Source organism: Lepisosteus oculatus, chromosome 1, assembly GCF_040954835.1.
Source record: "Lepisosteus oculatus isolate fLepOcu1 chromosome 1, fLepOcu1.hap2, whole genome shotgun sequence".
Lineage (NCBI taxonomy): Eukaryota > Metazoa > Chordata > Actinopteri > Semionotiformes > Lepisosteidae > Lepisosteus > Lepisosteus oculatus.
In genome coordinates this window covers 47,574,695-47,646,783 of record NC_090696.1, presented here as the reverse complement: position 1 = coordinate 47,646,783, position 72,089 = coordinate 47,574,695, and the positions used below count along the sequence as shown (strand labels likewise).

The 72,089-nt window shown below is 40.1% G+C and overlaps 1 long non-coding RNA gene across 2 annotated transcripts; it reads right to left on the bottom strand.

Moving 5' to 3' along the window:
• Positions 1-47,431: 47,431 nt before the first annotated feature.
• Positions 47,432-50,068, bottom strand: LOC138241279 (uncharacterized). Of its 2 annotated transcripts, none has more exons than XR_011190494.1 (4): positions 49,980-50,068; positions 48,609-48,709; positions 48,408-48,521; positions 47,432-47,705 (listed from the first exon to the last, which is right to left on the bottom strand). It is a non-coding gene; the product is annotated as an uncharacterized lncRNA (long non-coding RNA). The 2 variants fall into 2 exon arrangements; XR_011190497.1 differs by having other exon boundaries at positions 48,609-48,756; positions 49,980-50,040.
• Between the last annotated feature and the right edge of the window lie 22,021 nt (positions 50,069-72,089).

The window sequence follows — 72,089 nt, the reverse complement described above, 5'->3', positions numbered from 1 at the left end:
AAACAAGTCATTTATTCCTTTATCATATTAGCTACCTAATGTCCTGTCCTTGTTAGTTAGTTACTTGTGGGTGTGTTTCTGTGTTGCGTAGCAACGAGGGACTATATTCTCAGGCGGAGGAACATAAACAGCTAATTTTCGTGTTAAATACATTTTTAAAATTAAAATTTATTTTATACAGCAATTGCATATTTGGGGACCGTTTTATAGAAACAATAAGGTACTCGAGGCCTGTGCTATATCGTGGTTATACAGATGCAGCCATTCAAAGTGTGCGGTACAGACACGTAGCGGAGGTAATTGGCTACGGTGTCGCGCATTGTGACCCACGATGATGCGCGGTACTACTGTACCTGATTGGTTGACTGACAGGGGCACTCGTGGTCCGTTGGTCTGTCGTAGGAAGATTTACAGTAAACGTCTTTACTGTGCCTGTTGTAGTATTGAATATTCATATGGAATTTTACCACCGAAGGGAAATCTTAGTAGCTGAGCATAAAAAGAATAGGAGCATACTGTAACGCGTGTGAAGGCCATAAACAATATTAATTTTGGAACATAAACATACAGTATATGGCTGGTCTCGGTACTTTAAAGAAAACATACACACCAGTATTCCATTTCTCCCTTAACATTTTAAGCATCGAAGTCTTTAACTAACGAGATACCGGAGTAAACAAGCATACTTTTAGAATTTGATTAAAAGGGAATATAATATGGAATCGCGTATCTAAAGAAATTAATAACAATATAATTATATTCATGTACCGTTGATACATGCTTCTGTAGTGCTTTTTCAGCACTCTGCATGTGACCATGCCGGTGGCACTGTGGGTTAGGTTCCTGACTCCCATGTCACATGGTCTGTGATTGAATTCCACTGTGGAACCATTAATTTTTTTAACAAACATTTCTTTGAAAAAATTAAACATTTCCCTTGGTCAGAGATAAAATAAAACCTCACTCGCACCAAACAAATTTATATTTCTAAATTTCACAACATGATCGAATTTAAGTCATTTTAATAACGGTGAATAGTCATCTAGGCACTACAATATAAACATTTATATTGATTTAAATCGCATTTTGATTGAAATCGCAAACGCGTGTTTAAATACATGTTTTTTGATTCACAATCAGACAAATGCAACATAAATTGATATCTTTGTCTTCTAAGTATCTTAATAAACTTTCAGCATAGCTTTCTCCCCGTTTAGATTTATTTTTCTTGGGATCTTGGGATCAAACGTGGAAAGAATAGATTGTAATCATTTTTATTTTTTAAATACATTGCGGAGTTAAAGCAAGTTAAAGCCTTGATTTTATATATCACCTTTAAAAGTGGAATCTCAAAGCAAAGTAAATACCCAACACTGATTGTACCCATCTGTCATGCTAATAAAGCACCTTGAATTGAATTGAGGGGGGGGGGCGAGCGAGAGAGCCAGGACAGACAGGCAAATAGGATACACTTCACAGACATTGGCACAGTGGCATGTTACATTATTAATTTGGGTGTCTCCTCTTGCCAGAAAGCTCTAAATTGCATTCTGAGTGCGGTTTTTGACTTTTTCTAAATTGCAACCCATAAATAAAGCTGATACAGTTTAGACTTATTTTAACCTGTATTACAGCAGCACAATGGACAATGCAACGTAAATTGCAAAAATGCACTTAGAATCTGTCCAAGTCCTACTTTTCAGGCATTTTCTTTTACTGCAACGGACATAAAAACGCCCTTGCTTTTAACAGAGCGTTTCATAATTTCTAACTACGAAAATTATTTAAACTGCGACACTTATCATTCATTCCATTCCATTCCATTATCAGTCTTCCATTTCTCCCTAAACATTTTAAGCATGAAAGTTGTATGAAACGGTACCCAAATATGCGATTGCTGTATGGAATGAATTTTAATTAAAAATTATTTAACAGGAAAATTAAGCTGTTTACATCTTCCGCCTGAGAACAGTCACCCATTGCTACCCAACGCAGAAACACAGCCACTATCTAGCAAAGAGAGGACATTAGCTAGCCAATATGATAAAGAAATAAATGATTATTTTATTTCTTTTGCACATTCATTTGAACATTTCCATTGATTGTAAAAGCACTTGGAAACTGTCCAATCCCTAGTTCATCAGGCATTTTCTTTTATGCTGCGGGCATTCTCCTGGTCTTCTAGGATATAATGCCAGGGAACTCTTGTTTTTATGTCCACTATAACAGACAATCTCCTTTGCTTTTAACCGAGCATCTAACCCCTCTGATTGGAGAAAAAAGACGTGCTGGTTTGCTATACATACTGTACCAGGAAGAGGATTTCTTTCTATTCGAAACGTGTATTTTAAAAGTTTAAGAAGTAAAAACCTTACAGCGTACACAGATTTCTAAACTGATCAGGATCGTTATCTTTGTCTTATGCATAATAATGTTCACTGCTCTGTCTAGCAAAATAATAATAAACTTTATTTTATATAGCGTTTTAAACGAATAAGTAATTAGATTGCTCATAAACCTAATCGCTTATTCTACATAAACACAGCGTGATTGCTCTCTGAAAATGCTTTTTCTTTTTATTTAGGCTCAGATTTCAACTATAGATCGTATTATTATAAACTTTCTTGGAAAAATGTCTTTTATGTAAACCATGTTTGCTATTAATTCATTTAGGGCTAGAATATGTTAATTGTCTTCCAATCGAGTCGAGTTGACATTAGAAGCTTGCCTCGCCCGGACTTTATCACCGACATATCACCTTTAAAAGTGGCATCTCAAAACAATACAGTAGATGTAAACCACAGATTACAAAGTAAATACCCAGACAAAAGCAAACGCGTTTTTAATAAGATGCTTTTATTCGTTCATAATCCGACGATCTCAGGAAGACTAATGGGGGTCTGGCTTTTTTTCTAGAAAACCATAACTCTGGTCTTGTCCAGATTGACTGTCAGCACCCAGGTCTGACAGTGCTGCTCCAGCCTCTGTTCTGTGGGCAACAGCAGGACCAGTTCCTCTGCAAAGAGGAGGAACTTGATTTCTATAATTAATGCAGATCAGTAAATCAAGGGACAAAACAGTTATTGCGCCCGGCTCCTCAATGGGCTTCGATGTGCTAATGCGTTGGTTTAACAGTCTGGGTGTGGCAATGTTTTTTATTATTGTTATAGAGAAACATGATCAGATTTTCCCCGGTTCAGAAAAAAAGATCTGAAGTACTGTACCGTATACTAGTTTATCACTCTTCTCATCCCCTCTTTGCTAAATGGCTTTTGAATCGAGTCACATGAAGACAGAGGTGAAACAGCCCTACACAGCCCTGTCGCAGTACACAAATATAATTATATCTTATTAATTTCTTGAGATACGCGATTCTTTTAATACAGTCTTTGCTGTGCTCTAGAGGATCCTTGTGATATTTCGAGCTCTGGTTGAATGATAAGTGTCGCAGTTTAAATAAATTTCGTAGATGGAAATTATGAAACGCTCTGTTAAAAGCAAGGGTGTTTTTATGTCCGTTGCAGTTTTTTTTAAACTGAATCAGACCTGAACTTGTTTGAATTGACTGAGCTCCGTTCTGTACCACACAATGATCCCCCCAGAGTCTCTGCCCCGGGTGATTTGTTTTTTTTTGACAGAGGGTAAAAAACTCTCCCTTTCGCTTGCCCCCCCCCGTGTATTGTCTATTTATTTTCTGCTGTCCTTTGACAAAACAAGGCTCATCAGATAATGTGAATCCAAACCTGTTTTTCTAGCTTTTAAATTCGTGCGATGTGTAAGCGAGAACACTTACTTATATCTTACATATGAAAAATATATAATATAGCTCCCAAACAAACGCAAACGTGTTTTTAATAAGATGCTTTTATTCGTTCATAATCCGACAATTTCAGGAAGGCTAATGGAGGTCTGGCTTTTTTTCAAGAAAACCATTACTCTGGTCTTGTCCAGATTGACTGTCAGCGCTCAGGTCTGACAGTGCTGCTCCAGCAGTGCCAGGTTCTGCCGCAGCCTCTGTTCTGTGGGCGACAGCAGGACCAGGTCGTCTGCAAAGAGCAGGAACTCGATTTCTGTAATTAATACAGATCAGTAAATCAAGGGACAAACCAGTTATTGTGCACGGCTCCTCAATGGGCTTTGACGTACTAGTGCATTGGTTTAACAGTCCGAGTGTGGCAATGTTTTTTATTATTGTTATAGAGAATCATGATCAGATTTTCCCTGGTTCAGAAAAAAAAATCTAAAGTACTGTATACTAGTTTATCACTCTTCTCATCCTCTCCTTGCTAAATGGCTTTTGAATAGAGTCACATGAAAGGAGAGGTGAAACAGCCCTACACAGCCCTGTCGCAGTACACAAATATAATTATATCTTATTAATTTCTTTAGATATGCGATTCTTTTAATACAGTCTTTGCTGTGCTCTTTCGCTGTGATATTTCGAGCTCTGGTTGAATGATAAGTGTCGCAGTTTAAATAATTCTTGTAGTTAGAAATTATGGAACGCTCTGTTAAAAGCAAGGGAGTTTTTATGTCTGTTGCAGTTTTTTTGCAACATGAATATAATTAGATCGTTATTAATTTCTTTAGATACGCGATTCCATATTATATTCCCTTTTAATCAAATTCTAAAAGTATGCTTGTTGACTCCGGTATCACGTTAGTTAAAGACTTCGATGTTTAAAATGTTTAGGGAGAAATGGAATACTGGTGTGTATGTTTTCTTTAAAGTACCGAGACCAGCCATATACTGTATGTTTAAGTTCCAAAATTAATATCATTTATGGCCTTCACACGCGTTACAGTATGCTCCTATTCTTTTTTTGCTCAGGTACCATGATTTCCCTACAGTGGTAAAATTCCATATAAATATTCAGTACATAAACGGGCACAGTAAAGACATTAAAAATATCTATATACATACTGTATACAGTACAGTTTGCATACGGTTATATGTTTATGTTCCTAAATCAATCTCTTTTATGAGCATGTGAAAGGCATGGTGAATCACTGTACTCTGCATGATTGGAAACAAATGCGTGATTGTGAAATGCTGTGGTGTTACTTTTACAAAGACGGTCAATGAAAAAAAGAATGTGGACCAGGGCAATACTATGAGTTTACAGCTTGTCCAAGGTCATTCATTATTAATACTATTAGTAATATCTTCGTTAAAGACTTTGATGGCGACAGCTCAAACATGAGAGGTTGAGCTTTATTAGCTCCACCTTCCGGAAATTCCGGATACTATTATTTTGCTAGCAGTATTATAGGAGAATTTACGGTAACTAGCGGTATTTACCGGTATCTCGTGGTAGACTGCGTAAAGTGCCCCGGAAAATAATGCAGTATTGCCTGTGCATTTGAATGGCTGCAACTGTAGTCACAGTTAAAAGGGTTGCCGGCCCTCTGCATAGCATCAGGCCTAACAACACTTAAAGCCTCTTGTGCCTTATCGCTTAAAAAATTAGATTCTGAAAAGTATGAGCTTCTTTTACTGCTATAACAAGCGCAAGTATTCATGGAAAATGGTAATCACTTAACTCACTTTGAACGTTTTGTGATATTTAGAAAGACGAACAAATTCAATATAGTGTCGATAATATTTAATCAGTAATAATATCAGTAGCAGTTTGAAATTATTCATTGATATTAATAGATGACTTCTATTAGAGCCTCGAACATGAGCTTCGAACATGTTGTGATATTTAGAAATATAAAAAATGTCAATATACAGTAGTGTCCATAATATTTGTTATTTTAGTTTTTAAAAGAAATGTTTATTTGTTCAAAGAAATCTCATGGTGATAGTTAGATTTGAACATCCAACCTTGGCCTTATAAGTAAGTCATTTAAACTGTCACGCCACAGACATACACAAGACAGTGAAACAGAAGTACAGATATCAATGGAAAATCTTATACTACTGTTTGTGCAGCAGTACATGAATATAATTATATGAATATAATTTTTCATTTATATAAATGTAGAATAATATGCTCAGAAGGAGCACGTAAAACATTTCCGAAATAGCCACATGTAAGACTTTGATGCTTAAAATGTTTCGGGAGAATACTGGTGTGTATTCTTTCTTTAAACTACCAAGACCAGCCATATACAGTACATTTTACATACAGTAATATGTTTATGTTCCTAAATTAATATCTTTTATGAGCATGTGAAAGGCATGGTGAATCAGAGATTCTCAAGACTTACTTAGTATAATTGGAAATGAACGCATTATCAGATCAACGAAATGCTGTGGTGTTACTTTTTGTCAATGAAAAAATAAAGTATTTTCGTTTATAAGGACGGTTATAAAGAATGTGGACTAGGGTAATACCTTGAGTTTACAGCTTGTCCAAGGTCATTCATTATTAATACTATTAGTAAAATCTTCGGTTAAGACATTGATGCATAAAATATTTCTGCATAATTAAAATATTTATGATAAAGATGGTAGGTTGTGTACTTTTGTCCAACTGAGCAATCTTGTTTTCATAAAATATACCAACTTTTGAATGTATAATGATTGACATGCTGTGATGCACAGTTTAAATGTAAAAGTCTAAAGAGTATACAACTTAAATTCTTAATTGAATAAAGATTGTCCCATGGCTCACATGCTGTACATGAGAGGTTAAACTTTATAAGCTCCACCTGGCGTATTTACAAGGTGATTCTGGATACTATTAACATAATGTATCATCAATTTAATCAATTTCCCTACGGGATTAATAAAGTATTATCTATCTATCTAATCTTATTTGCATACGGTACAGCGTAGTATGACACGAAATGATGCTTTATGACTGTTTCGTTGCGACACTCCCACTGTGTTGTAACACAGCATACCCCGCTCATTTTGAATGGCTGCACCTGTATGCATATATATAATATATATTTACAAATTGGTTCCAAATAAAATTGCTGAGTCTAAATTGTCTGTATATGTGCCATGTGATGAACAGGCTTGGCTTCATATTAAGAGTTTTCTGGAATAGGCAGCTTTCTGATAATGAATGAATGGGCAAAACAAATGAGCTCCTTGAGCTCCTTGTGAAGAAGTAGGAAAAAATTATCCTGAACATCTTGCATATGATATTCAAGATGCTTTTGATTTTTTTACTACAACTATTTATTTTAAAACAAAATATGACAATTCTACTGAGAAATGGGAGAGAATTTAGTAGCTTAGGAAGAAAAAAAACCTGAAAAGATTTTTTTTATGTTTCAGTGTCAAAGAGAGACAAAATTTCACTTTATCCCCCATACCTAGATGTAAAAATTATACCTGACAACTGTTCTGTCCTGTTACAAGTATCTCATGTTTTAAGAGATGAGAGGAATAGGAGTTTTCTGTAGAATTGTTAACACATGTGAAAAGTGTAGATATAACTATGCCTTAAGGCTTTCCTGCCTGATGCATGAGAAATCACAAAAAGAAAGTAAATAAAAATAATAAAAAGTAGACTACTGTACAAAAAAGATAAGGACTAGACTACTTCTATTTTTTTAAATCTGCATTTGAATGGTATAATTTAGTGTACTACAATCTTAGCATTTTGTTACAAAGCATTAATACAAAAATAAAGATATTAACAATTATTATTAACAATAAAATAACACAAGCCAACACATGACATACTGTTCACTAGTTACACATAACACATATGTGCAATCTGGTCGTTTCAGAGGCCTTTACCAGAATTCTCCCCAGGTTATCAAAATCTACAATAATGACACCTGATTCCTTATACAGACAAAAGAGAGAAACAATCTATGTCCTCATAAAAATGTCCTTTATCACTTCTTTTACTACAACATGGGTGCTCACTCTCTTCCTCTGTGTCTCCTGTCTACTCTGTTATCCATCTTGTATTTATGCAGTTTTCCAAGAATTATCTGTTCTTCTATATGTTGCTTTTAGTGATTGAATCTGAGTAAGTCATCAGAAACACTATTTGATCATCTTTTACTTTGCTAATATTTGCCCCTTAATCATAACAATGTGATATAAGAAACCAAAAGTAGTGAAAAAAACACCAAACATATGCCCCTGGTTAAATGTGAAGTATTGCCCCCCAGTATTTTCTACTGTATATCACACTGCCGGTCTCTTCTCTGGGATAGCATTAATAGCTGTCCCCTGACTTGTTTCAAATAGAACATTTTGTGTCATCTTCATGCCCTTCATGTCATCCCTCTGTGAAGAAAGTTTGCATCAAATAACAAGTGGATGTTACTGAAATTCAAGAAGGATAACAACGACAAGTCAATCTCATACAGCGGCACCTAATCACCTAATATTCTGGGGCATTTCCAAATAAATCACTAAAACAATCATTACTAGTCTATCCCTGCAACACACACTTTTTAAATCTGAACTGAAATGTGTGACACTGTTTGTATGTTTATTTCCTTTTTAGATCATTGAAAAAGAATATTATTCAACATCTCCAAATTATTAGTGGATATTATATGATTATGTTTAATAATACATGTCTAGTAATTTTACATTTAGATTGAGACCACTTAAAGTTTACATTACAAAGCAGTTGTCCTGTGAGCATAGAATTGCTTTCCATAGTTATAGATATTGAAGTGTAAATATGCAATACAAAACATATTAGATTAATTAGCATGTTTATCATATTTGTTATATATTTCTGAAAAAATAAATTATGAAAATAACTGTTTGTTGAAGTATCCCACATTTAGCTATTTTAGACATGAAGAAAGGCAATTTATTAAATCTGTTAGTTTGTCCCCACTTCTCACCCACCCAACTCTCAATTTCAATATATGAACTGACTGTATCTTTCACTGTGCATAGTTCTTGTCATTGTGGTTTAGTGTCGTTTAGTAGAACCAGTAGGAGTCAAAGATACTAATTTTATGCTTTCCACTAAATCTTTAAAAAGGCAATTTAATGATGACCTGTTCATATTATGTATTTATAAATGCAGAAAGCAATTATTTCCATGTCTCCTTTTGTGCTCTTTGTCAGAAAATAATCTTTGTACTCCAAGCATGGCAAATATTCATAAAACATCTTTGATTAGAAACATCTTTATGTTGATGTATGTTAATTATTTAACCTGGAGGTCTTTCAAATTGTGTAAAAAATGGTAGTTGAACAATGAACAAAACGAGCAAAACACAATCACTGTCATGATAATGTGTACAACACTGGTAGAGAATACATTGGTGTAACTGCTGTCTAAGGAGCCTTAACTAGGTATTTTAGTTTTTGATTTTTCTGACAACTTTTTACAGAAAAACAGAAAAAAAAACTTATTTTTGGTGTCCAGCAAAACTTTTCATTTACTTTATAAAAACTTGTATATATAGCTTGAATTAGACAAAATGTGACATCATTGGAAGAGAGTGAATACTTTTTCAATGTACATTTATACAAGATCAACAGTTTTTTTTATTTATGAATGACATGGAAATCTTACAGTTTTAACGGGTTTTCAAACCAATATTTCATAGGAAAAACGGTTTAAGTTAGAGAACAGAAATGTTGTAAATATAACTGAAATCAAGAGACTATAGGGAGCAGCTGTCCTACCAGACAGTTCCACGGTTACCCGTAAGACTCCACTGAAACTAATTCATCGGGCAATCCTTACCCTAATATTGAAATAACTTAGTATGTCTTTTTGGTGCTTTATGCTCAGAGAGCTATGCCAGTGTAAAAAGACTTTGCAGACAATAAGTTTGGAACACTTCCTCTGTCAATATCCATTGTCTTTCAAACGCATACTACATTTCTGTAATATATTATAATGATTATATATTGACTATGCTAATCTCTTCATTACATTACTGCAAACTGACATTACTGTATTTTTTGCCTGTAGAATTAACTGCAACTAATGTCTAAATATGATCCAGGTAATTGTGATCAAGTACCTACTGTATCCATAATAATATCTGGAATCAATGGAGGTTGTACATTTTGATATGCAAATAAGAAGATGGTATAATATAGTTAAGAAAAATATAACCCTAAATGTTTGACTGCCAGGATATTTAACTGTATTATTTAACCTTTTAGTTTTTGTTTTTGTATTAGTATACTGCATATTGGTTAAATAAGATACCTAAGGAGCTGCCACAAAGTAACTAACCACTTCATACAAGAGAGGTTACTCGTTTGTTTCAACGAATAATAATGATGTTCATTGAATAATGATGGATGAAGATCATATTGTAATCTCTCCTTGAATTTCATGTTACATACTGTAGTGTTTATGAATGTATTATTGTAACTCCACTTCACATTCCACATAGGTTAATTCAGCAGGATAAAACAATGTTTGATTTTATTAGACCTTTCTTCCATTCCTTTCTAACAGTGAAAGAGAAACAAAAGTAATGTGTAGCTGATTCCATTTTCAATATTTTAATAATAATGGAGTGAAGCAGGCTGTCAACACAACCTGCAAATACATATATAAATATATAATTTTAGTGAACTGAATGTGTGGAAACAGCATAGTGATGGACAAACATCTTTTGAGGTTAAGCACACATCTTGCCCTTGCTCTTTGCTTCTGAGTAAACCACAACTTTTACAAGGAAAAGCTATCTGGGAACACAGTGCCTTAAAAAAAGATCCAGATGAAAAGTTCCTAAAGTTCCTAAAGTTCCATTTTATTAAATTACAAAAGTATGCATAAACCTTTTTTTAAATAACATTTTTATTGAAAACCTGAATGCTCAAACCAAAGACTTATAAGAATAAAGATAATTTACAGTAAATGTCAATGAGTAACAAAAAAATACTGAAATATGATATAGTATGAAGTTCTATGATAGCCACACCCGAAGAAGGCCCCACAGCCAAATTGTTGTGTTTCTTTTCTGCATGGAATGAACCTTTTCCTTTGAAACCTGCTGTAGCCTCACGCTGACTGTCAATTCCCTCAAATGGATTGTTGGGTTAATATCGAGCAGAACTGGGACAAAGTCTGTGCAGGGTAGTGACTACTCAGTTGGGTGAGTCACTCTCTTTTTGTTCCTGGCATTAGTGGCTACTGCTGAAAAATGCTCTCTGTTCAGACGTGTCAATGCAAAGTCCAACTGTATTGCTCCAGTGATCAAGTGGGCAAAGGTGGTAGCTACAGTAGCAGGTCTCAAGGTCCTGCTGCAGAATTCTGTGTTAACATACGGGATTCCTCCCTAATTCGGCACCTAAGGAAAAAGTTTTAAGTCCCAAAGTTCAGACAACAACTCTGGCAGGCACATGGTTCTGTTGTCAGCTGTAGATTAAGCCGGCCCAGGGACGCCAAATAATGTAGGGAAAACCGGTTCAGGGACGCCAAATATGTAATCATAGTGGCTCTCTGGAGGCACCAGTTCTGTAGGGTTTGGGCATTTACTGAGACAATTATTAATTGTAGCAGTAAATCACAAAGTTGATTTTTTTGATGGCTTTAGAATCCAACCATGCGACATAACTCAAACAACGCGCACACACATAGGTACTAATACACGAGGATACATTTATTAATACATAGAATATGCATGTAAAACTAACAGATCTTATCGAGAGGGTTATCAGAATACAAAAGATATATATTCAATCAGTTACAAAGTGTTACACATATCAAGAGGACATACGTTCAGTATATCATTCATTAAGACCGTTTCGTAAAGTGAACTTGGTTACAACTTCTACATTAGATACTCAAACAAGTACATAACTCTTAGGAATTAAATTGATATCAACTGGTTTGGATAACAATTGAATTCTCGAGCTCTAATGCATTGAAGTTGAATACTCATCCAATCTCTGGGGATTCAGATCTCCTGCGGGCACAAAGAAACAGTTGCAGGCTGTTGCTGTCCAATCCGCACTCTCTGGCTCCGTGCCAGGCTGTGCTGTGCGGCTTGCGACGGTGCGCTGCTGATGCTCACTGACCAGCTAGTTAGTGTTGGCTTTAACTAGCAAAGTTTGTGCACAGGAGAAAAGATGACTGTGGGTCCCAGCAAGTCAGGAAGAGGACCGGTTCGTTCCTGATGAAGAGCTAGTTCTGAATAGTAATTCAGCTGTCCACAGTTCCGTCCTGTTCACGAGGCCTGCTGCTGGTTACTCTCTGGCAACCTCCACTCTAGACTCTTAGAACAAAGGAAAGTTCCATACTGGTACAAACTTTTGGGTTATACAGTGTCTTCTTCTCCGTTTCTGACGTCACTCGGTCTGATGGTAAAGAGGGGGGTTCATGGTATTTGGCCAGTTTACGATGTCCTGGCCAAATGGTCAGTTTAAAATTACACCCAGGGGGGTTCCTAGCTTGCATCTGCAATCCTTATCAGTTAACCCCCTTTCCTGCCATAAAACCCAGCTTGTGACTTAGAAGTCTAAACCTCATACAGAAAGGATTAAATTCAAACCCCGTCTTCACATCTTTCTTCACCAATAAACAAATATGTAAAAAACATGTTAAAATGTTTATGTTTTGCATGCATATACAAGATGTATTGATATATTGTTATTGCTTACATAAATACAAAAATCTGTTTATTTTTGCTGTATTTTCATTAAGTGGTTTCCAGAACACAATAGACTATAAACCCTATCCATCCCTAGCCCCGCAGGATATCATGCTAACATATCACCCAAGTTTCAGTCCTACTTGCAAGTTGATTATTTATTTTACCTTACTGTCCAAACTGAGAACAATACTGTTTCTTGCTTGGCGGGGCCACTCTAATTACCCTTGCTCCCTGCCAGGCATTATTGTAATATTGACAGCTCAGACACAGAAGGCCTGATACACTGACACAGTATAGTACAATAGCATTAGAAGAGGAGAAAATAGTTGAAAAAAAATGGTCCTTTGAAACCAAAAAATAAAATATTATTTTAATTCATGCATTGTAACACATATCAAATGCTACACTTTATATTTTATATCTTTATTATTTAAACAAGGAGTATTAGTTTGATAAATCAAATATATATATATATATTTATTTTTATTCATTTAGCTGCATCTATGGTAAAAGTACTGGTTTTAGAGAAAAATCATGACAGTTGACTGTCAGAGATGACTAAAACTGCCAGTGACCTTTCTAGAAAATGCTTAGAGTGGAGTACCTTCTGCACTTGTCCTTTTAAATCTCAGAGCTGCATTTGATAGAATTGCTCACTTTATTCTCTCACACTGCCTGGGGACATATGTTGACACTAAGTGTTCTCCTGGTTCAATTCCTACTTGTCCACACACAGGCAGATTGTATTTTATATGCCTGTGCTAGCTCTAATTCTTTTATTTCCCCATCTTCATGGATATCCTATGCGATTCTGTTCCTGAAAAAGTTTTATCCATGTAGCGGCAATGCTTGTTAATAAGACAGAATTAAGTGTTCTGTGCTTTCCCAAATGAGGCCCCATCTCCCTCTTCATCTCTGTGGTGCAGCCACAGAGAAGCTATTCATGCAGGCTTATTTAAATATTTTTTTTTTGATAAGGTACAGTTCCCAAATGGGGATGCACTTAGCTAAGCCTGGCTATCATGATCAATGGTCATCCATTGGCGCCTAAAAGTCTGCAAGATTCCAAGGGAGAGTCTCATCCAAGTGGTTTACAACCCCAAGGTCAGAGGGCATGGGTGCTCATCATCAGCCAATCAGGGACTGGTAGGGCAGAGTAACCCACGTGGGTCTCAGATGCCCATGAAACTTTCAGCCAATGAATGAGCTGAAGTTCCTCTAGGCAAAAACAGACAACACAGAGAAGAATTCGAAGGAAAATTTCAAAGGAGAATTCCAGGGATGCAAGACAATTCCAGGGCAGGACGGCCCTGGAGTAGAAAGGCTCCCAAGGGTAGGACATTCTCGCAGCGCGCCTCCTGACCATACTGAGACTCAGCCCAGACAACCACGTATCGGCCTATGTGTTAGAGTGCCAGAACTTTCCTCTGTTCTAAGAGTGTAGAGCGGAGGTTGCCAGAGAGTAACCTAAGGATCCACCCGAGGTTAGCACCAGCAGCAAGCCTCGTGAACAGGTCGGAACTGTGGACAGCTGAATCAGTATTCAGAACTAGCTTCATCAGGAACGAACCGGTCCTCTTCCTGACCTGCTGGGACCCACAGTCATCTTTTCTCCTGTGCACAAACTTTGCTAGTTAAAGCCAACACTAACTAGCCGGACAGTGAGCATTAGCAGCGCACCGTCGCAAGCTGAACAGCACAGCCTGGCATGGAGCCAGAGAGTGCGGCTTGGACAGCAACAAGCCTGCAACTGCTTCTTTGTGCCCGCAGGAGATCTGAATCCCCAGAGATTGGATGAGTATTCAACTTCACTGCATTACTGCTCGAGAATTCAATTGTTATCCCAACCAGTTGATATCAATTTAATTCCTAAGAGTTATGTACTTGTTTTGAGTATTTAGTGTAGAAGTTGTGACCAAGTTCATTTACGAAACGGTCTAAATGAATGATATACTGAACGTATGTCCTCTTGATATGTGTAACTCTTTGTAATTGAATGAATATATACCTCTTGTATTCTGATAACCCTTACGATAAGATCTGTTAGGTTTACATGCATATTCTATGTATTAATAAATGTATCCTCGTGTATAAGTACCTGTGTGTGTGCGTTGTTTGAGTTATATCGCGTGGTTGGATTCTAAGGCCATTAAATTTTAAATCAAATCATTAAATCATTTTGTGACTTACTGCTACAATTAATAACTGTCCCAGTAAATGCCCAAACCCCTACAGAACTGGTGCCTCGTGAGAGCACACTACATCCACAACGATAAGATTCTAAACAATGGTTACACTTTAGCCTGTTTGTTATTGTTATCCATATTTAACTAAAGATCTCAGAAAAAAAGAAAATAGGACTGCAAAACAAGGACAATGCATTTTTATGTATTTTATTTTCCAAAATAAAGCAATTTATAAACATGGCAAAGTGACAGGGCTGCCGCAAAAATAAGGACCCTGTACACGGCTCAGATGACACAAAGCCTTGGAAGCAGACAGGGAAAAAGCCGAAGGTAACAATCAGAAATGCTGAGACAAAAAAGAATGTGATCCAGAAATGAGAGGTGAGTCAGGCAGTGAACAAAGGCAAGAAAAGAATTTGTAGTTTACAAAGGCGCTGTAATGCTGCTCTGTAGAGGTGAAAAGGATCCGATGCAGATGCAGGAGTCGCAGGGAGGTAAGTAAACGTACCGAGCAAATCCAGGAGCTGAGTCGTAGTCCGAAGGCGAAGGTAAGTCGAGATCCGGTAAAGGCACTGGTGGCGAACAATCCAAAACGTGAGACAGAATCGTAGTCGAAAAGAGAGCTACAGGGTCAAATCCAAAACAGGCAAAGATAGCAAACAATCCAAGGGGCGAGACGAGATCCGAAGTCCGAAGGCAAAAGGTGCAGGCAGAATTCCAGGAAGGCAAAAGAAGGGTAAGAATGCTAGGCTGAGCAACAAGTAGAGAACTCAATACCGAGCAACGGGAATCAGGTACGAATGGTATAAATAACCCGGCGTGCCGCACGGTAGAGCAATTGCAGGTGTGTTAACTCGTGCGGCGGCGCTTGTTAGTAGTAATCCGCTGCTGGTGCTGATTGGCTCGCTTACGTGTTGATCTCTGCTGGCTGGTGGTCGTGACAGGCGCATGAAGGGACCTCCAAGTGGATTTCCTCAATAGTGAGCACCTTTGAAAGGGAATGGTGAAAATAAATAGAAAAAGGGAGTGAGAAGTGGTAAGAGAGGCGCTTGGGAGATTTGGTGTGCATGGGAATGCGGGTGCGTTTGTGAGCCCATTAGGAATCTGTGACACAAAGAGAGTTAATGTTCTACAAGCCAAAATGACAATCCATAATGATTCTTTCTTTATTATGATTGGTTCTAACAGATGTCTACTCAATGAACTAACTGATTTCAGTGAGCTTAATTTAATAAAAGGCAAGATATGGGCAATGAAGTACAGATGCAGCCATTCAAAACAAGCGGGGTACGGTGCGGTACACATAGTGGGTTTGTCGCATCTTAACACGTCATACCGCGGTCTACCGTATGATAATAAGATTATGTTAATAGTATCCGGAATCACCTTGTAAAACTGTCAGGTGGAGCTAATAAAGCTTAACTTCTCATGTACAGCATTTGAGCTCTCACCAGAAAACACCTGCCACGCCCTCTGCAGCCAGAGGGCACTCCTTCTCTGTCCTGTCTCTCATTTCCAGTTCTCTGCTGTCCTTCCGGTGTTTCTCTTTCTCTGGGGCTATATATTTCCAGGTCTTTCATTCTGCCTTCACTCAGTATTGACTTTCGGATGTCCTGAGACCCGCCTAGAACCATGTCGCCTCACGTCCGCTACCTGAATGCATTGGTTTCTATACAGCATTCCCTGAACAGTTGAGCCTGGGCTAACCCCCGTCTCGCTGCTACGCATAGGATCTTTTCACTCTCCTGCCATTCCATGGTTCATCCTTTCCGACATCCGTGACAACACCCGGTTTCGAATCCTGATAAATGCTGAGGGACAATTTTTAATCAATTAAGAATTGTTATATGCTCTTTAGACTTTTAAATTTAAACTGTGTATTACAGCATGTTAATCATTATACATTAAAAAGTTAGTATATTTTATGAAAACAAGATTGCTCAGTTGGACAAAAGTGCCTAACCTACCACCTTTATCATAAATATTTTAATTACGGAGAAATATTTTATGCATCGAAGTCTTTACAGAAGATATTACTAATAGTATTAATAATGAATGACCTTGGACAAGCTGTAAACTCAAAGTATTACTCTGGTCCTCTGAATATCCGATTCACCATGACTTTCACATGCTCATAAACAATATTAATTTAGGAACATAAACATAATATGTAAACTGTACTGTATATGGCTGGTATTGGTAGTTTAAAGAAAAAATAGACACCAGTATTCCATTTCTCCCTAAACATTTTAAGCATCAAACTCTTACATGTGGTTATTTTGGAAATGTTTTTAGGTGCTCCTTCTGACCATATCACTGCATGTTTATACACTTTTTGAGAAAAGTACTAGTTTTAAGTTTTTCTGTGAATATGCTCATTTTCGGAGTAAATAAAAGCATACTTTTAGAATTTAATTAATAAGGAATATAATATGGAATCTCATATCTAAAGACATTAATAATGATATAATTTTATTCATGTACTGTAGCACAAACAGTAGTATAAGACTTTCTATTGATATGTGTATGGGTGTTTCAGTGCTTGTCATGTGACTGTGTCTGTGGCGTGATGGCTTAACTGACTGATTTATAAGACTGAGGGTGAGTGTTCAAATCCGGCTGTTGCCATGAGTTTTCTTTTAACAAATAAACATTTCTTTGAAAAAAGAAAATAGCAAATATTATGGGTTTTTATTGACCTTTTATATATATTTATATATTTAAACTTGTACTTTATGTACACAGCAGTACCGCACATTAATGTAGCGCATTTGCCTGGCGCTGCAGCCAACGAGCGCCCGGCTGGGGTGCACGGCGAGTGGCAGGACAGGAGTGGTAGTGGTCAGAGAGGGGATTAGGAAAGCCGCAGACTAGTGCAGCTGACCCACTGTGAAACAGGTGTATAGTCTGGGGAGATTACCCGTTTTTGTGTAAATAGTTCCCTGGTTTCACACCCCTGTGTCTCTCGTCTCTCTCCTCTCTCGGCTGGCAGGCAGGAGTGCTGGCTGGCTGGTTGTGCCAAAAAGAAATACAGTGCCGTTTTACACTCCACAAAGTCTGAGTCTCTGTGGCCGTCCTCGCCGAATAGTAACGTGAAGCAACATTAAGCAACACTGGCTTGGTAGCACGTTTCAAAATAAACCTCAGAAAAATAATCCTGAACCAGGTAAAATCACATTAATAGCATAACAATTTGTACATCCTCAAAACTAGGTGGAATGTGATAAATAGACCCACAGGTAATAGGAAATTGCTGTTCTTCATTAATTGTTTGCTTTCTTGCAATCTTAGTAGTGTTTTTATATCACTTCTTCCTTGCAAATTGACACAGAGCTGTGCACTGCTAGACAGGAAAAAGTCTCATTCCTGACACAAAAGAAATTCTCCCTCTCCAAAGAAGTTCTATTCTACAGATCCACAGGTAATAGAAAATCACCATGGTTTTCTCAGATAAGTGTCTCTGTCAAAACAGCTGGGGGTTACAGAGCACCTCCCATTCCCAGACTGGGACCGTGCAGTGATGAGTAGGGAGCAGTTTCACCCCCCTCCCGACCAAACAAACACTTGTGCCTCTCCAGAATACCTCAGATCTACTCTACGGACCCTCAGCTAATAGAAAATCACCCTGGTTTTGTCAGATAAATGTCTTTGCTAAAGTTGCTGAGGTTTACTGTTAAATTGCCCCACTGGATAAATTGCTAGTAAAAAAATAGTTTTTATTGCCTTTTCATTTTCAAATTAGAATAGGCAAGCCTTCCAATGAAGTCAGTCCCCCCTCCCCCCACGGATAGACTGACACATGTTTGATTAGAAAAAGAGATTCACAACGCAAAGCTGTGTCAGTCTTCTGTATAAAAAATAGGTTTGAACATCATGGGAGCTGTTTTTAATAAGCTGCTGAGTAAAGAATATCTGATTTTCCCTGCTGTCAGCAGTATTGTGTATATTGCTGACCCTTACCTGAATGAAAACAGGACATAAAGAAAGGGTTTCAGAAATCAAACAAAGCTTTATTCCCATGCTTGCAGTCTGGGTGATTGGACGCTGCACTGTTATGCTACCTATGGTGATATATAGGTTTTTCGCATGAAGCCATATTGAACAGTATTTCTCCCATTGTGAATGTATATGCACAGCATCCATTCGTGTTCCAGTTAGTGCGTAATTACGCATCGATGAAAAACCGGAGGTTTAAAAAAAGAGAATTAGCTCACTGATGGTTTTATGTAGAAGCTGTGAACATTTTCACATGTAGTGGTCTTTAAAAAGCATTTGGTTTGAAGGCTTTCTGTGTTTCCGTTCCAAAGATAAGGACAGAAGAATATTCGAGCGTGGTCAAAAAAATGGCTTAAAAATGACATAGTGAAGGCTGTGAAAACAGCCACATGTATTTTGTACGCACACCAAGTGTTTTCGTAACTCTAGGAGGTATCGTGAAAAAGCTAGAGTCGTGGTAATTGTAATCGTTTTTATTTTTAGAGTCATTTTAGAAAAGTTTCATCTATACAAAAAAGTTGCATTTAATACCACTAGATATTAATATATTTACAGAGATAAGCTCTCTATTAAAACTCAGATCAAAGATCAAGCACATATCAAACAGCAAAATCTCACACACTGGGACTGATCTGTGATCTGTGATGTGGTTGAGTGTGAATTGTGGTGCTCTAACTGTGCTGAAAATAAACGGTTGAAAAACTCTTTGTTTGTCTTTAGTTTTTGTTAACAAACGTTTATCAGTGAAAAGACCAAGGGCATTTTTCCTCCCCCCTACATTCTCAGAGTAGAATAGAATTTATTATTAGCACAATTTATTACAGTGCTAAATTTAATATTATTGATTACTAATGTGTTTTTGTTAACACCTAACTTTCTTAACACGAGAAATACTGCTCAATACGGTTTTGTGCAAAAAACCCATATATCACAATAGGAGGAATAACAGCGTAGCCTCCAATTACCCAGACCACAAAACAAAGGAATAAATGTTAAATGAAATGTTAAAAGAAAACTGAAGACATAAAGAAAGGGTTTCAGAAATCAAACAAAGCTTTATTCCTTTCGCCCAAGTCAGGATACATTAGAAGCTTGCCACACTCGGACTGTTACAGTAACGCATTGGCAAGTTAAAGCAATTACGTTGAAAAGCCGGGCGTAATAATTGTTTTCTTCCTTGATGTTCTGATCTGCAAGGCAGTTTGGCCATGGTGAATGTGGATTCTGTTTGGCATTGGCAGATTGTGAAAAATAAAAGTATTTTATGAAACACACGTTTGGGATTCTAATCAAGATGGGGGTAAGGGATTTTTCTCTATGACACTCTCCCTTATAAAATTAACGTGAAACAAAACAAAAACTAAAAATAAGATACAATCTACAGACATTCACAACATAGACATATCATAAAACATGTACATGTTGTGAATGTCTGTAGATTGTATCTTATTTTTAGTTTTTGGCCAGACCACAGCCAGGACCCGCCGGGCCCCACAGCCCCATCCACACACCCCCCCCACAGCCCCATCCACACATACCCCCACAGCCCCATCCGCACACACCCCTACTAGCGCACCTCACCATGCCCGGCCACCACTGCGTCACACCACACAGCTGCCAGCACACTGCACCGTGCCAGGCCACCACTGCATTCACGTTAATTTTATAAGGGAGAGTGTCATAGAGAAGACTCCCTTACCCCCATCTTGATTAAAATCAATCTGTGCTTGATCTTTGATCTGAGCTTTAATAGACAGCTTATCTCTGTAAATATATTAATATTGAGTACTATTAAATGCAACTTTTTTGTATAAAGCTGTATTTATTTAATACCACTTGATAGTTATATTAATAGAGATAAGAATTCAAGTTGATACTGTTTAGATTTTTAATTATTTTAAACTGTATTACAGCATCGTACACATGCTTAAAAGAGAAGAAAGGAAATGCAAAGTTTCGGCTGTGAAGTCTTTTTCAGGTGTGAGGGTCTTCTGCTCAAAATGAAATGCTAAAATGTAATGTAGTCTCTGAACGGGTTCAACTATGATTTGGGCTTACTTGCCCTCACACCTGAAGAAGGATTCAGAGCCGAACTGTTGCAGTATTGTATTGCAGTAAATGTTTATATTGTAACACATACGGCCTCCATTGCTTGTTTTTTTTTTTGCCGCCATTGCTTGTGAGAGCCGGCTTACCAGTGCGGTGATGTCACCGCCCTTCCCTGTGTCTAGTAGGGACTGCAGTCGCTAGGCTGATGGGAGATTCCCCTTTGGCTCAAGAGGCTGTTGAGTGATGCTAGAGGCCCTGGTTCGAGTCCCCGATGGGGGGGCCTACTTGATGTAGCAGCAGTGAGGGCACCCATGCGAACCCTGTAGTGTTACAATATCATTATATCTAATTTTGTATTACTTTTTTAAAAATTAAAAAAAATCGTTTGCCCAGCCTAAGGGGGGGTCTGTTCTCATTGACAGCTGACACTCCTCCATACACTCAAGTGAAAAATTAATAACGCCAATGTAAACGTCCTATTTACAATTTGTTGATAATAAAAATGTTAAGTTCTCTATCATACAGTCAAGTATGATAATTTACCTAGGGAGCTGTGTAAGCATGCATAGGCAGCAAAAGATCAGCTAAACTGGGAAGATGCGACATTGAAGATATTATTAATAACCTTTTAAATCTGAAGGGAGATCTAAAGGGATCCACACGATAGAGGTTCCTGCTAATGGAGATATTCAGAGGGAAAGACGGTGACTATTCGTTGTTATTAAAAAAATGACTTAGATTCGAACATGTTGTGATATTTAGAAATATAAAAAAAGTCAATTAATTGTCCATAATATTGTTATTTCCAGAAAAGCGCTATATAAGTGTAAGCAATCATTAACACCTGAAGAAGGCTCTATGGCCGAAACGTTGTGTTTTGTCTCTTCTTTTTTTCAGCATGGAATAAACCTATTACTTGTTCCTTTGCAGCAATTATTAATAATAATTATTATTATTATTATTATTATTATAATAATTATTATTATTTTAGTTTTTCAAAGAAATGTTTGTCAAAAGAAAACTTTTGGCAGTAGCTGGATTTGAATAGCCAACATCTTACTTATAAATCAGGGACTTAAACCATCAAGCTACTAGCACAGTCACATGATAAGGGGTGAAACAGCCGTACACATATCAATAGATACTGTATCTGTATATACTACTGTTTGTGTTACAGTACATGAATATAATTATATTTTATTAATTTCTTTAGATAGGCGATTCAATTTTATATTCCCTATTAATCAAATTCTAAAAGTATGCTTGTTTACTCCAGTATCGAGTGTATTCGCAGAAAAGCTTAAAACTATCACTTTTCGCACAAAGTACTGTATACTGTATAAACGTACAGTGACATGGTCAGAAGGAGCAAGGAGCACGTAAAAACGTTTCCGAAATAACCACATGTAAGACTTTGATGCTTAAAATATTTAGGGAGAAATGAAATACTGGTGTGTATTCTTTCTTTAAAATACCAAGACCAGCCATATACAGTACAGTTTACATACAGTAATATGTTTATGTTCCTAAATTAATATATTTTATGATCATGTAAAAGGCATGGTGATTTGGAGATTCTCAATAATTACTTTGTATGATTGGAAACAAATGCATGATGGGGTCAATGAAATGCTGTGGTGTTACTTTTTGTCAATGAAAAAATAAAGTATTTTTGTTTACAAAGACAGTTACAAAGAATGTGGACCAGGGTAATACTTTGAGTTTACAGCTTGTCCAAGGTCATTAATTATTAATACTATTAGTAATATCTTCGGTAAAGACTTTGATGGCGACAGCTCAAACGCTGTACATGAGAGGTTGAGCTCTACCTGGCGGTAATTCCAGATACTATTATCTTCCTTGCGGTATTATACAGTATTATACGGTAACCCGTGTTATATCGCGACACGCCCACCTCGTTTTGAATGGCTGCATCTGTATATAGTAAAGGACCACTTGTATCTTGAACCTTTGCTTTTATTGCCTAAGGTTACTTTTATTGATTTTCCTGTTGCTTGAAATTCAGTGTCTTTCCATTTTCTTTAAATGTTTATTGTGAAACTTGAATTCAATGCCAATTTGTTTTATTTTTTAATACTTACGTAATACTTACGTCCATCCATTGGATATTTCTAAAATGTTTCTAAACATTTTATCCAGTACACAGGAGTCTTTCAGTTAGGCAACAGGCAACAAAAGTGTGTATTTGATATGCTTACATAATACATGTTTTATAGTATGCTGGGCAAACGATTTTAAAAATGTTTTAAAAAGAAATAAAAAATGAGATATAATGATGTGTTCCGGCTTAACTTAGACATTGCACGACTTTAAAACCTATAAAAACAGGTTTTGAGAGTTAAAAAACACTTTTTATCCGCGAAAAATGGGTGATTTTTCTTCCTCGTGATCAGCTCAGAATCTTTGTGTTTGCTGTAAGGTTTTCACTTCTTAATTAAACGTTTAAAATAGACGAATTTCATAAAGACAACACACGTTTCGAAAAGAAAAAATCCCATTCTTTTCTCTTCCTGTTGTGTGAAACTCATCACCAGGTCTTTTTTTCCCAATCAGAGGCTCTAAAAATAGCGTACCGCCCACTGCGCTCCGTCAGAGAGGGGCGCGGCACCGAGAGAGGGAACGAACGTTCTGCTGCCTGGAGCGCTTATGGCAGCAATTGCGTCTGCATTTATAAGTTATTTTTAAAATTAATCAAGCAATATGAAGCATCTCTTTTTACTTTTAATCCTTTAATTATCATTAAGCACAGCTTTCTCACCACTTAGACTGCTTTTTGATACCATCCTTAGACAAAGCAGAAACTTCTTGTTCTGTCTAATGACATTACAAGTGGAAAGATTACAGATTTTAATCATCTTCAATTTTGTTACGTTATACATTTTAGAAACGTTTCATCCATACAAACGCCACAAAACTGTTCTCGATTGTATTTCTGAATGGTATGTTACACTAAGTTCACTGTTTTGAATACATCTAATTAAGAAAGTTAGGTGTTAGCATAAACTATTAGCAATCAATAATATTAAATTTAGCACTGTAATAAGTTGTTGCACTTTCCCCCGCATCTTGTAAAAATATATTTTCATTGTTCAAATATACATTAAATCTGACTATCATATAATAAGTTAAATACAAAACTAAAGAAAAAATAGGGTTAAATAGAATTCAAAATATTTTGCTAACAGTGTTAACTGTTTATGAATAATAAATTGTATTAACTAAAGAGTAGGATGGCACAGTTGTTAGCATGCTTTTTGTTTTGTTTCTTTTTCATAAATACAACAGTAGTACCTGATGTCTCAGTGGTTTTCAAAATTAAATTATGCATGCAAACCTGTGAACTAGAAAGATAACTAAGATATCCATCCATTTATAATGGTGGCAAAGTGGTTAGCATTGCTATCTTGGAGCACTGGGGTCTTAGGTTCAATTCCTGCCATCCTGTGTGTGGGGGGTTTGCATGTTCTCTCTGGGTTACATGGGTTTTCTCCATATGTGTGATTTGAACTCCAAAACATACTGGTAAGTTAATTGGTTTATGGGAAAACTGGCCCTGGTGTGTGTGCGTTTGTGTCTGTCTGTCCTGTGATGGACTGGCGTTATGTCCAGGGTGTATTCTGCCTTGTGTCCGTTGCTTACTGGGATAAGCTCCAAATCCTCTGTACTGGATAAAGAGATTAGAAATGGATGGAACTATACACAGTGTTAGAAACCCACTGTGAAATGGCAGCATCTCACTGAGAATAAAATATTTTATAGTGCTGGCCTTTCCACCTCTCTTGCACATCAGTATCCATACCTAGTTATTTAAACAAATTGCCTCTAATTCTAAACATCTTAATATGCTGGCTCTGTGGATCCGCATCAGCTATGTTTGCCCATTCCTTCAATTCATGTGCATCCAACACATAGCTCAATGCTAGTAACTGCACAAAATCTAAAATACAATCCTCATTTCAGTATCTATGTAAACATACAGTCTGTTAACTTCATCATCTTCATCAAAAGTATGCCTAACCCTATTAGGAAGTGTTCTTGTTATCAGTATATTCCTTAGCTTTCCCAAAATTATCTTCTTCTTACCAACATCTCTAGTCTTTTATCCTGCAATAACTCAGCCAACACTTGAATCCCCAAAAGCTGCTTGTGTTAATTTCTTTAAATCACAAATATCTTGTGTAAATACTGGCCATTTAATACTCTGCACTGTGGAATAATAGTTTATTTTAAAGGGAACTAGAGAAACTAAGAACTAGAGAAATCAAGAAAGGCTTTTTTTTCTAGAATTAATAAATGCACATCCTGTTCACTGGGGAAATTAAATCCACACGGAGCAATCTTCAATATGTTCAGAATATGACAGCGAGAATCCTATCAGGGATGCATTACACCTGTTTTCAAGTCCTTGCACTGGTTATCTATCAGGTTTCGAGTCAACTTCAAATTCCTCATCCGCATTCAGTACCTACAGTATATGGCTTATTATCTGTCTACTACCCCACTTTTGTTCGTCTGACTCTGGTCTTCTAGCTGTCCTCAAGAACATCTACATTCTGTGGGTGACAGGGTCTTCTCTAGCTGCACCCCAGAGCTCTCAATTTGTATTCCCAGTGATATCAGTCACGTACCCTGAGTGCATTTAAATCTAACCTCAGAACCTTTCTTTTCAGAAGACTTAGCGTCTGTATCTGCTTCATTTTCTAATTTTGGTAGCACCTCTAACTGCTTGTCTTTCTTATATGTATTTACTTTGTAATCTGTGGTCCTTTTATCTGTTTTTACATCTACTGTATTGCTTTGAGATGCCACTTTTAAAGGTGATATATAAAATAAAGTTTTTTATTATTTTCTAGAGTAACATGATGAGATTTTCCCTGGTTCAGAAAAAAAGTATGCTAGTTTGTCACTCTTCTCATTCCCTTTGCTAAATGACTTTTTATACTAATCTGATCACTCTAACTGTAAGGTTTTCTGTGCTTTCTCTATCCTGCTAGATTTGCAATTATTCTGAAAATTTTCATCTTGAAATAACTCATTTCTAAATACCTTTTTCACTTTTAACATCTTGCAGCAACTCTGCGACAAAATATACACTTAGCTCAACCTGACAGTTCATCCTGCTACCAACATTAAATAAAAAAAATCTTAAGATTTCTATATTTATGTCTTTATTTACTGGTTTCATTAGTGACAAAGGCTAAACTTTCTTGGAAAAATGTCTTTTATGTGTTGCGGAAAAAACTGACTTGCTTTAACAAAATATGTTTACAAATCCTTTCATCTGGCAGTTTACCTGAATGCCCAACTATCTGAGAAGCCCTCCATGAAACCATAGTTGCTATTAATTCATTTAGGGCTCACTGACAGAATTGCTGTTTTTTATGCATGCTAATTTCTGATTCCTCACTCTGTTTCATATTTATAGATAAGACTTTATTGATCGCGAAGGGAAATTGATGTACATGTTCATGTACATGATGAACATGTTTGCATGTTCTTTTGTAACACACCTTTTTGTGTGTTTTTTTTTTTGTATATCTAAGCAAGTGTTCCTGCATCCCTCTTCTGCACTATAGGCATGGCTTTTTTTCTTTTTGCTCCATTTCTAAAACTTTTTGCTCATGTGCATTTTTATATTTTTTTACACCTCTAGCACTTTAACATGCTGAATTTTCATTTGCCTTAATTTGTAGAATGAATTTGAGTTTTAGACTTTAAAATCTTAAGTTTTCACTATCTTTTGTTTCTTGTCCTACAACTGTTATTATTGATCACCGAATTATTGTACTTGACATGACTTCATTCAGCCTTTCCTGAACATCTATGTCAGGCAGAGAGTGCTGTTTCTGGTGCGATCTTTTGCAGCTGGCATTTCACTGTTTTAAACGAACAAGAAATTAGATTGCTCATAAATCACTTATTCTATATAAACACAGCGTAATTGCCCTCCGAAAATCCTCTTTTTCTTGTTCGTTTTAGAGACCTTGATCGAAACTGATTTTAGATTTCAGAAAGGATTTATTTTCTCTGTATTTCCTATACTTTGTCGAGATTTTAACTTTATATTTAGGCTCAGATTTCAACTAAATCGTACACTTATTAATAGTAGTAAATACTGATGTTTTGCTCCCTCTTACCACAAAAATATATATGTTTTGTAGCTGGGATGAACTTTATTTCGTACGCGTAGCTACTGCGATTCGGACACGGACGGTTAAACATGGCGGCAAATCAGGCACCCGGGTGGGGGGGGGGGCGTCTTCTCGCCTCCATAACTAAAATGCCAAATAGGAGTGGCTTAAGCGACATACACAGTCGTGTAACTGACAGTTTGAGGTAGCCTATCGTGTAAATTTCGCTTTGTTGCTGATAGGTTAAGCTTTCGAAACTCTGCCCCAAAGTCACCATAATTTTATAAGGGTGAGTGTCATAGAGAAGAACCCCTTACCCCCATCTTGATTAAAATCACAAACGTGTTTCATAAAATACTTTTATTTTTCACAATCTGAAACATTATAAAGTGGAGAGGAGGCAAAGAGAATCTAAACCACGGATGATTCAAAGGTAAATAACATGTAAATACAACTACACACATTATTTTTATTACTAACTTGATCTCTTTTTTTTTCCAAGTCCTCTTGTGCGAGCCATTGACAAACTGACGGATGAAAATGATGAGCTATCAGTGGTGCAAGTTCAAAGACAGCTGTGGGCTGACCTCGGTGCAAGCGTGAGTCCGACATCGATAAGAAGAGTGCGCAGAGGGCTTGGATGGAGATATTAAAAAAACAACACATGCCCCATGATAAGGATAAAAAATAAAGAGGAAAGGCACAAACAAGTGCTTCAATGGATTGAACAGGGAGAGGCATTTCATGATGTATTTGTCACTGATGAAACAACAGTGGCTCTGGAACAGTTTTCAACCATGTCATTTTATAAAAAGGGGAGATATGTGGACAAGCCAAAGCCCAAACATCCACTGAAGGTTCACGTCTGGGGGGGTATATCTAGAAGAGGCCCTGGACCACTTCTTATTTTTGAAGGAATTATGGATTGTGAATTCTTCGAGGAAGTCGTGGTCAAACAGCATGCCGCCTCATATATGAGGAAGCATTTTGGAGTGAGGCATTGTTTCTTTCAGGACAACGATCCAAAACACACAGCAGCAAAGGTGAGGCTTATTCGCAGAAGAAGCGAACTGGGTGAAAACTCCAGCTGAATCCTCAGATTTAAATCCAATAGAGATGGTATGGAATTCCCTGAAAGACTATATTTGGAAAACTGCTAAACCCAGCACAAAGCAAGAACTGATCAATGCGATTTACAAGTTCTGGGAGAAAGAACTGACAGAACAAAATTGGAACAATTTTATTAACAGGCTGTTTCGTGTTCTTCCTAGGATTGTTGAGCGGGTTTGGGGGAATTCGGGAATGTGAGTCATTATGAATGAATAAAATAATTTTATTAAAAACGCGTTTGGGTGCTGTACCAGCTGTACTAAAAAATAGTGCCCCTTTTCATTCAACTAGTGTCTGAGTCACTATGTCCATCCTATATAATAATGCCACAATATGTATTTTACGTGTCGCAAAAAAACTGACTTGCTTTAACAAAATATATTTACTAATTGTTTCGCCTGGCAATCTACCCGAATGCCCAACTATCTGAGAAGCCCTCCGTGAAACTAAAAGAACCACAATTGAACGAGTGTTGATAATGAGAGAGAGAGAGAAAAATAAGAGTCCCCGTTACCCCCATTTTGATTTAAATCGCAAACGCGTGTTTAATTAAACGTCTTTATTGATTCACAATCTGACTGACAAAAGCAACGTAAATCATTATCTTTGTCTTCTAAGTATCTTAAACTTTCAGCATAGATTTCTCTCCGTTTAGATTTATTTTTTTGGGGATCAAACGTGGAAAGATTAGATTGTAATATTTCTTATTTTTTAAGTACATTTAGAAAAGTGTAATCTATACTAAAAATCTGTATTTATTTAATACCACTCGATACTTAGATTAATAGAGATAAGCTCTCTATTTAAACTAAGATCGAAGATCAAACAGCAATGCCTCATACACTGGGACTGATCTGTGATCTGTGATGTGGTTGAGCGTGAATTGTGGCGCTCTAGCAGGCTAGCTTGTGTCTGTGTGGTTCGTGCCAGCTGGCTGTGCCACAAAATAAAAACTGGTTTAACAACTCTTAAGCATACTGTAGTTTTTATTAGACCATTAAACATTCAATACACTTCCTCGTGATCATCTTAGAATCTTTGAGTAAGCTGCAAATTTAAAAAAAAAAATTAATTGTACATTTTAAACACTTTAGTTTTGAAAAAGGAACACACATTCCGTACAGATACAGTACAATCACATTCCCCTGTCTTGCCGTGGTGTAAAACAAATTAGCAGGTGATTGACATAACAATGCGTTGCCCACACCAGGGTAAAGTTAGCTTGAAGTTCAAAAATGATATTGGCACACCTGTCGCTTTTTCACGAAACCTCCTAGAGTTACGAAAACACTTGTTGTGTGTACAAAGTACATTGTTACTGTTTTCACAGCCTTCACTATGTCGTTTTTAAGCTGTTTTTTTTACCACGCTCGAATATTCTTTTCTTCATATCTTTGGAAAGGAAACACAGAAAGCCTTCAAACCAAATGCATTTTAAAGACCACGACTTGGGAAAATGTTCACAGCTTGCACATAAAACTATCAGTGACCTAATTCTCTCTTTTTAAACCTCCGTTTTTTCATTGATGCGTAATTTAGCACTAACTGGAACAAGGAGGGAGCGCTTTGTTCACATTTTCACAACATAAGAAATACTGCTCAATATGGCTTCGTGTGAAAAACCTGAATATCACCATAGGAAGCATAACAGCGTAGCCTTCATTTACCCAGACTGTAAGCACAGGAATAAAGCTTTGTTTGATTTCTGAAACTATTTTTTATGTCCTGTTTTCATTCAGTAAGGGTCAACTATATACACGATACTGCTGGAAGCAGGAAAATTCCTATACTTTACTCAGCAGCATCTTAATAACAGCACCCATGGCGTTCAAACTGATTTTTTTTTACACAGAAGACTGACAGAGCTTCGTGTTGTGAATCTGTTTTTCTAAGAAATGTGTCCGTGGGGGAAGGTGGAGTGTATGTCTTTCATTGGAAGACTTGCCCTGTCCTGCTTCGAAAATACCTGTGAAACCGGTTTGTTTACAAACATTGTAGACACAGAGACTCAGACAGTGGAGTGAAATTCGGCACAGGTAGCACTCCCAGGGGGAAGAGAGAGAGAGAGATAGATGTGAAAACTGCGCAGCACCAGGCGAATGCACAATATTAATGAAGGGCTTTCTGGCTCACGTGGATTTGCGCCCTACAGCCTGCGCTACTGCTGTGTGCATACAGTACAAACATGTTGTGATATTAGAAATATAAAAAATGTCAATATAATGTCAATAATATTTGCTGTCTTAGTTTTCAAGATGGCACCATGTAAGTGGCAGCCTGCAACAGCAGCTCTGTGTCTTTTTGTTGTCTTTTTGTTTCTTTCAGTTAGTTAATACTAGTGTGTGTAAGTGTTTTTTCTTCATACCTTTGCCGGCAACTAGATTTGCGATCACAACATGATGTATACTAGGAAGCTGAGAAACTTTTTCTTGTTTTTTCTGATACTCGGACCTTTGTTTCTATCGGGTTGCAATGCCGATAGCCACAGAGGCATTGTCTACACCCGGGACCAGCTGATCGCGCTAGCGCGTCCAGCTCTATTCACTGGAGAGAAGCCATCGGTGCCGGAGGAGCTGAGAAGGAGAAGCCAAGGCTGTAGGGCTGGTGCGACGCGAAAGGCAAAGAGAAGGAGATTTAAACCCTACCTTCCTTCGATCATCATGGGAAATGTGAGTTCCTTAGCGAACAAAATGGAAGAACTGGGAGCATTGGTGAGGAGCCAGAGGGAGTATCGTGAATGCAGTATCATGTGTTTCACAGAGACGTGGCTGCAGGAACTTATTCCGGACTTGAACGTTACCATCGGCGGCTTTCAGATGGTGCGGGCGGACAGAAACACTGAGAGCGGTAAGAGGAAAGGAGGGGGGCTCGCGGTGCTTGTCAACAACAGATGTGTAATCCTGGACATACTCATGTTAAGGAGCGCATCTATAAGCCGGACATCGAACTGGTAGCCATAGGACTGCGTCCGTACTATCTGCCGCGGGAGTTTACATGCGCCATCTTTGTTGTCGTTTACATTCCACCTATGGCAAATGCAGAGGTAGCGTGTGACGTCATAAACACAGTCACAGCCAGGCTACAAACAAAGCACCCTAGCGCTTTTATAGCTATTTCAGGGGACTTTAACACATATCTATTTCTACCACTCTGCCTACTTTCCACCAGTTTGTTAAGTGCCCGACCAGAGAAAACAAAACACTGGACTTATTATATGCCAATGCTAAGGATACATATAGTTCCACAGCCCTTCCCCCCCTTGGCATACACCACTATACACGCCTATTGTCCAGCGCCAACCTGTGACCATGAGGACTGTGAGGAGATGATCTCATGTTTTTCGACTTCTCCAGTGCCTTCAATACCATCCAGCCCTTACTTCTAAGGAGGAAGCTGGAGGAGATGCAAGTCGATGCCTCCATGACCTCATGGATCACTGACTACCTGACAGGCAGATTCATCCACGGTGCGACAGGGAGCGCTACAGAAGGTCATTCTTGCCTTCTGCCATAAGACTGTACAACACATCCACCTTGCGTCTGGGCAGAAGCAACATTGACAGTGACCTGTTTCTGGACTGAACGCATCTACACATCTACTGCTACATCTGTTCTCTTTCTTTTTCTTTTCCCATCTACAATCGTTTTTTGTGCAATATATTGCTAGTGCAATGTATGCTGTGCAATACATTTATATCTATATTTATATTCATATGTGTGATACGATTTTTCTGTGTACTGTTCTGTTCTAGTTTGTTCTTTGTGTGTCCGGACTGTGAGTAACTCTTGTATTGTATGTATTGTACTATTATTATATAATTCGTTACACTGTGGCTGTGTTGTCTGTGTTAAGCTGCTGTTGCACTGCAATTTCCCTCACCGGATCAATAAAGTATCTATCTATCTTTTCAAAGAAATGTTTATTTGTTAAAAGAAAACTCACGGCGACAGCTGGGTGTTACGATCCCTGCCTCCCGGCAACGGAAGAGGCAGAATTAGGCGTAGCCCCAATCCATCAGTTCACCTATCAGTTTTCCTATTCACCACCACACCCCCGTCTCATCCTACTTAAACACCTGTCTTTCCCTACCTCTTTGCTCAGTATTGGTTTTCCTTTCGAGCTTCCTGGTTGCGCTACTCCTACTTTTACCCTGTGTTTGTCTTGGCTTTGGGTTTACAGTTTTTCCCTTTGGACTTCGGCTTTTCGGATCTCGGCTTGGCCTGGTTACTTACGCTCTGTTTCGGATCACTGGCTACCCCTGGATTATTGGATTGCTCTACTGTCTACGGCTTTGGATCACGCTTCGGCTTCGTTAACTCGTTCCCTTTTGGATCTCTGGCTTCCCCTGGACTCTTGGCTCCTTCAATTACGGCTTTCTTTTGGATCACGGCTTGGCTTTGTCAGCTCCTGCAAGTGGGTTCACTCACTGGTTTTGGTCCCTCTTACCGAATCCTTAACACTGGGTTTGAACACCCAACCTCATGGTTATAAATCAGTCACCTCCACCAAGGCAAGTCATGTGGCATCCCCTGAAACAGCCATACACATATCAATGGAAAGTCTTAAACTACTGTTTGTACAACAGTACATGGATATAGTTATATTGTTATTAATTAATTTAGATATGTGAATCCATATTATATTTCCTATTAATCAAATTCTAAAAGTATGCTTTTGTTTACTCCGATAACGAGCATATTTGCAGTAAAGGTTAAAAAAAACACTTTTCACAAAGTACATAAATGTACAATAATATGGTCAGAACGAGCACGTAAAAACGTTTCCAAAATAACCACATGTAAGACTTTGATACTTAAAATGTTTAGGGAGAAATTGAATGCTGGTGTGTATTTTTGCTTTAAAATACCTAGACCAGAAATATACAGTACAGTTTACATACAGTAATATGTTTATGTTCCTAAGTTAAAATCTTTTATGAGCATGTCAAAGGCATGGTGAATCAGACATTCTCAAGACTTATTTTGTATGATTGGAAACGAATGGGTGATCGGATCAACTTAATACATGTGGTGTTACTTTTTGTCAATAAAAAAATAAAGTATTTTTGTTTACAAAGACGGTTACAAAGAATGTGGACCAGGGTAATACTTTGAGTTTATAGCTTGTCCAAGGTCATTCATTATTAATACTATTAGTAATATCTTTGGTAAAGATAAAATAATTCTGCATAATTAAAATATTTATGATAAAGGTAGGTTGTGTACTTTTGTCCAACTGAGCAATCTTGTTTTCATAAAATACACCAACTTTTTAGTAAATGATTAATTATATGCTGTAATACACAGTTAAATTTAACTAAGGAGTATACAATTTAAATTCTTATTTGAATAAAGATTGTCCCTCAGCAGTGATCGGGATTCGAAACTGGCGTTTTCTGGTGACAGCTCAAATGCTGTACACAACTGTTCAGGGAATGCCGCATAAAAACCTATGCCCTCAGGTAGCGGATGTGAGGCGACATGGTGCTAGGGGGGTCTCAGGACATCCGAAAGTCAATACTGAGTGAAGGCAGAATGAAAGACCTGGAAATATATAGCCCCAGAGAGAGAGAAACACCGGAAGGACAGCAGAGAACCAGAAATGAGAGACAGGACAGAGAAGGAGTGCCCTCTGGCTGCAGAGGGCGTGGCAGATGTTTTCTGGTGAGAGCTCAAATGCTGTACATGAGAAGTTAAGCTTTATTAGCTCCTCCTAGCAGTTTTACAAGGTGATTCTGGATACTATTAACATAATCTAATTTGCATACGGTAATTAGCGGTATGACACAAAATCACGCACTATACCGCGTTTTGATGCAACAAGCCCACTGGGTTATACCACAGCGTAGCCCGCTTGTTTTGAGTGTCTGCATCTGTGTGACTGCGCTATTGACCTAGTCCCATGGAAATTACCCCCCTGACGCCAGTTATACTTGTCTCTCACAGAAACCAAAGCTATGGAGGAATATATCTCAGAAAATCTCGCCTCAGCATTTATTCAACACTACTTCACCAGCTGGGGCTGTTTTTTTCTTTGTTGAAAGACGGTGGTTTACACCCATGCATTGATTACTGAGAGCGCAACAAAATCACCTGAAGGAACCTGTACCCAATACTGGCATTACTGGACAAGGCTTTAAGATCCACTGTCTTTTCGAAGATTGAGCTCAGGGGGGCATATAACCTGGTTCGAATAAAAGAAGGAGATGAATGGAACTGCCTTCAGCACAGAAACTGGACATTACGAGTACCTAGTGATGCCATTCGGACTGTCCAATGCGCCAGCTGTTTTTCAGCATTTTATGAATGACAACTTCCGGGATTACCTAGGTAAGTTTGTCATCATCTATCTCAAAAACATCCTAGTGTTCTCTTGTGATTATACGGAGCATGTGCAGCATGTACAAATGCTGTTAAGCCTACTCCGAATACATCATCTCTATGCTAAAATAGAAAAATGCAATTTTCAGTGCTCAGAAATTGCCTTAGTGGGATACATTCTCTCATGTTCAGGCAGGAAGATGGATCCATCCAAAGTCTCAGCAATTCAGGATTGGCCTACCCCCATTAACTTGAAACAGGTCCAAAGTTCTATGGGCTTTGGTAATTTCTACAGGTGCTTTATTAAAAATTTCAGTTAGCTCTCATCACTGCCCTGACGAAGAAGGGAACAACGCAAGAACAGTGGAACCCCCGGGCTCAAGAAGCCTTTGAACAACTCAAAAGAAAATTCATTTCTGCACCTATTCTGCATCACCCAGACCCGGAGCGACAATTTGAAATTGATGTGGATGCATCTGAAGTGGGGGTAGGTGCAGTGCTCTCTTAATGTGTTGGCTTGCCTTCAAAATTGCATTCCTGTGCCTTTTTTTCTAGAAAGCTCACACCAACTAAAAGGAATTATGACATCATCCTGGTAGAGAAAGTCATTGGAGTAACCCTCCTAGACATGGAAAGGACTGTCTGTGAGGCATTCGTAGCACCACCCGTCCTCCTGAAACTCCACCAGGTAAAGTATTTGTGCCTCCTCAGGCTAGGGTAGAGGTGCTGAAATGGGTGGCATTCATCTAGGATGGCTGGACAGTCCGGGGTCAAACGGATGGTGGAACTCATCCAGCGGAAGTTTTGGTGGCCTTCAATGCGCACGGACGTGGAGATCTTCATCTCCAATTGCACTCCCTGCCAGATGTCGAAGGACCCCAGGCAAGCTCCAGCTAGACTCCTCCAATCCCTCCCACCCCTGGAGAGTCCGTGGGAATCCCTGTCCGTGGATTTCATCACAGGCCTCCCTAGATCCAGAGGACAATCAGTCGTCCTAACAGTAGTGGATCGATTCTCCAAGGCAGCTAATTTTATCCCACTGCCCCGTCTGCTGACCACCTCTCAGATGGCGGACATTTTCATTAAGAAGATCTTCCAGCTACACTGATTCCCTAAGAACATAATCTCGGACAGAGGGCCCCAGTTTGTCTCCAAATTCTGGCGAGCATTCAGCTGGAGACTGGGAATCAGGACTGACCTGTCCTCCGGATACCACCCGCAGACGAATGGACAAACAGAGCAGGTGAACCAGGTCTTGAGTTCTCGCGCAACATCCTTGTGAACCCGGCCAAAGGAATATCACCCTTTGAATGCCAATATGGGTTTAAACCACCTCTCCTTTAGATTTCTTCCCACAGCTCTAGGGTGCCAGCCGCAGACCTAAGGACCAGAGATCTGGAAGGAGTCTGGAGACTTGTGCGAGCAAATCTTCAGAGGGCCACCCGACATCTGCTAATCGCCGCCGAAGACAACATCCTCCACTTCGGGTCGGGCAGCGGGTCTGGCTCTCCACTAAACATCTCCGACTGCGGGTACCCTCCAAGAAACTGGCACCTCGGTACATCAGCCCATTCAGAATCAAGGAGCAGGTGAATGCTGTCACTTACCGCCTTGCGCTCCCCAGGACACTCAGCTCAAAGACCTCGACAGTATTCCACGTCTCTCTGCTGAAACCTGCACCCGCACTTAGTGACACCTGGTGAGTCACCCACTCCCCATCTGGAGGATTCGGAAGAACCCCGGCCCGGCACATTTCATGTGGTAGTTATGTTGCTGACATAGTACGTATAACCATAACACCCTCCTTAGACCTCCTATTCCCCTCCCTTAACAAATAAAATTAATTGTAAGCATGACTTAGTGTATGTAGTTATGAAATTACGTATTATGAAAACAGGAATGCAGTAAATACAGTGTAGGGAAAACCAGTTCAGGGACGCCAAATATGTAATCATAGTGGCTCTCTGAAGGCACCAGTTCTGTAGGGTTTGGGCATTTACCGAGACAATTATTAATTGTAGCAGTAAATCACAAAGTTGATTCTTTTGATGGCTTTAGAATCCAACCATGCGACATAACTCAAACAATGCGCACACACAGGTACTAATACACGAGGATACATTTATTAATACATAGAATATGCATGTAAACCTAACAGATCTTATCGAGAGGGTTATCAGAATACAAAAGGTATATATTCAATCAGTTACAAAGTGTTACACATATCAAGAGGACATACGTTCAGTATATCATTCATTAAGACTGTTTCGTAAAGTGAACTTGGTTACAACTTCTACATTAGATACTCAAAACAAGTACATAACTCTTAGGAATTAAATTGATATCAACTGGTTGGGATAACAATTGAATTCTCGAGCTGTAATGCATTGAAGTTGAATACTCATCCAATCTTTGGGGATTCAGATCTCCTGCGGGCACAAAGAAACAGTTGCAGGCTGTTGCTGTCCAATCCGCGCTCTCTGGCTCGGTGCCAGGCTGTGCTGTGCGGCTTGCGACGGTGCGCTGCTGATGCTCATTGTTGGCTTTAACTAGCACAGTTTGTGCACAGGAGAAAAGATGACTGTGGGTCCCAGCAAGTCAGGAAGAGGACCGGTTCGTTCCTGATGAAGAGCTAGTTCTGAATAGTGATTCAGCTGTCCACAGTTCCGACCTGTTCACGAGGCCTGCTGCTGGTTACTCTCTGGCAACCTCCACTCTAGACTCTTAGAACAAAGGAAAGTTCTGGCACTCGGACACACTGGCCGTTCCGTGGTTGTCCGGGCTGAGTCTCAGGATGGTCAGGAGGCGCGCTGCGAGAATGTCCTGCCCTTGGGAGCCTTCTGCTCCTGGGCCGTCCTGCCCTGGAATTCTCCTTTGAATTCCCTTTAGAATTGTTGAATCTGAATCTCAATCTGAATCTCCCAGGCTCTCTGCGTTGCCTGTTTTTACCTGGAGGAACTTCAGCTCATTGATTGGCTGAAAGTTCCATGGGCATCAGAGTCCCACGTGGGTTACTCGGCCCTACCAGTCCCTGATTGGTTGATCAAGGTGAGATATGAGTCACTTACTCCTGACACTTAGTAATGCAGTCCAGATGTCCAACTGGCACTCCCTAGACAGATAGGCGCCAATGGATGACCATTGATCATGATAGCCAGGCTTAGCTAAGTGCATCCCCCTTTGGGAGCTGTCCTTATCAAAAGAAAACATCTTGCCTGAATGGTTTCTCTGTGGCTGCACCACAGAGATGAACAGAGAAATGGGGCCTCATTTGGGAAGCTCAGAAACACTTAATTCTGCATTATTATTAAGCCTCGCCGCTACAACAGTAACGTACAGTATCCAAAATAGATTAAATCAAATTAAATAAAATGCAGGGAACACTCACAATAATATCCTAGCAATGACAGTTATGATGAATATGAAAAGAGTGTGCAGCTGATCTGATGATGAGCTTAAGTTGTTCATAATCTCAATTTTTAACTCCAGATCAGGGAGTTTTCTTGTCTTTCTTTCCCCTTTGTACTTGTATTTAGTTTATGAGCCATATTGAGGGTGATGCTGCATTTTAAAAACTCCCAAATAAAGAAATTACCAGTGTGGTATACTAGTTCTCTAGTTTCAGGTACGTGCTGTGCCAGATTTGAATTAGTGAAATTTCTCCACAATATTTGAGTTTTCATTTACTTTTTTGTCACCAACCACATTAACACAAATTTAAGACTGTATATTTAGTTAAAATATTAAGTGTGATCTGTGAGTCTACTGAACTTTATTGTATCAATGTCTTCTTACTTTTTTTCCATTGTTTTCCAGGATTAATTAAAAAATTTGGAAATTCAGCTGTAGTGTATGGACATGGTTGGATGTTGGCATCAGTACTCATCAATCATGATCCTAGTAGATTATGAGTAATACATTATGTCTATCATATGAGTAAAGGTCTATTAACAGTCACAGGTATATTTCATGACTTAATGTTACCACAAGTATTTCAAGTGTAAGTCCTTACATTCATTACTGTATTACAGAATACCCAAACTTTCCCTATTTCACTAATTACATGAGAACAGCCAAGGGAAAACTTAAATAGTATGAAACTGATATCAAAGCACCATCTCACTGTCTGAAAACTCATATTCCAATTTCTGTAATGCTATTTCTCTCAACTGAAAGTGAAAGAAAATAAGGGTGCTACAGGTAAAAGACTGTTGTTATAAACTATGAGAATAATTAAACAAATAAGAAAAAATCTGATCAATGGATAGAAAAATGGCTTTATCATCCGCATTAAATTTTATGCATTAATTATAGTATTAGAGAATTAAATATGAATTTCCACATATACCTGTGTAGCAGGATTGAAGGGAAAACATGATAATATTGTATTGTAAGCATTTTGCTATCTACAGTAGTTTCAAAAGTGTATTCATATTATGTATTTCAACGGATATGTTTTTCTTGATAATGCATAATGCAGCTTAATACAATACAGATTAATTTGCGTTCCGTGATGGGTAATACAGATGGTGCTGATGTCAGTAAAAAAAAACATTAAAGGCTGGTGGATGATGAGACTGCGGGAAAAAAAAAAGCACATGCTTGGGATTTGGACTACAAATTTTACTGATCTAAAGTTGCCAAAGGCAGGTGTTGTCATCTCAAACATCTCATCATAATGATCGAATATGAAGTGAATTTATGTCCACAGGCTATTATTTCCACCTAGAAAATAATAAGGCAGTGTTATTAATAGTTAAACAAAATTGTGGCATTTTGATTCAGTTGTAAATGAGAGTTATTTTATATGTTTTTAACATTTAAAATACCTAAAGGTTTGGTATACCTAATACCTAATAGTATAACTGTAGTATATACCATTTCTTCACTGTGTGAGTTTTAATTTATCTTTTGTTTGTTAAAAGAACATATTCTCTCTTAATTGAACTACTTGTAATCTGAACAAGCTTCCTCTGATGCTTTATATTATATCACAGTTTTAATTGTTAGGTTTTGCATTGTATTTAGTGCTTTATTATCTTACCAAAACCAATCGGTAATAGTTTGTGGAAAGTGTGGAAAAAGTTCAAACTTCTGTGAATGAATGCGTTCTATATTTAATACTTTATTCTAAACAAATTTAATTATGGTTAAACATTATTTAGTGTATTTTTCATTTCAACCCCATTAACCATGATATATCTAATTTGATTTGACAATGTATTGATTTTTTCTACTTCATTTTATGAAAATGCATTCTGTTAGCCCCCCAGTTTCTCTGAAACATACATCAATAACAGAAAAAAAAGTAATGTTATCCACAAATGTGATGCTCCTATGTAACGCTATGAGTGCCCTTGTCAATGTGTTTCAACTGCTGTCAGTTGTCAATATCTTCAATTCCTATGTAAGCAGGTTGGTTTAAAGTCTTTATTTCTTTAATATCTGTCCAGCATTTAGTGGCCATACAGATGCAGCCATTCAAAATGGGTGGGGTATTTCACGGTATACCCCGGTGGGCGTGTTGCAGTATCACGGGGTAAATTGGGTCATTTGACGTCATGCCAGAAAGTATCCGGCATCACCTTGTAAAACCACCAGGAGGAGCCAATAAAGCTTAACCTCTCATGTACAGCATTGGAGCTTTTAAATTTAAACTGTGTATTACAACATGTTAATCATCAGTCATTAAAATGTTGGTATATTTTATGAAAGCAAGATTGCTCAGTTGGACAAAAGTACACAACCTACCTTAATCAGAAAACATTATGCATCAAAGCCTTTACCGAAGATATTGCTAATAGTATTAATAATGAATGACTTTGGACAAGCTGTAAACTCAAAGTATAATTTCTTTAGCAAATTTGTACAAGCACTTGGAATCTGTCCAAGCCCTACTTTGTCAGGCATTTTCTTTTACTGCAACGGACATAAAAACTCCCTTGCTTTTAACAGGGCGTTTCATAATTTGTAACTACGAAAATGATTTAAAATGCGACACTTATCATTCAACTAGAGCTCAAAATATCACAAGGATCCTCAAGAGCACAGCAAAGACTGTATTAAAAGATACTTGTATCAGATACATGAGAATTCAGGCTTTTTTATCAATGCTTTCTTTTCTGGTTTCCAGATATTATGGAACCACTTCAGAAGGGTGTCAGCCAGTCAGATTCCAGGAATCGGTACTTTAAAGAAAAAATACACACCGGTATTCCATTTCTCCCTAAACATTTTAAGCATCGAAGTATTTTACTAACATGTGAAATAGCGTGTAAAAAAGTGGCAATTTTAAGCTTTTCTGCTTATATAATATGGAATCGCGTATCTAAAGAAATTAATAACGATATGATTATATTTGTGTACTGTGACAGGGCTGTATAGGGCTGTTTCGCCTCTATCATCATGTGACTTCCCTAGTAGTCCATTGGTCTACGTGCCTGATTACTAATCTACAGGTTGTGTGTTCAAATCCAGCTGGCGCTGTGACTTTTCTTTTAACAAACATTTCTTCGAAAAACTAGAATAGCAATATTATGGACAATCAATTGCCTTTTATTTTTCTAAATATCACAACATGATCGAATCTAAGTCATTTTTGATAACAATGAATGAATGAAAGTCACCTTCTTCCATTCTGACAACAGTCCCTGCTTCTGCTTCCTGCTTCTATTGTGTGTGTGTTTGTGTGTGTGGGGGGGATCCCTTCAGATCTCCCTTCAGATTTAAAAGGTTATTAATCATATCTTCGGTGTCGCATCTTACCAGTGCAGCTGATCTTTTGCTGCCTGGGTGGGTCAACTATCACAAAGCTGAGTAAATTTTTATAGAGAAATGGAGGCTGTACAGTATTTGTTACAATATAAACATTTATATTGGTTTAAATCGCGTTTTGAATTTAAATTGCAAACTCGTGTTTAATTATATGTGTTTATTTAATCATAATCAGACAAATGCAACATAAATTGATACAGTATCTTTGTCTTCTAAGTATCTTAATAAACTTTCAGCATAGCTTTCTCCCCATTTAGATTTATTTTTCTTGGGATTTTGGGATCAAACGAGGAAGGATTAGATTGTAATTATTTTTATACGTATTTATATCAAATACGTTTAAGAAAAGTGTAATCTATACTAAAAAGCTGTTCACAACCTGCTATACAGATACATATTGTAATACTTTCGGGTTTGGATAGGACGGACACAAAAACTCAGACTTGCGGAGTTAAAGCAAGTTAAAGCCTTGATTTCTCTTCTCCGTCACCACCTGCTAGCCCGGCTCTCCGGCGCCCCCGCCCGCCAACAGCGCGAGCCAACACACCGCCCGCACGCCCGAGAGAGAGAAAAGAGAGAGAGAGTAAGACCGAGGGGTGCAGAAGCAGGGAACTATTTACAAGGAAAATGGATACCTGCCCAGACTGTACGCCTGCTTCACAGTGGAACAGCCGCACTGGTCGGCGGCCTTTCTAAACCCCGCTCTGACCACTTTCACTCCTGTCCTGCTCTCCCCCACGCACCCCAGCCGGACGCTCTTCGGCATCTGCCTGGGGCGAATGTATATTTAGATATTTACTCCCGGCGCGGCACTGAGAGAGCATCTGCATTTGTAACTTATTTTTTAAAATTAGTCAAGCAATATGAAGCATCTCCTTTTACTTTTAAGTCCCTTAATTATCATTGAGCACAGCTTTCTCACCACTTAGATTACTTTTTGATACCATCCTTACACAAAGCAGAAACTTCTTGTATTTTCCGATGACATACAGTACAAGTGGATAGATTACAGATTTTAATCGTCTTTAATTTTGTTATGTTATACGTTTTAAGAACGTTTCATCTATACAAACACCACAAAACTATTCTCGATTGTATTTCTGAATGTTATGTAACACCTACAGTAGTTCACTGCTTTAAATACATTGAATTAAGAAAGTTAGGAGAAGCACTTTAGATCTTTTTTTCTGAACCAGGGAAAATCTGATCATGTTTCTCTATAACAATAATAAAAAACTTTATTTTACATATCGCCTTTAAAAGTGGCATCTCAAAGCAATACAGTAGATGTAAACCAACAAAGTAAATACCCAGACAAACACGAACACGAAGAGAGAGAGAGACATCCAGCAGAGAGAGACATATACACAGGTTTTCATTGACAAAAAGTAATTGTTTTTTTTACATTCCTCTTCTCTAACAGGAATGTTTTGTTTGTGGACAGACTGTCCACAAACGTGAGATTGTCTTTCTCAGACTCACATTCCCTAATGTCCCCCGCCCCGGTCAACAATCCTAGGAAGAACACGAAACAGCTTGTTTCGGTCAGTTCTTCTTCCCAGAATTTATAGATCACATCGATCAGTTCCAGCTTTGTGATGGGCTTAGCAGTTTTCCGAACGTAGTCTTTCAACGAATGCCAAACCATCTCTATCGGATTTAGATCTGGGGATTCGGCTGGAGTTTTCACCCAGTTCACTCCTTCTGCTACAAGCCTCGCCCTTGCTGCTGTGTGTTTCGGATCGTTGTCTTGAAAGAGACGGTGCCTTGATCCAAAGTGCTCCCTGATATATGGGGTGGCATGCTGTGTGACCACAACTTCCTCAAAGAATTCACTGTCCATAATTCCTTCGAAAATAAGAAGTGGTCCCGCACCTCTTCTAGATATATCCCCTGAAGTGGAAATCTAATAAGTAAATTGATTCTTAAAAATGTAGAGAAATATATTGGTGCTTTTAGATAATATATTTCAAGGATGTAACTGCTGTGCTACAGTGCGTGCAGAATTTTAGAAAACAGTTCGTCAACAAAGTACACTGTTTAGGTTAGTTTAGAAGACAATGTACCAAAACAATATATGCTGTCTGGGTCATTAGAATTAGCCGAAAGTAACTGATAAGCTTTGAATAACAAATCTAGTTTTTCTTCTCTCGCTCTATGATGTAATCTGTTTTCTCTTAGAGAAAGGGGAAGTTTTAGAAGGGACCAAGTGCTGAACTTTTTTACAGCGCAACGTCTTATAAAAACCCTGTACTGCTTGTAACAAATTGAGTCTCTGGTTGCACTTTGCGAACTGGCAGCAGGGCTCCCAATATTGCAATATTGAAATAAAGACCTTACTCAGGTGAGAACTCTCTCTTGTGGCTTCCTTGATAGTTATATTTCCATGACAATTTGGGGATCACAAACCTGAACGCGAACGTCTGCTGAAACTCCATCCGGACCCGGACAATTTTAGCAAATTGGACGAACCTCGGAGGATAAACTGTTTATCCTTCCAGAGACGCGTCTGGAGAATTGGCAGCTGTCTGACGTCAGTAAGTGATCCTTTAAAATTAATAGTTTGAGAAGCGAGCCACAGGGGTGTTCTCACGCGGGTTTGATGAGTCCAGGACTCATATAAAGAACTTATCTTAACACAGACGTGTGGTTTTTGCTCTGCGGAGTAGTTAATGTGATAAGGTTCTAAGTAAGGCACCGATCGGTAAAAATGGGAAATTAAAATTCAAAGACGAAAATGGGACCGAGCAGTCCAGCAAAAGTACATGTACGACAAATTCGGAGAAACAATTATAGCCTGGGTTAGAGTAAAAAAAAATTATGTTCATGAACTGTAAAGCTAGGGTAATAGGTGTAAGGGAACTTGCATATAATTTATATATGATAATTAGGGGCCCATAACTATGAAGGATCTTTGTAAGTGAATCAGAATGGACAGAGGAAAGTTGAATTAGGAAAGAAGGGGAAACTTAGAAGAGAAGGAGAAGAAATGAAAGAAAATGAATTGGAAAACTTATTTAATGGAAAGAGGAATCACAGAAATAATGGGAAGCTTAAAAAAAGACTAGTCTTGAAACTAAAGAACAGCAAGCTGCAGCTAAAGTCATGGCCATGCGTACTAAAAAGAAAAAGTCTCCACCGAAATTAGAAAGCGGTCCGTAGCCACTTGTTTGTGAAATGCCAATGTGCACTTTTCCAGGTCCAGAAGGAACTCCAGCATATGTACAGTACATTGACATTGGTCTCCTAGTGAATTATTTGCATTAGTTAAGTCTTTTCCTAAATTGCCTGATGATCGTAAAGAATTTAGAAGAAAGGCAAGCGCCTTGCTCTTGATCGTCTTAAGCCTAATTACAGTGACATAACCTTGTTGCTAGATCATATTGTTCCTAAAGGTTTACAACGTCCTCTAAAAAGGAGGAGGCAGATTGGCGGATACGTGACCCAAATGAAGAAGTATCCATCTAAATTAAACCACACGGACATGGAGAGGAAAAGTTAGGCGGCCGCTTCTAAAAAGAGGTAAGGACTCCTCTTTTCTAAAAAAGTCCCTTGTCCTCTCCATGTTGCTGTGGTGGGTTCAGGGTTTTCCTGAAGCTGAAGCGAGTACAACAGAAAAATGAGTTAATGGTGTATGTGTTTTAGGTGCCTGTTTTGTGAAGGTGGGGTAGAAAAGGATGGATTGCTGAAGGAATAGCATCTCGCCCTGCCCGTGTGAAAAAATCCAGGTGTTGCATCCTGGTACACGACTGCAGTACAGCTGAAGGTAGTAACTAGAATTGTACTCGCAGAAGAGCCGAAAATGGTAACTCGATTCAACTGTGTGTTTAAAGCCAGGATTTGGAACCTGGTCCGTGTTCCCGTATTGTGATAGTTTGTCAGTTTGTCTCGACTGGGGGATTCTGCGGGGCGTGTGGGAGACATGAAAATGGTTTGGTGTGAAAGGAAAAAAAAAAAAGTTTGATTAATCCAAAGTGAAATTTAAAAGAAATATTGACTGTCAGACGGAATTTAGGCTGAAGAGGAATGTAGAAAAGTGTATGAACCTTTGGATAAAAATATTTAGAGGAATATTTGAGAATTCAACAGAATATCATAGATGAGACGGAAAAATCCCTGATGGAAAAGCTAAAAGCAATGGCTGAACGAAACGAAGTTGTACATGTAGAAAAAGAAAAGCAAAAGAAGAAATAGAACGCCTTAAGAGAGAATCTGGGAGAAGGGTGGGAATTAGTGTGGAGATTTTTGAAAGAGCATTACCCACCGAAAACTGATTAGAGAAAAGTAACAGCATGTCAGCAGAAGGAAGTGAGGATGTTTTCAGATTTTACAGAAAGGTTTATAGCTTTATGGATAGTTTACTCGGGGTTAGCAGATGAAAAGGAAGTGAATGAAGATACTTCCACAGTAATCAAACAAATTTACTTGAGTGGGTTAAAACCTGATGTTGCCAAGAATGTGCAACTATGCTTTCCTGATATTACGAACGGAGACAGATGTGATTTAATAACTCGCGAAGCATGCATGCAGAAGTGCAAGCGCTGCAAATGGGAGGTAAAAAGACTCCCAAGGAGGAAAGGGAGCCGCCAGTTTGTCGAAATTATTGTGCGACTTTAATGTTATACCGAGATATAAAACCTCAAAGACAAAACTACTAATAAGCTGGTGTGCAGTTACTAAAAAATGTGTTTTTTGGAGAAATTGGAAGAAAAAGGCTTGATTTCACAATTAAAGAACATGTCAGAAGCTGAAACGAGAGCCGTGTGTGAACTAACAGTTTTAATCTAGTAAACCCCTCTGTAGCCTTCCTAAATTTATCTCAGGATTGAAATAAAAGTGAAATAATCTTACAGTGTGCAGTAACTGTGGGACACAGGAGCACAGCTGTCCTGTTTTTAGACTAAAACAGCATAAAAATGTGATATAAAGTTTTCTAACGGGTAACAGGAGGCTACAGGAGAAGGGGTGCAAGGGTTGTGTTTAAAGCAAATATAAGCTGTCACAGTCTGCTTGGGAAAATATGTACAGTTTCAACTACTGATGTGGGTAGGGGACACCCCAGACCTATTGGGCTAGGATGCCCTGCAGCATTTATAAGGAATTTCTGTATGAAATAGCATTTATGTGAACTACCTCGAAAGAGTTCTGTGATATTGTGATTGTTTTACCTAATGAGGGAATCCATAAGGCCGGGCTACTCCAAGTATTGGATCTTGAGAGGAAGAAAAAGGAGTATAAAACCAACTACATGATAAAGCCAGGGTGAATGCCTTCTCAGAACGAGCTTGTCTAGTGACGTATTGGTTTGAGGGGGGTAGTGCAGTCTAAAGACAAAATTGCCTTGACCCCTGCAGCAGAAACTGTTTTTGATGTTTTTGAAACAAGCTTTCTTGCAGGCACTGGCCCTGGACTGGATTCCCTCAGACGGATCATCTGTATGTAATCTGTGTGTAAGTGAAAGAAATGGATCGTGAGCTGTTGTGCTGGTGCAGGAGGCATGGAGATAGGCATCGTCTGGTGGGTTTATTATTATTCAGGACCCCTTGATGCGGTGGCCAAGGGGCCGTGTTTATGTGTTGTGAGTAGTATAAAGCGACACCTTTCGTCAAACTTTTGACAGGTACCACGCCCCCTTTTCCATCCAATGGTCGTCCGCTGTGTTTGGTTGTCCCGCCCCCCAGCCATCCAATGGCGTGTTGTTATTTGTGCATGTCCCGCCCCCTCAGGAGCCAATGGTGTGGGTCGGAACCCCCACCGGCCGGTCGCCCCGGCGCCTCGGGGTCCCAAAGCCCCCAGCCGGCGCATCCCTGGGTGTGTGCGAGTGTGTATTGGTTTGGAAGGGGAGCATGTCTGCCGCTGGGTTGAGTGCGCTCTATTATAACCCTAGGAAATCGGGCAGTTACGGCGGCGCAGGGGGTCTGTTGCGGGCCGCGAGATCCCGGGGTGTGCGCGGCGCCAGCCGCGGCCGGGTGGTCGAGTGGCTGTCCGGCCAGGCTGCTTATACGCTGCACAAGCCGGCGCGCGTACGTTTTAAGAGAAACAGGACGCTGGTGTCCGAAATGGACGGACAGTGGCAGGCCGACTTGGTGGACATGAGAGAACACCACGCGTTCAACGACGGTTTCTGTTACATCTTAATGTGTATAGACATGCTGTCTAAATACGCTTGGGCCGTGCCGCTGAAAACCAAGACTGGTGGGGCCGTGGTTGCTTATATGCTGCAGAAGCCGTGTCTCCAAAACAGCCGGGGTGCAAGCACACACACTGACTGCGTAAAGTCTCACGGAAAGAAATCGCAGGACAAACACCTGCGTAACCAGCGGGATAGTGTTACCACAGGTTCTGTGCAAAACACGCTGTATTTTGGAATACACACTGTAGAACCCCCCAGGCTTCCTTTTCTGATCTGAAAACATCAGATCTGTAATAATTTCACTCAAGTTCTCGACATACGCATCTATCTCTTTAACAAATTTAAGGACATTAGCATTCGACTCTTTGTTTTGCACATCAAGCTTTGTAGAGAGAAGTGTGTAAAGCACTCTTAGTAAGAGTTCAGACGTATACATTCGAAATTCTTCATTCTTCGGTCGATGGCACACCCGGGTCTGTAAAACAGAGTGAAATCTGTATTCACATTTTACATAGATCTTTTTTTTTTGCGTCTGTAAAAATAAGAATAGTGTTTCTTTTGCAACACATCAAAAGTCACGTCTTCTAATTTTTCATCCAGCTGTTCAAGGGTGGCGTGTACATGCTCGTATGGGGAGCGGTCCTCAATTATATTTTTTAGCAACTGTTTTATGCCCCGCTCAGTGTCATTTGTAATGGTGTACGAACCCAGACACCGGGCGGTGTACAGAACAGCCGATAAAATTCGGGCTTAACTGAGAGACTTATAAATTTCTAAAGCGGCAAACGTCACATCTTCAAACCCATCTGTGTAGCCGACAGACATGCATGTGTGGCCCCGCTGCCCAGGATGGTCAATCAAACAGGCCGGGCAGTCATCAACCAGGACCCCCTTTAAACAGTGTTTGAAGATGCAATAAACTACTGCTTTCACAATCTGGGGCATAACATCGGGCTCATTAGGGGACAGGGGCATCAGTTTTATTAACATTTGGGCGAACACACAAGCATAGACACGAGACATTCACATGTGTCGGTAGGCTGAAGATTGACCTGTCCACATCCTCTTTATTCTATTAAAGGAAAAAGAAAAGGAAGGCTTAACAAAATAGACATGCTTTGCACCTAAAATACCGAGCATTTACACTTTTGAGCTAAGGTTTTTCGTTAATATTTACCATTTGTAGCGTGGTATCATCGCTAGCACCCGGCTGTTCTTCAACATCTGGTACCCCAGCTGAACTCACACCCCCGCCGCAATTACAGGGTTCAGAGGGTGGGTTCGGGTTTTGCTAAAAAGAAGACCAAGTATTAAAATGACATACGCTAAGCACCGATACAACAATTCCACGAGCCGAAAAAATATTTTAGCCGCCTACCTCTTCACTTTGTAGAGTAGCGGACCCCGTTGTTTCTCCACACAAAGAAGCCATCTCAGCAGCTCTGTGGTGTCTGACAGCTCCAAGCACGCACTGCGGCCCTGTCAGGTCGGAGCGTTTAAGAATATGCGCCAATGGTGTAACACGCCTACATAACACAAGACATTTTACAATTGGTTGTGATGACCCCCCCCCCCCGATTTATTGAGAGCGAAAAGTATTCACATATCAGTTTATAAGTTTTAAAGTATAAACACACAACGCAAACACAAATGATGTGTTTCACCCGAAAATAAATTTTAAACATGCGGGGTTGGTCTTAAAGTTTTTAAAATAACGTAATAAGACACAGTTTATTTTTAATAACACATTCGCGACAGCTTTTTCGAAAGTTTGGGATAAATTTCCACACAGCGCCAGCATAAAAGTCTTTAAAGTGTTAACAGACAACAAATGGTGGGGTGTTGTTCTTCAGACTGTAACGGATTGTTCTTAAAGTTTTAAAATTGTTTCCCGGTAGAGATGATTTGTGATGATATTGGAGACGGGGTGTGGGGAGGGGTTGGTTACAGGCTCCGGAATGCAGAGTGGGGGGTGCTAAAATTGACACCAGGGAAAGTTTACAAACATTTTAAATTCATGTAAAGTTTTCTAATTTACAAGCACCACATGTATTTCACGCAAAAATGTTCTTAACAGCGCAGCGCGGAAAAATAAAACCTCAAAACGTCAAGCTTGGTTTGTGAACACGTCCCTATAAAGAACAGATACATAATAAAAACATTTTGCTTGATAATATTCTTAGCGGTCTGTTGGTGAATCAAACAAAGACAACGCGGTACATTTTCGCCACGTTTTAACAGCTATGAAATTTTAGACACCGTTGTATGTCTTAAAATAATATAGATTTTTACATTATAACGGTCTAAAACGTTTTCTAAAATGTTTCTTAAAATAATTTCTACAGACCAGTACGTGCACCCCCAACGATACCTAAGATTAATGGTTTTATGGGGGGACCATGTGTGTTTCTTAGAAGAGAATGTTTAGCGGCTTGAGTATAAGTACCAGCGGTTTAACAGGCGAAGTTTTAGCTGCATTCCAATTCCTACACTCTCACGTTATCGCCTAACTCGTCAGAATGGACCACGCCGATCAATTGCAACAGTCTGAAGATATTCTATTTACAGACTTAGAACTGTTCGACTTGATAGACGAAGCCGAGGATTCCACGAATTTCAGCGGTATGTATATCTGGCTCATTGTGAGACAATTACAACGTCGCGGTCCATGTCTCGTGTTAGCTATAGTTACAAAACGTTGTATAATATTTGTATACTAGGCAATATTGAATGAATATAATGGAATTACCCGGGATTGGTGCCGTAATGTGGTCGTGACTGTGTGTATCCATTCATTTCCAATAGCCCCGAAAACCACGGGTGTAAAAAGACCAGTTACGGCGTAGCACAACACCGGTGAGTAATTACGACAATGTTTTGAATAACGCTTTATGACCATGTGAGTCTTAAAGACACAGGGGTATATACGCCGCACCAAAACGCGTATGTGTCTATTCCACAGACGCGGGCGAAGGGACAAGTCGCCACACATTTAAAAAACCCCGTTTGGGGTTTGCATTACCAACCCAAAACCTTGTGGTGACACAGGCCGATGTTCACATCATACCAGACGGTGCGGGGGATATTATCAGAGCGCCTGAGAGAAGAGGTTGGTATTATATAAAACATTCTTTTAGCCTGGTCATTTAAACTTGTCTATAATAAAAATACATACTGTAACGCAACATACCGTTTTTCTATATTTTTCACTAATGGTATTTTCCCACTCCGTGCAGACCCCGGACCTTCAAAAAATAAACTGCGGCGCGCCAACAAGTTAACTGGGGTAACGAGCTCAAAACGGCTGAAACCAACAAGCAAAGGTTAATATAATTTAAACGTGGTCAAGATGTGTTATGATCCACTTACGGTAAACGTTACTTCTTTTGTTAGGATGTTAATTCGCTGAAAGATCCTACTTCGCGGAGTTTTCTGTTTGGGGGTGTTAAAAAAACCTTATTTTAAAACTGCCTAGCTTTTAAAGTTAAAAGCGACTGGTGTGTGCGAGGGTCTACAGGCCGTTAGCACGCCGCTTGACCCAGTAGCGCCACCACCGACGTCAAGGAAACCGGTGTAACAACATGTCCGGGTAACTTGTTCCATTCACCCACAGGCCTTTGTGTAAGGATGCACCATATGCGTGGCGTTTTTATCATAGTTATCGTAGTTTTCTGACTTTGACAGTTTAGATTTCATTGATTGTTGTGTTGAAAAGTCTTTTATTTTTATCACAGTGTTGTTTTCAGATTTTGAGATGTGGAGCATTGGCGTGGTAATAAAAAGTCTTATTTTTTCACACAGCATCTGTATCGACGCGCGGTGAAACAAATGCGGTGGAAACGTCGGAACCCAAGGTGGTGACTGCATCCGAAACGACTGTTAAGACATCGACCAAAGCCAGACGCGTCAAGCCTGCGGAGCGAAATAATAACGCGCCTAAAGACTTGGTGCTTGGTGATTTGGGGTACTCAGTGCGGCATATTGCAGACTTGGTATCAAAGGTGGGCACTAATGAGGTGGCTAAACAGCGGTGTTTAGAGAATCTAAGAGCCGCTTTAGCATGTGCACATGCAGTGTTTCCAAAAACGATCCAGGTTTACGCCGCTAGCCTCTTAGACGTTTTTTCTAAAGAGGATGTCGATCTAACCTCCTGATTTCACTACCTCATAATGCTATTTCAGGGAGCATTGGTGCAAACCCCCGGTGATAAATGACTAAACATGCGGTCTAAAAAGTGCTTAAAAGACCGACCGCGTGCCAACCACAAGCTTTTGTACATAAATAAAAGAATTAAACTGGCAAAAGCATGTTTGTTGCGTCGTCAAACATTCAGAGCGAGGCATCAGATTTCCCAAGGGTCGCCCGAGCCACGCAATGAAAATGCAGTGGTAGAAAATAACTTAAGGCCCGAGGTTGTTGTGGCAGAACAGGATGGTGGTAACCCAGAACCGGTTGTACTGAACGATCTGAATCAGGTTGGTGGCGGTGCCGGGGTGAATAGAGACCCCATGGTTTTCCTGGAGTGTATACGTAGTTATAACAGGTCTTATAATAATTTTAGAGCAACAGAGCACCATGAAGAATTTTGTTTTGTTAATCTCGACAGAATAACCTCGTATGTACAGGCTATAGACGCTGTGCATGGTGCAGTCCAGAGAATATTGGATGAACTTTCTCCAAACATCGGGGCGAATGATTTTGTACAGCTGCGTTTGACAGAGGGTGGTTTTAACAAACCCTTGTTCTCACGCAGGAGACACCCCAGAGAATTAAATGCGGCCGATTTTTTAAGCCACATCTCGGACCTCTTACAGAGCCACACAGAGGTTCTCACCGATGACACCCTCCGCTTAGTGGTGACGATAGTTAGGAATATGCAGGGGGGTGCCCGCCGAAGATTTAAATCTGTTCTGTACAGCCGGGTAATTGCGCAGAAAAAAGCGCACCTTATCGACTTACATTACACGGGCGGTAATCTGTGTTTCGCCGGGAGTGTGTACGGTTTGTTGAATGAAGGTTGTACCGATGGGAAAATGTTACAGGGCGCTAAACGAATGCACAAAGAGTTGGGTTTTCCAGAGAATCGGAAAATTAGTTTGTCAGACATTACCGCTTTTGAAAAACATTTAAAGGTGGTCATTAAAATTTTGTACCACGACCAGGGTGATTGGAAATATTTTACAACGGGACCCACACCACCAAATTCTAAAATACTTTTTGTTCTACTGCATGAAGAGCATTTTTATGGGGTTTTAAATATTAAAGCTTTTGTGTGGGCGGCGTATTTTTGCACTAACTGCCACGCAGCGTATAGCCACAAGAATGCACACGCCTGTGTTAAAGCTTGTAAAACCTGTTTAGATCCCCCAGTGTTGCGAAATTGATGCAGAAATTCAGAATTGCCCGGCCTGTAAGGTCTTTTGTCGTAGCTCACAGTGTTTGGCGAGACACTTGCGGAATGCGCCGACGGGTGTGAGTAAGTGTGAGCGCATTTTGTGACAAATGTGGGGTTTATAACCTCGCAAGTCACAAATGTAAATAGAAACTGTGCTCGCGTTGTAACAACGTGATCGACACCCCAGATACACATTTGTGCTACATACCGCCTTTGGACAACCCCAAAATTTCAAACAAGTACATTTTTTTCGACTTTGAATGCATGCAGGAAACGGGGACCCACATACCAAATTATGTCCACGCCCTTCATATTGACAATAAACGCAGCTGGGAATTTTATGGTGAAACTTGTCTAAAGGATTTTGTGTGTAAATTTATCGATAGACGTTTCAAAAACCATACGTTCATATCGCACAATGGCAAGGGATATGACAATTACCTAGTGATCAGGCAGTTGTTAGCTGAAAAGATGGACGTTGAACTAATTAATCAGGGTGGTAAGATAATGTATATGACCATAAAAGCTCTGAACATCCGATTTATCCATTCTTTAAACTTTCTGCCTATGAAATTAAGCAAACTGCCGGCCACCATGGGGTTCCCCGGGTGTAAGGGTCATTTTCCACACTTGATGAACACTGCAGAAAACCAAAATTATGTCGGACCGATGCCTCCGCGTGAACTTTACGGCGTTAACTACATGCTGCCGAGCGAGAAAGCTGAGTTTTTGGTTTGGTATGAAGAATGCCGGGGAAGTGTGTTTAACTTACAGAGAGAGTTGAAATGTTACTGCCAGTTGGATGTGGCAATTCTAAGAGAAGGCTGTATCAGGTTTCGGGACGAGGTCATGAATATGACCAGACAGACACGCGTGACTGAGTCAGGGGCCGCCTGCGTTGTCTGCATCGACCCCTTTCAGTTTGTGACCATCGCTAGTGTCTGCATGGCCATGTTCAGACTTATGTTTTTACAGGAAGAGACGATTGCGTTGCTACCCCATGACAATTACCACCGCCAGCAAAAACGATTTTCTACACCCAGCATTCAATGGCTTATGTACATCGAACACACAGAGCGCGTTAAAATCCAACACGCGTTAACCACGGCCGGTGAGTTCAAGGTCGGCCCATATTTTCTGGATGGTTATGCTGTAATTTACGGCGTGCCGACAGCCTTTGAGTTCAACGGTTGCTTTTTTCACGGTTGTAGCGTTTGTTATTGTGAAAACGATTTTAATCAGCTGACAAAAACTACTTTTGGTTGGTTGTACAGAAAGACGATGGTGAAAATTAATTTTCTCAAAATGAGAGGTTTTAACGTGCGTGTTTTGTGGGAGCACGAGTTCAGAGACACGCTTGTTAAAAATGGGGGTTTGGCTAAATTTCTAACAGCCGCGAAATTACCAGAGCCTCTACAACCTCGCGAGTCACTTTTTGGGGGGAGAACAAATGTGATTTGTTTGCATTACACAACGCAGCCCGGTGAAAAAATTCATTACTATGATTTCACCAGTCTGTATCCATTTGTGAACAAAACTAAAAAATACCCACTGGGCCACCCCCGAATAATATATAACAACTTTGGAGATTTAAAACGGTATTTCGGTTTAGCGAAGGTGAAAGTTTACCCACCCAGATGTTTGTACTTTCCAGTTCTTCCAACCAAAATTGACAAAAAACTGTTTTTCACGCTGTGTCGTACGTGTGCTGAAACAAAACAGACCACCCCCTGTGAGCACGGTGATGAAGATCGCGCCTTGACAGGTGTCTGGTGCACCCCCGAATTACAGAAGGCCTTAGACCTGGGGTATAGAGTGTGTAAAATTTACTAAATTTGGCATTTCGAAAAGGCCTCACACGATCTTTTTACTGACTACATCAAACTGCATCTGAAAGGCAACCAGGAAGCTTCGGGGTTTCCAGAGTGGTGTACAGATGTCGCGAAACAACAAAGATATATCGGCGAATATTATGAAAAAGAGGCTGTCCGGCTGGACCCCGGCAACATTAAAAAGAATCCGGCCAAAAGACAGCTTTCAAAAATTGCCTTGAACAGTTTGTGGGGCAAGTATGGTCAAAGAGACAATTTACCACAGACCACCATTGTGAGAAACCCCGATGAATTGTTCAGGTACTTATTTATGCCATATCATGAGGTGTCAGCCTGCGAGTTTATCGATGAAAACACAGCCTGTGTTACGTGGAAACACACTAAACACCACTATACGAGCTATTCAAACACTAACATTTTCATCGCTAGCTTTACAACCGCCTATGCCCGCTTGGAGTTATACAATCTGCTAAATGCTTTGCAAGGCCGTTGTCTCTACCATGACACAGATTCCGTTATCTTTGTGAGCCGGGAGGGTGAGTGGAATCCGGAACTGGGCGACTACTTGGGTGAGTTGACCAGCAAAATCGATGCTGGTCAACACATCACCGAGTTTGTGTCAACAGGACCCAAGTCGTACGGGTACAAACTGTCTGGAGGGAAAGCCTGTTTAAAGGTAAAAGGCATTATGCTCAATGTGAACAATTGTGAAAAAGTTAACTTTGAGAGTCTGCGGGACTTGGTTTTTGACTATGGCGTTAACCCTTATGCAGAGTGCCGGGAATTTAAACACATTTCTATTCAACAGCCGATGATCGTGCTTGTTAAAAAGGATTGGCGCATTGAGACCCGGACCTTAAAGAAAACCCAGAAGGTGGTGTACGACAAGCGGGAGCTGCAAGAAAATTTGACATCGTTGCCCTTCGGATATTAACACGATGGATGTTAGGTTAAAACACCCTTTTTCGTGCATTTTGTCCGGACCCTCGAATTGCGGTAAAAGTTATTTTATAAAACAGCTCTTGGAGAGTGGTGATACCGTTATGACTTGTAAACCCGAAAACATAGTCTGGTGTTACAGCTGCTGGCAACCTCTATACGACGAGTTGCTTGTGAAATTTCCATACATTCAGTTTATAGAAGGACTACCGACGTCGTTTTCCGATGACCAGCTACTGCCGCCGGGTAGAGTAAATTTGATTATAGTGGATGATTTGATGGAGTCTGCGTGTGAAAATAATGAGATAGAAAAAGCTTTTACCAAATACGTACACCACCGAAACCTCAGCATCATGTATATCGTCCAAAATGTGTTTTGTCAAGGCCGGAAAAGTAGAACCATCTCGTTAAATACAAAGTACATGGTGCTGTTTAAAAACCCTAGAGATAAACTACAGATTACAACCCTGTCCCGGCAGATGTACCCCGGTAAAGCCAAATTTTTTTTGGAAGTGTTCAATGACGGTACTAAAAAACCTTTCGGTTACTTGTTGGTGGATTTAAATGCCGACACCCCAGATGACTATTGCTTGCGAACAGGTCTTTTCCCCCCAGATGTACCCACGGCTTATGTGTTTAAAAAATCTAAAAGTCGGTGATCTCACAACCACAGACTCAGTCGAAAAAACATGTTCGGGGCGTCGTCATGTCTTCACGCGTTCGGAGAAACCTGACTCTCTTAAATTTTCTGGTAAAAGCCACCCCCAAACAGCGGAAAGCTATTCTCTGCGGGGCTACAAATGATCTTGTACAGGCCATAGCTGAAATCGCCTTGAATACCTTGAAAGGGAACATACCGTTATCTGCTAAGCAGTTTGGGACCCTGAAGAGAAAACGTAAGCTTATAAAGACTTTGAGTCGAAAGGGTCTTTCTCTTAAAAGAAAGAGACTCTTGGTGAACCAGTCTGGTGGTTTTATCGGGGCCCTGTTGAGTATTGCAGTACCACTGATTACGGGGCTTCTACAACGTCGATAATGGAGCACACTGAAAAAATGTACCTGGTACCTCAGAAACAGCTCGATCGACTCCGAGAGCGGTCTGGGTTCGAAAGCGATGTAAGAAAAATAACCGCCCGTCGGCTGGATGATGAAATGCGTGACATTCTGCAGAACTCGCATCTGGCCGAATATGAAAAAGTGAAATTGTACAGCCAGGTGTTGCACGGTATTTGACATTAGTACGCCAGGAGACTTCCGAAAAGGGGACTTTAACCGTTGTACTACCGGAAAATGCACCCACCGAACTATCACGTACGTTCGCGCAACCGCCGTCATCGAGCGAGGCTGACTTTGGGTATATTTTGGACAGCGTGTCTCAGAGGTTCCGGAGAAATGCCGAGATATTGTTAAAGACCATGGCCCGCAATGAACCACTAATAGCCTGGAATGAAAAGGGGGAATTTGTGTACAAGCGGGCACCCGTTGAGGGCTCTCACATGATTGATCTTGTCAGGGCTCTCACGCAGCAGCAAGCAGTTGTGTTCATGGAGGCTATGGCTGAAATCAACGTGCCGGGCACCTTGCTAGCCAACGCTGGTAACCGAGAGCTACTTGAAAAAATCAAGGCTGCCCCGCCGGGGTGTGCCGCGTCGGCCAAAACTGTCGACGAGTTGTCGACGGTCGACCCGGTCTCGAAGATAACCGCTGAAAGGAGACGATCATTAATACCTAGACCCACATGGCTGTCTTTGTAACATTTTTTTCTCTGGGTCTGTGTGTTTGTGTTAAATGACTTGAAATGTATATTAAAAAGCGTGCACAATATGTTTAAAAATGGTTTGTCTGTAACGTATTAAAAAAAGCTTGAGCGCTGTAACAGCGAATGTATAATACAAATATTGTGTTGATTTTCATTCATGTTTTGTGTTCTTTTTAAATAATAACCACACAGACGTCGAAATGGTTCGATTTCATTTTTATTTTAGACGATCGATTAACATTTATGACATGTTTTAAATTGTCGTAAACACCCGCATAATTGAACATTCGTATTTTCAAAGGGCTTGAAAGGGTACAGGGGTCTCCGTCTCACACGACGTCGATTTTTCAGAAACATTTCCACCATGCGGTCATTCTGGATTGCATCCGTAGAATAAAGTTCTAAAATGTTTCTAAACCTTTACATCTATGGTATAGAAAAAAGACGCAGTGTAGACCGCAGGTCACTGCAAAAGAATCTTGCAATTGTCTGTTATTGTAAAATATGGAGTTAGCATTTCTGTTTAAGAAATCAATAATGTTCTTGGGAAAGAAAAAGGCTTCAGGTGAAAATCCGTAGGAGTCGAAAAATTCTGCGCCCTCGTCGTCGGGTAAGTAAATAGCCAGCCAGTGTTCACCGGGGCGGTCGTGTGGGTGAGTATTAACTATTAAACTCAGAGGGCGCCGCGCCAGTCTCTTGCTCGGTAGGGCATCACTGGGGAACACGCCTAGAAAACTGTCTCGGGTATAGCGGTCTCGGGTTAGAATGTCTTCCAGCTGTTTGATGTTCATCTTTATGTGCAGGTTGTGTGGTCTCCCAGTGCTTTTTTAGCTGAAGTCGTAAATGACTTGACGTCTCATATCCAGCTCTATCACGTTGTCGAACAGCGCGTACACAACCATGTTAACTGTAGTGGGTAGCGGGAGCGCGAAGCGTATTTCAGCTCTCAGATTACCCGTTTTGATAAGTGAATAATGTCCTGTGCACTCGTCGTCGGGGCTGAGGTTGAAAGCGAACAATGTGTAACCGCGCGCGTACTCCTCGCGGTCCACCAGAACTGGTTTGTCTTTCAGACACTTCCCGGCTGTTTCCACCAGATTTTAAATATTCACAGATGCAATGTCCATTCTGGAAGTCTGGTTGAAGCGGTTTAGTGGGGATTTGTTCCCCGTCCGCGTAGAGAGCCAGAAAGTTAACGTTGTAGTGTTTAAAATTGAAGGGGTTTTGGGTAAAACTGCCGCTGAATGCAGCGTTGTCCACAAACCCCAAAATGACCACTTTGGGTAACTGCCCGAGAAAGAGGTTTTCTTGGTTACACACACGGCTCCCTGCTGGCAGGCTGAAGACTTTCATCTGTACGCGGTCTATGGGGTATTTAGCGTTGGCCGTCAGGAGTGCTTCGGCGTGTCCCAGTCTGACCCCGGGTGACACTCTGACTCTTTTCACAAACAAAGATGCAGAGAGTACGCTCAGTTTGTGTTCTCCGGCGTTGTTCATTAAGCAGAAAGCATCTCTGTTTCGCGTGAGTTTTATTTTCAGGTCTACGCCATTCAGTAGTAGTTTGTCCTGAAAAAACAGGTCGGCGTGAATGTGACCCAGGAGCTCCAGTTTTCGGCTTTGCGCCGTGTATGATGCTCTTTTTCGGAACCCCTGATTGGGACCATCCAAAATTGTGGACTCGTGTTCCCCGGCTGTGTCTTTGTAAAAGAGACCTGTTGAATACTGCATCTTCAGCGTCTCTTCACTGTAGTTCAGGACCGACTCCATAAAGGCTCTGTAAGGATAGCAGTTGTTGCTCTGGCTGATCAATCGGTCTCCTACGGTGATGTCAACCTGGCTGAAGATGGCAGCGATGGGGTAGTTCACCAGGCTCACACGGGCTGCCGCATCAATGTCCCGACCGTCTGCTTCCGTTATTTTACAGGTCAAATAGAGCAGCGTGTTGTTTAAATCTAAATAATCTTCACCGTTGCCTGCGACGTAGAACTCCAGAGGTGCGTTTTCCGTGAGGGCCATGAGGGGTGGAACTTCTATGTAAAAACTTTTCTCGACGCTTGTTTGGGTAGGTGCTAATTGAAATATGTCCAGCTCCGACTTGGCGCATTCTGCAGACCCGCCGTGAACAAAAGCCATGTTTAAAATATGTCTCGTTTCGTGTCGCGTTGATTGCGGTGTGTCACGCTCTTCTTGGTCGACCTTAAGCTTCTATGAGTTGCCTGTCTGCGCTTAGCCGTTCTTTTATCAGGTTTCGGCGGCCCCCGACGGTGGGATGATGACGTCTGTCTTTTTCTACTGACACCCCTGCGGATGTATACTAGACCCGAACCTTCCTGCTGATGTGCAGCCACCTTAGACATGACCGCGCTTGTAACGTTGCCGACCACGTCTTTGGCGATGTTTTTAGCTGCCGATGCCATGTGCGGCTTAGCTATTTCAAACCCGCGTTTCAGAAAAGGCACGGCTTTTCTAAATAGCGCTCTGAAAATACCCCCGATACCAGCGCCGTACTGAACCGGTAGCCCTGAAAATCCTGGTAATCCATAACCAGCCTGTTGTTTGTAGTAGTGCGTATACAGAGAAGGATCCCCGTAGCTCTTGATGACCGTCATCCTTTTAGATGTTTGACGCTTTCACAGGTCTGAAATGCAGCTTGACGATGACCTTTCCAAATGCAAATGACACGTGTTCGTTTTGATCCGTCTTTATTTCAATAGTGATGTTGTTAAAATGGTCGATGCTCACCGGCACGTAATGGGGTTTGTCGTACAATACTGTGACGAATTCACCATCCACGCCTCTGAAGGGCACACAACGCAAAAGCGGTGCGTAGACGTCGCCTACTAACTGGTGTTCTATGATATCGGTGTATATATACATGGTGTTAAATCCGCCAGTCATATCGACGGGGTGCGGTGATTTTACACCCGCGACACCCGAATTGAAACCCAACATCCGCGCTAGGCGATTACGCAGCTGCATAACAAACCGTTTATCACTAACAATCCTTACCGACCGGCTAATGGGGTTGTATTTAAGACTTACAGCCGTTAACTTGGATTTTTCAGCAGCCCGTTTCATTTCATGCAAGAGCTGCTCGATGTTGCCGTAGTACCCTCTCGGTAAGGTACAGGTCCAGATAGTCTTGAGCTCCTCGCTGATGAACAGAAAAACTTCGTCTTCATCAAAAGTGTTTAGTGTATCTGGATAGTGTAGTTCGACCAGGCCCACTTCCCAGCCCCCGTCCAGGTCAATCGCCTTTGCCAGATGCTCTGTGAAGCAGGCATTAGTGTTCTTTGGAAACATCTTTGAGAATGAATTACTGGCCAGCGTCACATAGAAACCATTGGGGTTCATTTTTCACCACCTCTATATGTCTCGGACCTCAGAAGCCTTCACCCAACTATTGAATTTATCGCTCCAGCCACGCCACTTTACCAAAAGCTGTTTGTTTTTGCCACGACCCCTGGTTGCTAAAATCGTTTGGATGCGGTAGACGTTCTCAACATCCGGGTTTATCTTCTGTAGCTCTTCGGCATAGAAGGAACCCTTAATATCGTCGCCTGCGTAGTCCTGCAGTTTGTAATAGGGTCTCAGAGCCGCGGACCGCTCTTTGACAATGAAAATTTCATCTGTGAAGGTCTGTTCATATCCCTTCTCAAACACTCCCTTTATTTTGGACACCCGCACGCGATCACCCACATTAAGTGAAAACTTTGACGGTTTTCTCTTAAAGTGCGCGTCATAGACCGTTCTCCACACCTCAAGGGAGTTGTCGGGCGTAACAGAAGCCGGGGTTCGTTTAATAGTCGTGTGGTAACTATGGTTATAAGCGTAAATAAGATCTGAAAGGACGTCGATATAACGAAAGGTGTTTTTGTGTGTCAGGTACCTCCACATTTTTGTTTTAATAGTTCTGTTAAACCTCTCGACCACACTAGCCTTCACGTCGCTGGCCGTAACGAAATGTTCAATATTCTCACGTTTGAGAAAATTCTGGAAGGTCCTGTTAAGAAATTCTTTACCCTCGTCCGTTTGTAGCTTTTTAGGAGCACGCCCCTCTTGCAGTATATTTCGGAAAGCGCCTGTCATGGCCCCACCAGTCTTGGTTTTCAGCGGCACGGCCCAAGCGTATTTAGACAGCATGTCTATACACATTAAGATGTAACAGAAACCGTCATTGAACGCGTGGTGTTCTCTCATGTCCACCAAGTCGGCCTGCCACTGTCCATCCATTTCGGACACCAGCATCCTGTTTCTCTTAAAACGTACTCGCGCCGGCATGTGCAGCGTATAAGCAGCCTGGCCGGACAGCCACTCGACCAGCCGGCCGCGGCTGGCGCCGCGCACACCCCGGGATCTCGCGGCCCGCAACAGACCCCCTGCGCCGCCGTAACTGCCCGATTTCCTAGGGTTATAATAGAGTGCACTCAACCCCGCGGCAGACATGCTCCCCTTCCAAACCAATACACACTCGCACACACCCAGGGATGCGCCGGCTGGGGGCTTTGGGACCCCGAGGCGCCGGGGCGACCGGCCGGTGCGGGTTCCGACCCACACCATTGGCTCCTGAGGGGGCGGGACATGCACAAATAACAACACGCCATTGGATGGCTGGGGGGCGGTACAACCAAACACCGCGGACGACCATTGGATGGAAAAGGGGGCGTGGTACCTGTCAAAAGTTTGACGAAAGGTGTCGCTTTATACTACTGTTGTGCAGGCTACCTGCCTGGCTGTATAAACTGTGAATAATCTGGGGTAGAACTAGCAGATCAAATGAAAAGATTTAATTGAAACTTGTAAATATGCTAAATGGAAAATTGTAGCAATTTATATAGACTGTATATATACATTTGGTGTATGCCACAATTTTGGATGGCAGTGAAGGAATAGGGATTTCCCCAACATGGCAGGGACTCCAGTTAAGAATGCTGGGTTTGTCTCTGAACTGTTAGAAGCTTTGCAGCTGCTGACTGAAGTAGCTGTGGTAAAGTGTAAATCACATAATAAAGAAGAACTCGAAGGAACAATTTTGCAGATGTAGCTGTCAGGTGAGCAGTACTTGTAGAACAGGAGTCTGAGACCCCTGTGAGACCTCTGTTGGTGAAAAGGGGACAGCTACAGGATATTCAGGCTGAGGCCTCTAAAGCAGAGAAAAGGACATGGTTAGAAAAGAGTGTGGTGCTGCCAGCACACTGGACGCTCTGCATGCCCTCACAGCCTAATGCCCTTTGTAGCTCGACAAATGCACTCTGTCGGACACCTGGGTGTGAGTCAAATGGTGTGCTGGTTACCCAAATCTGGGTGGGGACCGTGTTTGAAGCAGTAGCCACTTATGTGGTATCTCAATGTGATGCTTATCAAAGGAACTCAACTACAGTTCAGGTGCAGTTGCTACAGCTCAAAAGGCCTGCTCCTGAGAAACCTTTCATGCAGTAGCAAATGTTTACAATTTACAATTGTAAAGGGAAACCTTGGCTCTTATAATCTGTTTTCCCAGTGGGTTGCTGTCACTGCCTCTGTGTCTACTAAACACTTGATGATGGAGATAAGCCCTCGGTGGGCACTGCCCTACCGCTTGTATTATGATCAAGGGACAGGCTGTGGCTGGATTATTTGGGGTGAGATGGACTGAGATCACCCTCAGTCTGCTGGAACAGTGGAATGAAGGAACAGAACTCTAAAAGATCGACTAGACAACAGACTGAAGGAACGCCATGGAATGCGGGCTGGATCAAACAGAACTGTGTAATAGAGCCTGTTTGATATCATCACAAGCCAATCAACAAAACTTCCTGGAGGGATGAATTTGGCTATTGGATTGTTGAATTTGCTAATTCTCTATTGTAGTATTGTAGGTTGTTAATTGAAGTGGTGCATGGGGCTGGTGAATAGGTGCTGGACGCTTGGAGACCTCCAATAGAGGGAAGACACGACCTGATACCTGGCGAGTGGGTGTGGTGAGGAAGATATACCCTGCCAGATGTTGCAACCCTGCTGGGAAGGACCATATCAAGTGCAACTGACTACCGACTCTGCCATCTGAGTGACAGGACGAGATCGCTGGATCTACGCATTGCGCCGACACCGAACCACTGCACCAGAGACTGAGTGAACATTAATTATTATATTGTCACTGTTTCTGTGTTTGTTGAGCTTCCTGAGGGGGGTGACAGTGTTTTACTTTGATAAATGGGGATATGGAATCAATACTTTATTAGTCAGCCACAAATAATAATCAGAGCTCATGTTGGGATTGTATTGCTATAAAAGATGCTCATGGGAGTAATCCCCTTTGATAGAGGTGATTATTTAGGTTTATTGGCATGGGTAAATAGCCCTGCTTTTAGTCTGAGTGTAACAGTGCCTGCAGAATTTTAGAAAACAGTTCGTCAACAAAGTACACTGTTTAGGTTAGTTTAGAAGACAATGTACCAAAACAATATATGCTGTCTGGGTCATTAGAATTAGCCGAAAGTAACTGATAAGCTTTGAATAACAAATCTAGTTTTTCTTCTCTCGCTCTATGATGTAATCTGTTTTCTCTTAGAGAAAGGGGAAGTTTTAGAAGGGACCAAGTGCTGAACTTTTTTACAGCGCAACGTCTTATAAAAACCCTGTACTGCTTGTAACAAATTGAGTCTCTGGTTGCACTTTGCGAAGTGGCAGCAGGGCTCCCAATATTGCAATATTGAAATAAAGACCTTACTCAGGTGAGAACTCTCTCTTGTGGCTTCCTTGATAGTTATATTTCCATGACAATTTGGGGGCTCGTCCGGGATCACAAACCTGAACGCGAACGTCTGCTGAAACTCCATCCGGACCCGGACAATTTTAGCAAATTGGACGAACCTCGGAGGATAAACTGTTTATCCTTCCAGAGACGCGTCTGGAGAATTGGCAGCTGTCTGACGTCAGTAAGTGATCCTTTAAAATTAATAGTTTGAGAAGCGAGCCACAGGGGTGTTCTCACGCGGGTTTGATGAGTCCAGGACTCATATAAAGAACTTATCTTAACACAGACGTGTGGTTTTTGCTCTGCGGAGTAGTTAATGTGATAAGGTTCTAAGTAAGGCACCGATCGGTAAAAATGGGAAATTAAAATTCAAAGACGAAAATGGGACCGAGCAATCCAGCAAAAGTACATGTACGACAAATTCAGCAGGGCTCCCAATATTGCAATATTGAAATAAAGACCTTACTCAGGTGAGAACTCTCTCTTGTGGCTTCCTTGATAGTTATATTTCCATGACACCTTCAGTGGATGTTTGGGCTTTGGCTTGTCCACATATCTCCTCTTTTTGCAAAATGACATTGTTGAAAACTGTTCCAGAGCCACTATTGTTTCGTCTGTGAAAAGTACATCCTGAAATGCCTCCCCCTGTTCAATCCATTGGAGCGCTTGTTTGAGTCTTTCCTCTTTGTTTTTTAGCCTTATCATGGGGCATGTGTTGGTTTTTCTGTATCTCCATCCAAGCCTCCTGCGCACTGTTCTTATCGATGTTGGAGTAACGGTTGCACCGAGGTCAGCCCATAGCCGTCTTTGGACTTGCATCGCCGGTAACTCATCACTTTCATCAGTCAGTTTGTCGATAGCTCGCACAATAGGACTTGAAAAAAAAGAGATCAACAGTTAGTTTTAAAAATAATGTGCGTAGTTGTATTTACATGCAAGAAAAATATTTTTAGAAAGTTATTTACCTTTGAATCATCCTTGGTTTAGATCCTCTTTGCCTCCTCTCCCCTTTATAATGTCGTCTCACTGTGCTTTCAGAAATGAAGATGTCCATCGAAGCCAAATGCTGTACAATGTCCCATGTTGACTTTCCCTTTTCTTTTCATCTTCATTATTTGATGTGAGAGAGTCTTCGTGATTTTGGCCATTGTCCGTCTCCTTACCAAAGCGATACAGTGGTTCAGCTTGAATTCTGTACCTATATACTGTGTGGTATGGTACAGATAAAACTTACACCATACCGATGAGCTAATACCAGGGAAAGACACTCCTATTTTATTTAAAACACAATACACTAGGAAATGTGTCTGACGCATTAGCAAGTTAAAACAATTGTGTCGAAAAGCTGGGCGTAACAGCTGTTACTTTTTCTGATCACTCGATCTCTGGATACACGTCTCACCTGTCCTGTTCTTTGTTTTCCTAATTTGCTGATTATGCCTGCTCCACTCCTACCCTCACACCTAAAGAAGACTATTTTAAATTTCTTGGAGCGGTTCATTGTGCAATTAACCCTTGTATGTGCTGTCCTTAAGGTGATATCAAAACAAAACGCCGCGCAGGTTGCAATGCCGGGCGGAAGCTCTGCCCCCCGCAGAGAACACACCGCCTCAGGACACTCCATCACGGCCTCTCCGCTCACCACCACGCAGGAATTGGTTGATGCTGTCCCTGCCATCTATCTCCCCTCAGGAAGCACCGTTTACAGAGCGGAATTCACAGACGCCAGTGGGACAAATAATTCTCCCAGATATCCAACTGTTACCAATCACTCAAGAGAAGGAGGGGGGGTTGTACTTGCAGTGCATTGGCATAGATGGGAAAGCAAGAGCCAACTGCTACGCCACCCTGTTGTTTCAAAATCTTGTGACTTTTGAAATTTACTGTAAAATGTGAGATATAAAGTCTGTAAATTTCGATAGGTCCGGAGCCAAAAGTCCCTTGCCTTGCAATCTCCGGGAAACCATTAGTAGCATGGTGAATCAAAGATTCTCATCCCTTACTTCGTGCAACTGGAAAATAATTTGTGATCGGATCAACGAAATGCTTCAAAGAAGGAGGCGCTCTTTTCCTCTAGTCTAACAGTCTGTCCACAAACAAAACATTCCTGTTAGACAAGAGGAATGTAAAAAAACAATTACTTTTTGTCAATGAAAACCAGTGTGTGTGTCTCTGAATGAATAAAAGCATTTTATTAAAAACGCATTTGCGTTTGTCTGGTATTTACTTTGGTCCTTTTAACTGTTTTTCCATCTACCGTATTGCTTTGAGATGCCACTTTTAAAGGTGATATGTAAAATAATGTTTTTTTATTATTATTATAGAGAAACATGATCAGATTTTCCCCGGTTCAGAAAAAAACATCTAAAGTATACTAGTTTGTCACTCTTCTCATCCCCTCTTTGCTAAATGGCTTTTGAATAGAGTCACATGAAGAGAGAGGTGTAGCGGCGAGGCTTATTAATAAGGCAGAATTAAGTGTTTCTGAGCTTTCCCAAATTAGGCCCCATTTCTCTGTTCATCTCTGTGGTGCAGCCACAGAGAGACTATTCATGCAGGGTGATTTAAAATGTTTTCTCCTAATAAGGACAGCTCCCAAAGGGGGATGCACTTAGCTAAGCCTGGCTATCATGATCAATGGTCATCCATTGGCGCCTATCTGTCTAGGGAGTGCCAGATGGACATCTGGACTGCATTCCTAAGTGTCAGGAGTAAGTGACTCATATCTCACCTTGATCAACCAATCAGGGACTGGTAGGGCCGAGTAACCCACGTGGGACTCTGATGCCCATGGAACTTTCAGCCAATCAATGAGCTGAAGTTCCTCCAGGTAAAAACAGGCAACACAGAGAGCCTGTGAGATTCAACAAGATTCGGGTAAGATTCTGGAGAGGATTCTGTGGACTGTTCTAAAGGGAATTCAAAGGAGAATTCCAGGGCAGGACGGCCCAGGAGCAGAAGTGAGGCTCCCAAGGGCAGGACATTCTCGCAGCGCGCCTCCTGACCATCCTGAGACTCAGACTCAGCCCGGACAACCACGGAACGGCCAGTGTTTCCGAGTGCCAGAACTTTCCTTTGTTCTAAGAGTCTAGAGGGGAGGTTGCCAGAGAATAACCAGAGGATCCACCCGAGGTTAGCACCAGCAGCAGTCCTCGTGAACAGGTCGGAACTGTGGAAAGCTGAACCACTATTCAGAACTAGCTCTTCATCAGGAACGAACCGGTCCTCTTCCTGACTTGCTGGAACCCACAGTCATCTTTTCTCCTGTGCACAAACTTTGCTAGTTAAAGCCAACAGTGAGCATCAGCAGCGCACCGTCGCAAGCCGCACAGCACAGCCTGGCATGGAGCCAGAGAGCGCGGATTGGACAGCAACAAGCCTGCAACTGTTTCTTTGTGCCCGCAGGAGATCTGAATCCCCAGAGATTGGATGAGTATTCAACTTCAATGCATTACAGCTCGAGAATTCAATTGTTATCCCAACCAGTTGATAACAATTTAATTCCTAAGAGTTATGTACTTGTTTCGAGTATCTAATGTAGAAGTTATAACCAAGTTCATTTACGAAACGGTCTTAATGAATGATATACTGAACGTATGTCCTCTTGATATGTGTAACACTTTGTAACTGACTGAATATATACCTTTTGTATTCAGATAAACCTCTCGATAAGATCTGGTAGGTTTACATGCATATTCTATGTATTAATAAATGTATCCTCGTGTATTAGTACCTGTGTGTGTGCGTTGTTTGAGTTATGTCACATGGTTGGATTCTAAAGCCATCAAAAGAATCAACTTTGTAATTTACTGCTACAATTAATAATTGTCTCAGTAAATGCCCAAACCCTACAGAACTGGTGCCTTCAGAGAGCCACTATGATTACATATTTGGCGTCGCTGAGCCGGTTTTCCTACAGAGGTGAAACAGCCCTACACAGCCTTGTCGCAGTACACGAATATAATTATATCTTATTAATTTCTTTAGATACATGAAATTTCTTTTAATACAGTCTTTGCTGTGCTCTTGAGGATCCTTGTGACATTTCGATCTCTGGTTGAATGATAAGTGTTGCAGTTTAAATAATTTTCGTAGTTAGAAATGATGAAACGCTCTGTTAAAAGCAAGGGAGTTTTTATGTCCGTTGCAGTAAAAGAAAATGCCTGACAAAGTAGGGCTTGGACAGATTCCAAGTGCATTTTTGCAATTTACGTTGCATTGTCCATTGTGCTGCTGTAATACAGTTTAAAATAATTAAAAGTCTAAACAGTATCAGCTTTATTTATGGGTTGCATTTAAAAAAAAAGTCAAAAACCGCACTCAAAATGGAATTTAGAGCTTTCTGGCAAGAGGAGACAACAAACTAATAATGTAACATGCCACTGTTTGTGCATGAACAAGGTTATACTGCTATTTCCTTAGATACACGATTAAAAAAAAATATTTTTTTTGAATCCCCGGCGGAACCGGGCATCCATTAGAATCAAGTAATAGGTTTATTCCATGCTGAAAAAAAGAAGAAAGAAAACGCATTCCATTAGAATCAACGCTTTTATATATCGTCTTTAAAGGTGGCTTCTCTAAACGCTTTACAGGATAAAAACAACAATAACAGCAACAACAACAATATTGTATTTCATTGCACTTTGAAAATTAAGTAATAACTTAACTATATGTGCAAATGTTTTATGATATGTCGCTGTTGTGAATGTCTGTGGAGTGTATCTTATTTGCCTGTCTGTCCTGGCTGTGCTCTCTCGCTCGCCCTCCCCCCCTCTCTCCCTCAATTCAATTCAATTCAAGGTGCTTTATTAGCATGACAGATGGGTACAATCAGTGTTGGGTATTTACTTTGCTTTGAGATGACACTTTTAAAGGTGATATATAAAATCAAGGCTTTAACTTGCTTTACCTTCGCAAGTCTGAGTTCTTGTGTCTGTCCTATCTGAACCCGAAAGTATTACAATATGTATCTTTATAGCAGGTGGTGTACAACTTTTTAGTATAGATTACACTTTTCTAAAATGTATTTAAAAAATAAAAACTATTACAATCTAATCTTTCCACGTTTGATCCCAAGATCCCAAGAAAAAATAATCTAAACGGGGAGAAAGCTATGCTGAAAGTTTATTAAGATACTTAGAAGACAAAGATATCAATTTATGTTGCATTTGTCTAATTGTGAATCAAAAAACACATATATTTAAACATGCGTTTACAATTTAAATCAAAACACGATTTAAATCAAAACGCAATTTAAATCAATATAAATGTTTATATTGTAACGCATAGGTGACAATTCCTTGTTATTAAAATGACTTAAATTCGATCATGTTGTGATATTTAGAAATATAAATTTGTTTGGTGCGAGTGAGGTTTTATTTAATCTCTGACCAAGGGAAACGTTTCATTTTTTCAAAGAAATGTATGAAAAAAAAGTCATGGCTCCAGGAGGATTTGATCACAGATTGTGTGACATTGGAGTCAGGAACCTAACCCACGGCGCCACCGGCAAGGTCACATGGAGAGTGCTGAAAAAGCACTACAGAAACATTATCAACATGTACAGCGTGTACTATTCTTGTGTTGCGGTACATGAATATAATTATATCGTTATTCATTTCTTTAGATACGCGATTCCATATTATATTCCCTTTTAATCAAATTCTAAAAGTATGCTTGTTGACTCCGGTATCACGTTAGTTAAAGACTTCGATGCTTAAAATGTTTAGGGAGAAATGGAATACTGGTGTGTATTTTTTCTTTAAAGTACCAAGACCAGCCATATACTGTACGTTTATGTTCCAAAATTAATATCGTTTATGGCCTTCACATGCGTTACAGTATGCTCCTATTCTTTTTATGCTCAGCTACTAAGATTTCCCTTCAGTGGTAAAATTCCATATAAATATTCAATACTAAAACGGGCACAGTAAAGACTTTACTGTAAATCTTTCTACGACAAACCAAAGGACCACGAGTGCCCCTGTCAGTCAACCAACCACGTACCGCGGTATTTGCGTCAATGCGCTTCACTATGCCTCTGGTATGTGTCTGTACCGTGCACTTTGAATGGCTGCATCTGTAGGCTGTTGGAATTTGAACACAGAATATTGTATATTTGAAGCAATTAAAAAGGAAAACAATATACCAATATATGTCGTTTAAAGTGCAGAATATTTCACACAATGTTGCATGTAAGCTAAAATTCTATTATCTCATTTATATGGAAGCCTGTTTCAGCCAGGGAGTAAAAAAAAACACACTATGGTATCTCGCAATTGCAACTTTGTATCTCAGAATTATGACTTAAAAACTCAGAATTACCACCTTATATCTCGCAATTGCAACTCTTTATCTCACATTTGCGACTTCAAAATGGCCCACATTTAATTGTCTGTCCTTTTGTTATTGAAACAGATTCAGGTTCTACAGCTTGTGCCCTTGCTGCTCCCACCCTAGTTCATGCCTCACTGCATTGGCTCGAACCCAGGTCTTTCCAGCTGAACTAAAGAAGACTTTCTTTTCTAAGTAAAAAAGGAATTGTACCAAAATTGTTTTGGATAGATTTCCAAAATGTTATTGTTAAACATTTAAAGGTTAATGTTAAATTTAAAGATTTTGACATTTTATATGTTGTAAGAGGACCCGGGGAAGGGTCATCTCTAACAGGTATTTCCGAAACGAAACACTGAAAATGCTAGAGATTGACCTTAGCAAGATGGCGGACAAAAAGAATCAGCTGACCAGTAGATGGAGGGTCTACCTTAAGAAACAATGAGACACAGCTGAGACGCATCAGGAACCGGAACGGATCAGGACTAAAGGAACGGATTACGGACTGTATTAGGAAGACAGTTATTGGAAGAAACGCCACGGATCTGAGGACAGAAAAGTGTGGTGTAAGTACTACCTTTGTTTACATTAACTATCCCCCGGAGACACCACAATGTCTATATTTAGATTCGATTTGGATAAAGGATAAGTTCTGTTAATTATGTTGGCGAAATACTCCATCCACACAAGTGAATGGTCTAATACTGCTCAAATCTATTAATGCTTTTAAAGTACAATTCCTTTTTTAGGTAAATTCTACTAGAAATGTAACTTAAATTCTATTAGAAATTTAAAGAATCAAAAGGCAAATCATACAATGGAAATATGTAAAAAGTATAAGTTTTAGCTTTTATAATTGTGAATTCCTCTGGATTTGAATTGTCTATTTCTGTATCTTTTTTTTCATATTCTGTCTCCTTTTTTGTATCACTGGTGTTTAAATAAAAACTTTTTTAAAAAGCCCACTGTTCACTATTCCATCCGGGTATACTATGGAAGCCTCCCTGGTGGAAATGGGATTCCATAAAAACTAGTGTGATAAATTCGATTTTTATCAGGGCACTGCACAAGACAAATCTTCAGGCCTATGGATCTGATTTATGAATCCGATTTATGAATATAGTGTAACGGAACGCCAACATACAGGTTGTACGATCTGGTTGCAGTGTGGTGACAGCACTGCCCTCCCCTGTGCATAACAGGAATGCTGGTCGCCAGGGCTAAAGAAAGTCTTCTTTAGTTCAGCTGGAAAGACCTGGGTTCAAGCCAATACAGTGAGGCACGAACTAGGGTGGAAGCGGCAAGGGCACAAGCCCTAGAACCCAAATCCATTACAATAACAAGAGGACACATAATGAAATGTGGGCATTTCGAAGTCACAAATGTGAGATATAAAGTCGGAATTCTGAGATACAAAGTCGCAATTGCGAGATAGCATAACACATTTTTTTTTTACTCCCTGGTGGAAAAGGGCTTCCATACATTTACAAAATTGAGTAGGAGCAGAACATTTTAGTCTTGTAAGAAGATTACAAGACAAGTATTCTAAATCCTCAAAGGATTTAGTAAAGTCGACCTACAGATGCAGCCACTCAGAATGCTCAAGGTGTCCTGCAAATGCAGTGTTTTGCTGAATGATAAAACCCAGCACATGGGCATCTGATGTAGGACTGTACTACTCTGTAAATATGCCAGGTGGTGCAGTTAATCCTTAATGTACCATGTACAGTATCTGTCAAATATAGTAATTCTTATTTTAATACGAAAAATCAAATGTGTATTGACCCATTAGTTTTTTTCCTGTGATAATTGTAAAGTATCCCAAAATGTTTTATGAAATATAAAATGCACAATTATTAGTA